Source organism: Cupressus sempervirens, chromosome 8 (genome assembly GCF_028749045.1).
Source record: "Cupressus sempervirens isolate cs-2001-9-10 chromosome 8, ASM2874904v1, whole genome shotgun sequence".
Lineage (NCBI taxonomy): Eukaryota > Viridiplantae > Streptophyta > Pinopsida > Cupressales > Cupressaceae > Cupressus > Cupressus sempervirens.
Window position 1 is genome coordinate 544688155 of NC_143125.1, and position 72089 is coordinate 544760243.

At 33.4% G+C, this 72089-nt stretch overlaps 1 protein-coding gene across 1 annotated transcript; it reads right to left on the bottom strand.

The window, feature by feature from the left end:
• Positions 1-23043: 23043 nt before the first annotated feature.
• On the bottom strand, positions 23044-58425 carry LOC149543602 (uncharacterized). The gene is made up of 13 exons (XM_089795819.1): positions 58243-58425; positions 57560-57630; positions 57187-57275; positions 56728-56849; positions 51552-51626; positions 25517-25585; positions 24966-25268; positions 24569-24706; positions 24138-24227; positions 23808-24029; positions 23595-23693; positions 23325-23503; positions 23044-23185 (listed from the first exon to the last, which is right to left on the bottom strand). Exons 1-13 carry the CDS (start codon positions 58423-58425, stop codon positions 23044-23046), a joined length of 1782 nt encoding a protein of 593 aa, XP_089651945.1.
• Positions 58426-72089: the final 13664 nt, after the last annotated feature.

Here is a 72089-nt window from a genome sequence, read left to right on the forward strand (position 1 = left end):
TAATTCCTAAGAAAGATAAGGAAGGTAGTAGTGAAGTTCCACTTGAAGTTTTAGGTCTATTAAGTGAGTATGGAGGTGTCATCTCTGATAATGTTCCAAAAGGGTTTCCACCAGTAAGGTAAATCAGTCATCAAATAGATTTAGTCCCTAGAGCTAGTTTTCCTAACAACGCTGCTCATAGGATGACTCCTATTGAGATTGGGGAGCTAAATAGACAATTCAGGAGCTATTGAGGAAAGGTTTGATTCAAGAGAGCCCAAGTCCACGTGTAGTACTTGCAGTACTGGCACCAAAGAAGGGTGGAGAGTGGAGAATGTGTATAGACTCTCAAGATAAATAGAATAACCATCAAGTATCAATTTCTTTTTCCAAGAATGGATGATCTTATGGACTATTTGAGTGGATCTCAAAACTTCACAAAGATAGATCTCAAGAGTGGTTATTAACAAATACAGATACGAGATTGAGATGAGTGGAAGACTACATTCAAGACCAAGGAGGGTCTATATGAGTGGTTAGTCATGCCCTTTGGATTGACCAATGTGCCAAGCACCTTCATGCGGCTTATGAATGAGGTACTAAAGAAATTTTTGGGAAAATTTGTTATTATCTATTTGGATGATATTTTAATTTTCAGTAAGTCTTTGGATGAACATTTATTGCACATTCATAGTGTCCTTGAGAGGTTGAGGGAAGAGAAATTTTTGATTAATTTGAAGAAGTGTAGCTTTTTCAAAAGGGAGTTAGTTTATTTAGGGTTTTTTGGATCAGTTGAGGCTCTCAAAATGGACCCAGAGAAAGTGAACGTCATCTTGGAATGGCCCACTCCAAGGTCTACCATTGAGGTGAGGTCATTCCATGGTCTAGGTAGTTTTATAGGAAGTTCATTAGAAATTTTAGTAGTATATATGCACCCCTAACTAAAACAATGAGGGGGGATAGAAAAGAGTTCAAGTGGACTACAAGAGCTGCAAGGAGTTTTGAATTGCTGAAGAAGAAGGTGATAGAGCAACTTGTGTTGGCACTTCTAGATTTTAACAAAGTGTTCCAGGTGGATTGTGATGCTAGTGACAATGCTATTGGGGCTGTATTGAGCCAAGAAGGTAAACCTATTGCCTATTTCAATGAAAAATTGAATGATGCAAAGAAGAAGTATTTTGTTTATGACTAGGAGTTCTATGCAATAGTTCAAACCTTAAAGAAATGGAGGCATTATTTGTTGCCAAAAGAATTTTTTTTGTATACTGATCACCAGGCATTGCAGTACCTAAATAACCAAGGTAAATTTAATCAAATACATTTGGAATGGGTAGAGTTCATGCAAAGCAATACATTTGTATTTAAACATATAAGCAAAAGGTCTAATAGGGTTATAGATGCATTAAGCAAGAGACAATTGTTACTGACAATCATGCAGGTTGAAGTGGTTGGGTTTGATGAACTTAAGAATTGATACCCCAAGGATCCTAACTTTGCAGAGGCTTGTAAGGCTTGTAAAGAACCTATTACTCTAGATGGGACTAGATGACTAGATTACATGATTCAGGATAGTATGTTGTTCAAGGGAAGTCAATTGTGTATTCCAAGGAGTTTCACGAGGGAAAACTTGATCAAGGAGAAGCACAATGGAGGGATGACAAGACACTTTGGTCAAGATAAGACCATTGCTATTATTAGAGAACATTATTTTTGGCCTCAATTTTCATAGGATGTGAAGAAGTTTGTGCAAAGTTGTCAAGTATGTCAAATAGCCAAAGGATTTAGTCATAATACTGGACTCTATTAGCTAGTTCCTATTCCATCAAAGCCTTGGGAGGACATAAGTATGGATTTTGTTCTTGGATTTCCAAGGACAAAAAGGGGTAATGACTCATTATTTGTGGTGGTTGATAAGTTCTCTAAGATGGCACATTCCATTCCATGCCACAAGACTCATGATGTAGTGCATATTGTAGATTTGTTTTTTTGAGAGGTGGTGGGGCTACATGGTCTCCCAAAAAGTATTGTTTCTGATAGAGATACTAAATTTTTGGAGTATTTCTAGATGACTTTATGGAAGAAGTTGAGACAAAATTGAAGTTTAGTTTTGCACATCATCCGCAGACTGATGGACAAACAAAAGTAGTAAATAGAAGTCTAGACAATTTGTTGAGGTGTTTAGTAGGAGATAAACCCAAGGGATGGGATTTGATTCTACCACAAGAAGAATTTTCTTACAATAATTCTATAAATAGGAGTATTGGTAGATCACCATTCTAATTGTGTATGGGAGTAGTCCAAGGACTACACCAGAGCTGAGGAAGATGGAGCAAGGGGAGAGGACAAGTGCTAAGGAAGAATACTTTGCTAAAAATTTCAAGAACCTACATGAGGAGGTGCGAGCACATATTACCAAGATGAACCTGTAGTATAAGGCTAGGGCAGATCAAAAGAGGAGACATAAGGAGTTCCAAGTTGGAGATTAGGTTATGGTATATTTAAGACAGGAATGATTTCCAGTGGGTACCTATAACAAGCTAAAGATGAAAAAAATTGGCCCTTGCAAAATTTTGAAGAAACATGATTCAAGGAATGCATATGAGGTGGAGTTACTAGATGGGATTCACATTTCTCCTATTTTCAATATTGTAGAATTAATAGAATATCATGATGATGGTGCAAATGAGGAGTTGATTCTAGAGCCATGTCCAATTTCTACTCCTACGAAGGAAGAGATTGAAGAAATTTTGAATAGTCATGTGGGCCAAAGCACCAGAAATAGGTAGTATAAAGAATACCTAGTGAAGTGGAAAGGATGACCAATAGAAGAGTCAACTTGGATATCCACAATGGAGGTTGCCCATTTGGGTTTTCCTCTACCAACTATAAAGTGATAGAGTCACTTTTCAATCTACCCTGGGTGTCTGATGTAGGAGCATCCACTGGTGTAAGGGCAATCCTGTATCACCCAAAAATATGCTTAGTGTTAGTTTCTATTTAAAGTTTTTTCATTTCTAGATACCCATTTGTGTCAAATAAAGATTTCAACTCTCATAGTTCCACTATTGGTTTTTTGGGTTAGAGTTTTTGAGCACCTTGAGATATATGCCAATGTAGAAAATAGGTTATTTTGTAATTGAGCAATAATTATAATGAGTTAGAGGGTTTAAGTTGGAGGGATGATTATACTTGTAATTTAAAGCACTCCAAAAAAAGAATCAGGTCAAAAGGCTTTATGGTTTGAAAGTTATTGTAGTTTTAAGTTGCTTGGAGACCTCCTAGGAGCATTTCAAAGTCAAATTTGAGGCACCAAACAGCCTTGTATAGACCCAAAAAATGGGGAACAAGCAACGCTGGTCCATTAGGCTATAGAGAACTTGGAGAGCTTTTCAAAAATGTAAACAATTCATTAATCAGAGTCTCGAATCAAAAGTTATGCCTCCTAAAAGTTGGACTACCATTTTTGGATTCTTCTAATTTTACATCAACTTCTGGTGTGTTTTCTAGAACCTTCTATTTTGGCGGTGGATGCCAAATGGCATATTATAAAATTTATTCCTAACCCTAAACCTAATTTGGTTTACTTAAGAACATTTTTGGCATTGTAAAAGCATTTTTTGGTGGAGTTTGGGAGAAGGTAATGTGAGAGGGTTTTCTCCAGAATCTAATAACATTGTGAGCCCATAGGGAATGTCATGGAGTCTATTTTTGTTGTACTAGATGTTATAGCATATCACTTCTAATAATAATATTCCCCTTTTCTTATTGTGTTCATCTTTGTCTTGGGTTGTGTCCCCATCAAGAATGATGAAAATGATGTTTCTAAAAGAAAAATATGATGCATTTCAAATGTTTAGGTGGTATTTAGCTAGAGTTGAAAATGAAATAGGAAAGATTATGAAATGTTTGATATTAGGTAGAGGGGGTGAATTCATATAAGATGAGTTCAACATATTTTGCAATGATAGAAGAATCGAGAGACAAATGAGTGCACCAAAGACTCCACCACAGATTGAGATAGTTGAAAGAAGGAATAGATCAATCATGAACTATGCAAGGACACTGACGATGGAGAAGAATATTTACAAAAGTATTGGAGAGAAGCTGTGAGTACTTTAGTATACACTCTAAACTGAGTACAAGTAAAGAAAGGTTCAAACAAAATACCATTTGAACTTTGGTATGGATATGCACCTAATATGAATTATTTCAATTTTTTTGCAAGAAAATGTCACATATTGAAAGATGAAAGAAAAAAAGCATGATGCAAAAAGTGATGAAGGCATATTCCTAGAATATTCCCCTAAATGAAAGGCTTATACTTCTGTTTGAATTCTAACACTAACAAAATTATGGAAAGTGAAAATGTTAGAGTTGATGAGTTTGTATAAAAGAATGAAGAGGAATACAAGAAAAAACTTGAGGACTATATAAACTTTGTCTACATAGATGAAGGTGAAACCGATACCTTACTTGAACCACAAAATGAGGCTTCCAAGATTTGATAGCCAAGCACTGATGAGTTTCAATAGAAGATCTCTACAGAGCATCAACATGTTTTTGAGCATCAGCCTATAGGAGCTAAACATCAGAGAGAGGAAATTGAACACTAAATAGACTATGTCAAGTTGCAACTAGAGATAGCTAGAATATAAGAGAGAAAAAATCAAGTGAAATACATGAAGAAGAAAGAAGATCTAAACTTGTCATAGCAAAGTATGTAAGGTAGAACCATACACCAGACCAAATCCTTGGAGCAAAGATTCAGGAGTCATGACAAGAAATAAGTTGAATAATGATAGATGTTATTGTGTGAGGTTGAACCTAAATTAGTTAAATATGATTTATAAAATGAAAATTGGATTAAGGTAATGAATGAGGAAATTGATCAAATAGAGAAGGACAAGACATGGACATTGGTACCCATACCAAAGGATAATAATGTGATTAGAACTAAGCGGGTCTTCAAAACTAAGCTAAATGAGAAAGGTGAAGTCACATGGAACAAGGGAAGACTAGTTTGTAAGGGATATGCACTAGAGAAAGGAATTGATTATGGTGAGACATTTTCCCCAGTTGAAAAGTTGGAAGGAGTGAGAACTTTTCTTGAATATACTTCTTACAAAGGATTTAAGGTATATCAAATGGATGTTAAATCTACATTTCTAAATGGAATGTTAGAAGAAGAAGTCTACATTGATCAACATGAAGGATTTGTTGATCCTAGAAAGAGGAGTATAGTATGTGAACTACACAAAGTTTTATATGGTGAAGCGAGCCCCTTGAGGTTGTTATCAAAGGTTACACACTTATTTAGTGAAAATTGGCTTTGAAAGAACTAATGACAATAAAAATCTGTACCTAAAAAGTGAATATGAGAGAAAGATATTTCTAACTGAATTTTTTTTTGATGACATCATATTTGGAGGAAATTATTTATTGTGTAAATCATTTGCTAATGAGATGAAGAAAGAATTTGAGATGTTAATGTTTGGAAAGATCAAGTTCTTTGTTGGATTGCAAGTTTATCAGATGAAGAAGGGTATTTACATTACTCAATCAAAGTATGTCAAGGAAATATTGAAGACTTTTGGAATGGAGGACTCAAGACCAATTGGAACACATATGGTTACTAGTCATCAACTATCAAAGAGTGATAATTTTGCTAAAATGAATCAAACATTGTATAGATCAATGAATGGAAAATTGAAATATGTTGTTCATAGCATAACTAACATTACATTAGTAGTTGTAATTGTTGCTATATTTTCTACTAATTCTAGAGAAAATCACATGATGGTAGTGAAAAGGATAATGAGATATTTGAAAGGAACAAAAGACTATGGATTATGGTACAAAAATAATGACAAGTTTGAAATAAAAGTGTACATAGATGTTGATTGGGCTTGAAACATTGATAGTAGAAAGAGTACAAGTGGTGGCACTTTGTTTCTAGGTAGGGGACTAATTTCATGGACAAACAAGAAGCAAAATTGTATTTCTCAATCCATAGTAGAGGTTGAGTATGTTGCTGCAATAGTCACTCATTCAAACATTGTGTGGATCAAGAAAATGTTGAAAGGTATGAAGGAAGAAATTACTAAACTTGTTGTGATATATTGTGATAACACAAGTGCTATAAATATATCAAATAATCATGTGATGCACACTAAGACCAAACATATCACTATCAACTATCTTTAATTAAGAGAGTTAGTGCAAGACAAAATAATGAGATAGGAGTATGTGAACACAAAGGAGCAAATAGCTTATATATTTACTAAGGCATTACCTAAGGATGATTTTGAGTATCTAAGACACAAGCCAGGGGTGATTCCCCAATTTGAAGAAAGTCAAGAAGAGATGTTGCCTTAAATTAAATGTTATGATCAGAATATCATACACATTTATTCAAGAGGTCATAGTTTAGGAGCTACTAAAGATTGTGAAAAGATGGACAAAAGCATGAGCATATGAGACTACAAGGAGTCAAGGTAAAGATGAAAGAGAAAGTGATTTTGACATATTAGTCAGACAACAACATAAGGATGTTGTGTATATGGTTGATATCTTTGGCATTTTTGTCAAAGAGGGAGAAGTTATGTAGTTACCATCCTATATCTACATGGAAGAGGGAGAGTATGTTATCAAGTTACCATTCATAACATGAGAGAAAGTATGTACTAAGATATAAGAAGGAAAATATATATCAAGTGGTTGTTGTCAAAAGAGAGAGAAATATGAAGCAAGCTATGTATTAGAGGGTGAATATGATATGAGGTGTTGTTATCTAGTGATAAGGGAGAAGATGAATCACAAGAAGAGATATGATAGAGGGAGCCAATACAGTTGGAAATAAAATTGGCTTTAGCATTGAACTAATATACAAGAAATATAAAATTTGTATCGTAGAGGAGGAAGTGCAAGTGAGTGCACAATGAGAATCAAAATGAAACTAATGATATTAATGAAGATATGTATTAAGTCACAAAGGGAGATGTTGTTGATAAATCATGAGAATGTCTTTTGTATTTTCATGGTAACTAGAGGTGTTTCCATTGATGCCAAAGAGGGAGATTGTTAGAAACTATAACTAGAACAATTTTTATATTTTCATTGATGTCAAACCTGCTAGAGAGACATTTACTAATATTGTAGAGTGCCGTATAAATTGATTGATGAAGAGTATTTGAAAACAGAGATAACTAGATGAACTAGTGAAGTTGTTGAGTGAAGAGGAGCAAGTATGCTGGAATTACAATGGGCACTTGATCAGTTAGTCTTTGACAAGGAGATGTAATGTTCACTTAGTGTATGAAGTATAGAAGTGTTGAGTTAAATACAAGAAAATCCTAGTAAAACATGGTCAGTCAATGAAGGAGTTGAAACAAAAGATTAAGGAACTTAAGAGTTGGCCGAGTCAAATAGTATTAGCTGAGTGATAGTTATGGCCAAGCAAGATGATGGAGAAAAAAAAAGCAACAACCGAGTGTAGTGAAGACCGAGTGAACTAGTGAAAGCCAAGTGAGACCAAATAGTAGAGATCAAGCTGTACAATAATGGCCAAGCAGAAGAACACAATGATGATCGAGTGTCAACAAAACAACAATTTGTGATAAAATCAAGTTTGAGGCAAACATAATTGAATTTTTAGAATAGTAAAAATGCATGGATGATAAGAATTGATGAGATAACATATTTAGCACATAAATTGAGTTTGTTATGTGATCAAAGGAAAATAATTTAAAGAGAGGTTTCTAGATGTGTCAAGAAAGGAGTAGAAGGACAAAAAGATGGATAGATTCATTTAATCTAACCCAACCCTAAGATCTACAGTGATGTTTAAGCGGAAAAAAGATAAAATTACTTATTTAAGGAGGCATAAGAGATGTTTTCCAAGGTTGGTTAATTGTTGATTGGAGATCTTAAGGAGAGCCCATGAAGAACGAAGTAGCGGAGGAAGAAAGAAGAGATTAGTGAAGTGTGATTACTTGAAGGGATTCCAACTAGATTAGTGATGGAGATGTTAATGAAGTCCAATCAATGAACTAGAAATAAGCTAAAGGGAGATCTAAAAATTTGCAAAGTGAGGTTTTTTTTACAGATCAAACTGTAAGAATTTTCCTTAGGGCAAAATAACACCAAGATCAAGAAGCTCAAGCACTAGCACAATATTGACCAATAATGGATGATCATAATAACAATAATGAGAGAGAATATCATTGTGAATACACACTAGAAGTTCTTGTATATAAAGGCATCTAGAATGACTAGGAGTCAACAAAGTGATAAGCCTCATAGCTAAGCACATGTCCACTAAGAGTGGATTATCCTCCATTGAGCACAAGAGATTGTACGATGATGAGAGGATAAGCTTACATAGGTGTATCTCATAAAAAGATTTTGTAGACACCATGTGCTCAATTGGAGTACAAACAACTATGTTTTCTACATGACAACTGAGATGAATATGCAACCTCTTGTGTTGTCAACATGACAACTCATATAACCTAAGTAAACTTAAGTAAATTGAAATAAAAATTAATTATTTACAATAATACCCCCCCTTAAGTGCAATTTAGGGGAATGCACTTAAGCTCACAAAAGCTATAATGATAATGCATGCTGGGTCCTGACTACTAGGCCATGTTAGGTAACCCTGTACAAATGCAATGCAATCTCTCTAAAAATGGAGAAAGAGGAAAAACCTCATGGGAAAAACCCTCACCCAAAAAGAGAGATAAGTACAATAAAGAAGATGAGAGAGAAGAAGACCTTATGTAAGGAAAAGATCCCTCCCATAAGAAAGAAGAGAGAAGTCAAGGGACTCCCATTTCAAAAATATATCGCACGCCCAAGCGATCTCGCAAATGAATATACTTGACCTCAGTTAAGGGTTTGTTGAAGATATCTACAGTCTACTATTCTGTAGGAAAATACTGCAATGCAATGACCTACTCATGTATCAACTCTCTAATGTAGTGCATATGAACCTCAATGTGTTTGGTCTACTGATGTTGAACTAGATGTTTTGAGATCTCAATAGCAGTCTAATTATCACAATGTATGACTATAGAATGTGGAAAGTTGAACCCAAACTCCTTTAGGATATGTCATAGCCATATAGCCTCTTTAGCTATAGTGACAATCCCTCAATACTCAGCCTCAGTCAAAGAAAGAGCAATAGTATTTTGCTTCTTACTCTGCCAACAAATGGGGCTAGAACCAAGATGAAACATGTAACCTGAAGTAGACTTGTGAGAATCAAGATCCCCTGCATAGTCTGAGTCTATATATCTAACCAACTGAAGTCTAGTACCTATTTCATAGTGTATCCCATGTGTATGTGTACCCTGTATATAGCGCAATATGTGCTTGGGAGCCTTCCAATGAAGCTCATGTGGCTATTGCATGAAGCGAGAAACCATGCCAACTGCAAAAGCTATGTCAGGGCATGTATGTGTCAAGCAGATGAGACTCCCAACCAACTATTTGTACAATGTAGCATCAACAAGTGGAGTGGAACACTTGGCTTCTAACTTAACACCTGAAAGAGAGGGAGTAGGAGCAGGCTTATAATCACTCATGCGAAAGTGAGAAAGTAAATCAAGAGCATACTTGGGTAGAGAAAGTATGATCCTAGATGAAGACTATGTGAAAATGAAGTAAACCCAAGTTTGTCATAGAAAATCTATCCTACAAAGATGTCTTGACATTGGCAATGATGGATAAAGTGCTTCTTATAATGATCAAGTCATCTACATAAAGCATGAGTATCAGGTGTGAATCTTTCCTTTGAAGAATGTAGACATTCAAATCTGAATGACATTTGGTGAATCCTATTGAGAGTAGGAAGGAATCCATCTTAGTATACCAAGCCCTAGGAGCCTACTTAAGGCCATAGATAAACTTCTTCAACTTGCAAACCAAAGTAGAATCCTGAATGAAACCCAATGGCTGCTTCATATAATCTCCTCATAAAGATCACCATTCAAGAATACACTCTTCACATCCATTTGATGAACAACCCAACCATGAGCTATAGCAATAGCTAGTGTCAAGCAAATGGAGTTCATCTCAGCTACTAGTGAAAAGGTCTTAGTATAGCCAATACCAAGAACCTGTGAGAAACCTTTGGCAACAAGTCTAGCCTTATACTTATCCACACTTCCATTTGTTGCAAACATGGTCTGATAGATCCACTTACACTGAACCAAATTTCTTCCCTTAGGAAGAGGAACTAAGTCCCAAGTGTTGTTTTTCATTAAAGAGTTATATTCTTCCTCTATGGCATTGTTCTATTTAGGAACCCCTAATGCTTCCTTAAATGAATGTGGATCAAAAGTAATGGCAATATATGCATATGGAAATGATTTGTGTTGTGACCTTATCCTCCTAGTATTTGAAAGATTCCCCACCAATGAATTTGTTGAATCAAGGGTTTATTGTGCCCAAGGAGGTCTAATGGAAGAAGAAGAAGGAATATCCTCAACTATTTGTGGACCCTATGAAGGTGGTGTCCAGTGAGTCAAAGTTGAAGGAATATCATATTCCAAGTCACTATCATCACTATCATCACTTGCCATGAAGGAGGAAGGAGGAGTTGAAGGAGCTAAACTTGGAAAAGTTTCTTCAAAGTGAACACTCCTCTCGAAGAAGATTTCATGTGTCTCTGGATCCATGAGTTTTTATGCCTTAAGGTGGTCAAGACATCCAAAAAATATCCAAGGTTACTTTGAGGTTCCAAGGCCATCTAATTTTGTGGAGGTATCCTTGCCCATGCTGGAAAACCAAAAACTTTAAAGTGTTTTACACTTGGTTTTCTACCACACCAAGCCTCAAAAGGTGTAATTCCATCTAAGGCCTTATGGGGACTTCTATTTTGGATGTAATTGGTACAACACATGGCTTCTACCCAAAAAACTTGATCTAGAGACTTATGTTGTAGCATACAAGTGGTCATCTCCTTAAGGATTCTATTCTTCCTTTTAGCAACACCATTTTCATGTTATGCAATTGAATGTTGAAGATTAATACCCTCATGAGTACAAAAGTCTATAAGACTTGAGTTCACATATTGCCTTCCATTATCTGTTCGAAGAATCTTGATGGCTTTCCCTAATTGCTTCTCAACTTGAGCTTTGAAGGTGATAACATTTTTAAACACTTCACTCTTATGAGCTAGAAAGAAGACCCAAGTGTAGCGTAAAAAGTCATCAATGAAGGTGAGAACATAGCAAGCCTTTCCAAATGATGGTATTGGAAATGAGCCAGCTATATCACTATGAACCAATTCAAGAATAATAGTAGCTCTCCAAGACTTCCCCTTGTCAAACTTCTCTTTAGGATGCTTGCCTGCTTCACAACCTGTACATACACCCTCTGAATACTTGACTTGAGGTAGACCTATGACCATATCCTTGTAGCTAAGTTGTTGAAGGTAGCGGTAATTGAGATGTCCAAACCTCTCATGCCATAGTTTACTTTGTGAATTTGAGTGGGTCAACAAGGCAAGGGAAGTGGACTTAGGCACAAAATGAGAAAAAGAATAAAGTCTTGTATCATGATTAGCCTTTCCAATTGCCACCATATAATCATCCTTTAGATTTTTCACCACAACAAAATCAGGAAGGAACTCCACTTTGTTGCCACATCCATAGTGAGTTATTTGGTAGATTGAAAGAAGGTTGGTGCTAAGGTTAGGAACATGAAAAACATCCTTGAAAACTCCATTTTCCAACTCGACATTCCCTTTTCCTTCAAATTCTACTTGTGTGTCATTCCCCACATAGATGTAAGGTAAATGTGATGGTTTCAAAGAGGAAAAATGCTCCCTTGAAGCACCCATATGATGTGTAGCTTTTGAATCAAGAACTCATTTCTCAGAATTGTTTGTACTTGCTACTAAAGCTTGTCCCTTACCTTTTCAAGTGGTTGAAGATCCCTTATCCTTATAGGCATTTGGCACATCAATTTTATGTTTCCTCATTATGTTTAGCAACTCATCAATTTGCTTATCCTTACACATATGTTCATCATGACCATTCTTCTTAAAATAGGCACAAGTTTTCTTCTCCCTTTTGTTGAAGTTGTTTCCCTTCTTATTATTTTTGGGAAAAGACTTGACTTGTTGTGAGGAAGATTGTTGTGTGGAGGAAGATTGATGCATAGAGGAAGATTGTTGTGTGTCATCTTGTTTCTTAGCCTTCCACTACTTTTGCTTCTTGTTGGAATTTTTACTACCTTGATTCCCTTGATTAGCTACCAAGGCTTTGGTCTTGGAAGACTGGAGAATTCCCATACTCACTAATTTTTCATGTTCTATGACCAACATTCCTTAAAATGACTCGAATGAAGGCTTAGTGAAGGCACGACCCATTGTTCACTTGTGAGTATTATAACTTAAAACAAAAGAAACATATTCAGGAGGAAGATGAGTCATTACATGTTTGATCAACTTTCCATCCTTGATAGGTTCACCACAATCCTTAAGTTGTGCCCTATACATGTCTACTTGGGTAAGATAATCTTTGATGGTGTCAAAATTCCTAGGATCCAATTTGAGAAGATTGTCCTCAATGGTGTAGGCCATATCTTCATCTACTATCCCATACAATGCTTCAAGTTTATCCTGTACCTCTATTGGATTGTCAATGTTCCTGATGTGATATTTGATAGGATCTAAGATATTCTTTAACAAGGTTCCTAGGGCCATTTTTTGTTTTGATGCCCAATCTTTTTTACGAGACTCATCAACATCATCATTTGTTTTCTTTGCTACACCAGTTACATAACTTAGTAAACCTTTTTCAACTAATGGTTCCTTTATCTTTTCTTTCCAAGTAGCATAATTATGTGGTGTTAACTTAGAAAAAGAACCCATAATGCAAAAGAAAGAGTATAATATCAAGGAGACAAAAACACAAGACACCCCCCCCCCCCCCCCCTTTCACTAAATCAAAGAAACCCCCCAAATGAATGCTTTAGGCACTTTATACTTAGTATGATTACAATAGGCCACTTGTCAAAATGGACAAAAGTGGACTTCTAATTTTGCTATTTACAACCTCCTCTTGGATTTCAAATCTGGTACTTAGCAATGTAGCTCAGATATACAACAATTTTGAAGTTTAATCAAAGTAATACAATGCAAAAAAGGAACTATTTTTGAAAGTGGTATTTTTGTCTACACAAGCCTATAATTTGATTGCAAATATGGAAAGTAGATGAAAAATTATGAACTTTCCAAAAAAAATAAAACATGAATATGTGTCTAGATGAACCCGTACGATGCATTTGAAGTTGAAAAATATAGGATTGGACAAGTACAGTAGCCAAAAACTAAATTTTCTAACAAATTCATGCACCAAAACTAGAAAATAATAGACCATTGAAAATTTCAAGAAATTCTAGCCCAAAAAAAAAAAAAAATTGCACTTGATTTGGAGTCTGGATGACTGAGATATGGCCTCCCAAAGTTGGACTGTCAAATCAGAATTGCATATGGTGAGGGGTCTGCCCTGATGATGTCAGGAAAATACTATGTTAAATTTGATGTCCAAATGACCATCTTAATCATGCAATTTGGCCTTCTTGTGATGGTCAAATGGTCATCAATTTTAAGATCGTAAAATGATGACATGAACAAAAAACAACTTGGATGGCTTACGTGGCAGTTTGTACAGCTGATGTGTCAGATTTGTACAACTAGTATGTGTCTACATGGGCTCTGACTAATTGATGTGGTGCTGATTTAGCATTGTTGATGTGGCGGCCGGGAAGGACTGATGGCAGCAACAAAAAGTGATTGGCTGGAAAAAGTGCAGAGATCGCCTAGAGGTGGTCAGGTTGACAGAGGTTGGGTGGTGTTGTGGAGCAGAGCACCATGGTGCAGTTGCCAGTGGAGTGTCAGTGGGGCTCATTGGTTGGTAGCGTTAGATTAGTCATTGCTGGAGGAGGTTTTCGGTAGTGTGGGTGTGGGACTTTAGTCCCACATTCATCGTATTCAAATGGGTAGTAACAAATAAAACTTGAAGCCCACAACAGTTTGAAAGGGCTTAGAAGCCGCCGTGTTGTAATATGTTGAGATTGTTGTGTGCCGTCGGTTTGTGGTTTGAATGCTAGTTACATTGTGCCACAGATTTATAATGGAATATGTTGGTGGTGTTATGGAATATGTTAGCCACAACTACCGAGGTTTGATCACCCGATTTGCCTACAAAAAAATGCTCTCCTATAGGCCTGATGGCCAAATTTTTTTCAGAAAAAATAATGCAGATCTAATTTTTTTTTGTTGAGACTCAAATAAAACATACAGATCTGAAAATTAATTGCACAGATCTAAAGAGATCATACCAATTTCACAAATTGGGCCTTTGGGTTCCAGTTTGCAAAAAAAAATTGCCTCAGATTTGACTATGGCCTAGGGTAGGAAAATTTATAGTCAAAATTCATCGAATTGATGCTCTAGATGCAATGGTGAGGTCTGCTTTGGCTCTAGATGCTCCCAATAACTATAGATACTCTAGATCTGAATCATGGCCTTCTGAGAGGTGAAGCAAAAATGGTCTTTAATGGCTATGTGAAGAGATCTCCCATCGCTCTGATACCATGTAATAATTTGCCTGAGGGAAAAATAACACCAAGATCAAGAAGCTCAAGCACTAGCACAATATGGACCAATAATGGATAATCATAATAATAATAATGAAAATGAATATCATTGTGAATACACACTAGAAGTGCCTACATATAAAGGGATCTAGAATGTCTAGGAGTCAACAAAGTGATAAGGCTCACAGCTAAGCACATGTCCACCAAGAGTGAATTATCCTCCATTGAGCACATGAGTTTGTGCGATGATGAGAGCATAAGCTTACATATATCTTGTAAAGAGATGTTGTAGACACCATGTGCTCAATTGGAGTACAAACTACTGTGTTGTCTACATGACAACTCAGATGAATATGCAAACTCATGTGTTGTCAACAAGACAACTCATATAATTATGCATACTCCTAGGTGTCTGTATGATAATGCATTTAACTTAAGTAAACTTAAGTAAAGTGAAATAATAATTAATTATTTACACTAACACAAGCATATTATTAATTTCTAACCATTGTGGCAGTGAAAATCCTTTAATCAAGGTTGACCTAAAAGTTATTTTGTAAATCCTTTAATCAAAGTGACATTCTAATGGAATGATCCAAATTCCTCTAACTAGGCCACTCCTAACAAGGTGATTAAATCCTTTAATAGGGTCATACCTAACAATGTGTTTTATAACCTTTAACAGGGTTGGATCTTAATTTCGCTAACTTTAGAAGAGTAAAAAGTGGTAGCATGTTACTTGGTGGTTTTTCCCAAGTTTGGTTTCCACATTAAATCTTGGTGTCATATATGTCTGATGTATGTTATTTACTATTCATCGACATATACTGAACAAAGAGTTAAGTAAAAAATATAATGTTAAATTTTTGATCATATGCTATATGGATGAAGTGGTTTAATGAGAATGTTTAAGCTGTTCGAAGTTATTGAAAGCTTAATTGGGACATCTGGACCTTGGATATTTCTCTAATATGCATTTATAAGTATGTTTCTCCCTTTACCGTGAACCATTCTAAGGGAAAGGTTCAATCAAATTTCCTTACTAGCCCTAAATGGGTTTCCCTACTTGAAGTGATCTCTTTTGGACCCCTTGGCTTGAAAGAGAAATGAGAGTAACTCAATTTATTTTACATTGTGTAATTATTCTCAATAATATAAGAAAATATGCAACATAATGGATCAGTTCTATGTTAATAAAGACTTTATTCAATGTGAAATGAGTGATAATGAAACCCCATTTAGAGTAATCTCATTCACTCTATTAGACCATCACCCAATAAAGATAATATTTTCTATGAGTTATTTCCAAGACAAACCTAGAGCTATGAAATCTTTTTCTCTCAATTTTAGTCTTATGCAAAGAAAGGACGTGTTGTATGCAATGAACACAATCAGATTATTCAATAAGAGGTTATCAACAAACAACTAAACCCTTATTGAGATGGTGCATGAAAGGTTAGAGGAAACAAAGAGTATCTTGAAATTGAACCCTTCGGATGATAAGTCCATGCAAATCATGTGACATGATAAGAGGATTTTAGAAAAGTCCATAATATCAAGATCAAAGGACTTAAGACTAGATCTAGATTGAATTGGCTAGATTATGTGGATAAATAATCATATATTCTTTTCCCAATTTCTAAAACAAAATTAGGTTAAATAATAGATTATATACCTTTGGGAAGAAAATTTGAACATCACTAATCAAGATGGAATTCTAACATTCATCTATTAGAGTCCATTTTCTTCTAAAGAAAAGTGGTAGAGATAGGATCCTAAGTATTATGCTCAACAAGGTGGACAGAAAATATGGTAATAATATTGACAAAGAAATAATAGTAGATGAGATTAATAGAGCCATTCAAGCCCTAGCAAATGATAAAGCACAGGGGCTAGATGACCTTCCTACAATATTCTAAAAAAATAACTCTTAGTGGATTGGGTGAGTTTCTAGAAGTTCACAAACATTACTTATCTAAAGGGTTGTTAAGAGAATATATAAGTAATTACCTTGTCAAACTCATTCTTAAGGATGGTGATATAAGAATCCTTTGAAGAATTCGAGACCAATCAACTTTTTCATTATTTCATATAAGATTCTAGCAAAATAATTACCTTAGAGAATAAAAATCATTCCTTAAGTAATTAATCCAACTTAAATACAATTTATCAAAGGTAGGTATTGTTAGGAGTTAAGCATGGATAGGAATAAAAATTACATGAAAATATAAACAATATCAGAAAATAATAGATCACATAGAAAAGAACACAAGCCACCAAGATTTAACATGGTTCACCCAATCCCTGGGCTATGTCCACGAAATAGCAAGTCCAATATTATTATGATCTAGTGATTACAACTTGATTATAATCTATAATCCCTTACAACTCAATACCATTGCATGAAGCAATTTTTGCATCACACCTTATTAGACAATCCCTAACCCTAAGCCCTTTTATACAAGTATTTTTGCCACTTTAGGGTTAAAACTAGTTACAACATGTCGGCCATAAATTGGTGAATATAAACAATAGCCAATTGGCAAATATTAGCCATTGGTGAATAGTAGACCACCATTGGCAAATAGTACCCCAAATAATTTATGAAGTATGTACAGTACTTCCCTGATCAATCACCACAAACTAATAGGTATATTTTAGAGAGCTTTGTTATTTGTTGTGAGGAACTTTACTAGGCCAAGGAGACAAATCAAAATATTATCACTCCTATATTTTGAATATGATCGTATAAAGTGGAAGTTTATCATATTGATGCTAAAAGGTCTATACTTTCTCATGGATATTTGTATAATGGTGATAAATTTAATGGAAGATGTAAGAGATATGGTTGAGGTCAGTAGTTGTAATACTAAGCTCTTCAATCTATCTTAGTCTATTTAGTAAGGATACTCTCTTGCCCTCCCTTTATTTTTTATAGCTATAGATACAAAGTACTACATGCTAGGAAACATTATGGATTCATCTAGGGTCATTATGGTAGCTCTACTTATTGGGATGACTTGTCCATCATTAAGTTTGTTTTAGATTAAGGCAAAAATAGGTTTTGAAGGGACCCAAAACCCTTATTAGAAAAAAAAAAGATAATCAAATAAGCACAACTAGATTTTACAAGGACCTGAAATCTATAGTATGAAAGTTACAAAACTAGGTTTTATAGGGACTTGAAACCACAAAAGAGGACTAGTAAATGAAACTAGGTTTTACAAGGAACCTAGAGTTTAAAAAAAAGGAACAAAACCAGTTAAGAAACCCAAACTAGAGACCAGTTACCAGAACCACTACCACCAGCTATTGCAACTCCTTGATCATTTTCACCACCTCCTTGCCCACTTCCATAGTGTTTTGGCTAATATCAATAGTAGATACCCCATTTTCTTCAGCTTCCTTCTTCCTTGAACTCTATCTTGTTCTTTTGCTTGGCTCACCAGGAGACATGATTTCCTCATTATTTCTCTTGCCTAAGCTAGTAGCAGCCGCATAGATGCTTGAATTGACATGTTCCATCGTGTTACCACTCTCTTTGATCAAAAGATGGAGCTCATGTTCATATTCCTTTAACTTCTCTGAGATATTTCTAATCTGAACTTCTAGCTGAATGATCTTAGCTCGGTCAGTTTCTTGGTCCTGCTACATTTTTCCCATTCTTTTTTTCAGATTCATTAACTCATTGTACATCCAAGAATCACCTTGGAGAGAGGAGTCTACCTTGAGCTTGGCAGTGTGAAGGAAATAAAGTTTTGCACCTTTTCCAGTTGAGCCATCCTTCTCCTTCTCCATATCTTTCTCCACACTCGAAGCACCCTTACTAGTGAGGTCATCCTTCTCCTTCTCCGTGTCTTCGTCCAAATTTTCCCCGCTAGCTTTCTGGGGTTGCTCACTCTAGTTTTTTCGCTCTTCTCCAACATTTTTTGACTCTATATTTTTGTCATAACTTCCCTCAACCTCATCCTTTCTAGGCTCATCTTTGCTACCAGGGTAACCCTCTAGATTTGAACTAAAGTCCCCCATATTCATATTCTCCTCATTCTCCACATTCATTTCATCATTTTTATTTGAATTCTCAGACTCAATAATTTCCTCAACATTTTTCTGAGGTGTGCCCTACTTCAAACTCTTCTTTTTTACACTTACCCCTTCATCTCCTTTACTCTTTCTTGAGTAAGTTTCACTAACAAAACCTCTTTTTTTCTCAGAGGGCGGGGGAGATACAATGGCCTTACTCTTATAGTAATTCTAAATTAAAAGGATTAGCCCTTCATGTAAAACTAGATGGGAATCTTTTTTCCTATGGGCTTGAAGGCTTTGAAGCAAGGAGAACCTCAGATAAAATGAAAAAGAGATCCTATCCTTATACCAAAAATGATTCAGTACAAAATGAAATTTATGAATTCTTTTTGCCCTACCATCTAAAATGAAGTACTCATGAATGCAAGAGAGGACATCTCGCCGAATAATTTTTATTTGACTCAGCTCATAAAAGTCTCCATTTTTCTCCAAATTATTTTCCTCCTCTTCTATTTTCAAAAGTTTCTTAAATGCAACATTAGAGATACTAGTTTCCTTGCTAAACTTTATGCCCTCCTTAGGAAGCCCTGTGACTTCAGCAATGAAATCTTCAGTCAAGTGAACCATAACACCATGCATGATAACCTTGTCTTCAAACCATTTTTAAAGAAAGCCTCTATGATATGTGGTTTGTAGCCATGAAGGTGCTCCAGGTAAGTAATAACATTACCCTTCTCCAAAATCTGCCAAACAGAGGCTTTAGCCTTCCATTCTTTATAGTTCTTTGGTTCCTATTTTCTTGGTTCCTCACCCATTTCCAAAAATTTCATTTCTCTGTGAAAAGCCAAAGTAGAGTAGACTAGGAGACATAAAGATTTGAGAAAAGTTGATGTGCTTATTAAAACAACTAAGGCACTCATTAAAATACTTACGTGCCAAGCAGAGGTAATAATCACTTTTAGGTACTTCCTATGGAATATAACATTGTCCTTTGTAACCCCACTTCCACTTATCATTAAAGTGCCAATCTTAGAAAATATTTCCTTCAATCATGTGACTTTTTTCATAATTAATTAGAGCTTTCAAATCCATGATCCTGCTAAAGTCATCATGCCAACTCATCTTACATTCTCGTTGGACAGCCTGGTTAGCAATCCAGTCAGCCACAGTATTTCCTTCACAGTAGGAATGAGAGAAGAAGACTTTATCAAATTTATCCATTAAGGTTTTAATTTTTGTTACACTAGCTTCAATAGGCCATGTAATCAAACTTTTACCATTAAGCATATTTATGATATTCAAGGAGTTTCCTTCCATCTAGAGGTACCAAAAACTAGTTTCCATTACCAGCCTCATTGTATAAAGAGCTACAGTAGCCTCAACTTTATGACTAGTAGAAGTACCAATAACATCTATAATATTACAAGTGTGATCCCTCAAGACCCCTCTGCAACTCACTTTGCCAGGATTTTCTTTAGCAGCACCATCAAAATTCCCTTTGATCCATCCCATAAGAGGAGCCTCACTTAGTATTTAGTCTTTGATCTTATTTCTTCATTTTAGAACCTTTAGTGTGCATTGGATTGTCAATTTGGAAATCTTCATTGCACTTTCTCTAGAAATTGAAGTTTTCCTTTATTGCTCTGACAATGTTTTGGCCAAGCACCCACTTAGGTATTTCTTTGTTTCTAAAGATTTTGTTATTTCTTTCTTTCTAGGTTCCCCACCAGAGATGGGGAAGAGTAATTTTCCACAAGAAACCAACATCATTATCCGTAGACATGCAATTCCAGCTCTGAAAACAATGTTCAATGTTGTTTTGGTGGACCCAAGTAATATTCTAGAAGTTGAGAATAGAACTCCATACTTTTTGACTATAAGTACAATTTAAGAACAAGTGGTCTCTATCTTCATAACCTTCTTTACATAGGCTACACTAATTAACCATATTAATGCCTCTCTTTTGCAAGTTGTCCTGAGTAAGAATTTTATTTTGAAGCAAAATCCAATAAAAGATATTTATTTTTGGAGTTAGACCTTTTATCCAAGCTTTAGTCCACAAAGGGCAAGCACCTTTCTCCTCAGATTTGAACACAGATGATACTTTGAAACAACCACTTACATTAGCACTCCATATCATTTTATCTTCCTTATGGGGATACAAACAAAAGGCATTCAACATCATCATTAACTTTGTTGATGATATAAACCATACTTGTTAAGATGGAAGGAAGTAACTTTGACTCACTAATAGAGAGTTGATTTATTCTATAAGGCATCTGAGAGAAAGATTTCCCTCCCCAAATATGTTATGCTAGGGTAGGTTCATAATCTTCCTTGGTTTAATAAGCACTCTTTTGAAATTGGGTGGCACAAGTAAATAATTTAGATATTTGGGAATCCCATTTGCAATATCCCTCAACCTCAAGAAGGTGTTGGAATGGAAAAATAGGCTAATACAAAAGAATCTAAAAATGGAATGAGAACTATTCATCTGTGGAAAAAAGGTTTTAGGTCTCTTAGAAAATTATTAGACTATTCATCGGCTTGGTTATTTAGTAACTACAAGTGAGAGACTTCCCATGGTTTAACAAGAAATCAGGCAAAAAAAGTCATTCAGTCAAATGAAGATGGTGCACAATGAGAAAGTCCACATGGGGCATTAGACTGTAACATTTGAGGTACCAAGGGATTAGTCTTGCCTCTAAATGGATCTGAACTCTAAACTCATGATTCCTCCCACACAATGGATAAAATTTTCAGTTTTTAGGACCACCTGTGCTAGCCTACTCTTTCTTCTCCACACCTTAGTGGTCTATGATAGATACCTCCAATATAAATGGCCTAATGGTTCACCATTGATTAATAATTGGTTGATAACTTGGATATCCTTTCTCTTCTTAATAATTCTTGGTCTTTGCATGATTACCCTAATTTTGAATGTTTTTATGGACTTCAAAAATTGTTATATTAGCAACATGTTATTTATAGGAAATTGATAACTTTTTATAAAAAGATGTCATTTATTGACTTTAAAATTGACATGGTACTATTTTTTGGTAGATGTTATTTATAAGATTTTTTTTTCTTGATATAGAGATACCAAGATGATCATTTATGTTAATAGTTCTCAAAATGTAATGTGAAAGATTTATCCTTAATAGCTAATTATATAATTACTAAATAAATACTCTTTTTTTTTTGGTGAAAATCATCCTTCAATTTTTTATTTCTACATATTTTATAATTGTAAATATTATTATTGACTTTGAAATTGACATCTTAGTAACTTTCTTGAGTAGTTGTTATATTTGTAAGAAAATAATAATCTTTTCTTCAAATATGTGTGTGTATTGTCATTTATGTTAATACTTTTCAAAATTTAATGTCAAACATTCATCCCTCACAACTAATTAGAAAATTTATCAACAAATATATCAATTATCACACTAATTTTGAATGTTTTTATAGACTTCAAATTTGTTATATTAGCATGTTATTTATAGAAAAGGAATAATTTTTTAATAAATAGATGTCATTACTGACTTTAAAATTGATACGGTACTATTCACCAATAGACCAAGGGCCCATTGACAATATGTTACTATTTTTACTAGATGTTATTTATAAGATTTCTTAATCCCTTGATAAATAGATGCTAAGATTATATTTATATGAATAATTCTCAAATTTCAATGTGAAAGATTTATCCGTAATAGCTAATTATGCAATTGCTAAACAAATATTCAATATTTTTGTGTAAATCATCCTTTATGGTAATAAATAGATGTGTGCATTGTCATTTATATTACTACTTTTTAAAATTTAATGTTAAGAGTTATACGATTAGAAAATGATCAACAAATATTCATTAATTATTATCATAATCTTGATAATTTAACCAATTCAAAATTGATATATTAGCATGTTATTTATAAGAAAATAATAATTTTTTTGGTAAATAGAGGTCCCCATTATTATCTATTTAAAGCTAGTTTTAGATAGTTTGTAATAGTAAACGTTTTTATCACTTAAAATTGTTTAAAATTAATATGTGAGTATAAATCGATATATAGTTCATAATAGTAAAATTTTTTATGACTTTACAATTGTTTAAAATTGATATGAGAGTATAAATGGATATTTACTTATAAGAAGATTTTTTTTTGGAAATAGATTACATTTAATAAAACAAGGCCATTGAGGCGAATGATCTTACAATTGAAGGAATGGACCAACCCATCTTGGTCATAGTTCCTGCTCTGTTTACAACTTTGCACATTAATAAACATGCCTCCATGTTAGATCCCTATAAGGTGGTGGGATAATAATGATCCTATCTTGGTCATAATTCCTCCTCTGTTTACAAATTTGCACATTAGTAAGTAGGCCTTTCATGTTAGACTTCTATGAGGTGGTGGGATATTAATGATTTTCTTCAAGGAAAATTGCAGGTTCCAGCTTTGCTACACAGTGGTACTGAGGAATGGAGTATTTCTTGTGAACTTCAGTTAACTTCCCTTGGCTTGCACTTTGATGAAATCTGACCATCAACTTTGCACATATTCTACAGTGTAAAATGACAATATCAAGCATGAGTAGCAGATAATATGATCTAACATATTAATGATGATAACATAAGAACAAATAAAAACTTAACATATTTATGATCTACAAAATAGAAGATTAAGGTTAGAGTAAATCACATAAGTTGGTCTTCAGTGTAAGTAGTATAACATTCCATTGTCCTGGTCCAAAATGGAGCCATTTTGAGGGTACACTGCCCCGTGTATACTGCTGCAGCTGCTAATAATGAAGGTGGGTACTCCAACATGGTGTACTCCCCAAGGCACAATTCCATGAGAAAGAAGGATACCATCTCCAGCTAAAATACAAAGAAAACCTCCATTAGAATACTACAAAGAGATTGATCAACCAAATATCAATCTTACATTATCAAGCATAAAAAGACTCACATCTTTATCTGATCCAGCTGCCTTGAGATATCTCTTCATAAACACATAAGGAGTTGGCAGGCTAAAATAAAATTTCAACTTGTTGAGCATGGATTTCTCCTGAAATCAGGTATGGTTCATCAATATAATTCATTCTAGCCAACAACTTCAACTATGTGCATTTGTGTTAAAATTTAAAATTTGAGATTAAAATGAATGGACTCTTGTGTGTACCATGCGGACAAGTTCAGCTCTTGTGTAAGCATTATCTGTAATGTAAATGAAATCATCAACAAGAGGAACGTGTCTCTCCTCATATTTACATGCCACAAGCATGGCAGTGACTGCAACAAGCTGCAAGGACTTTCTTGCTACTGTTTGTCTTGACAGATATCTATCAAAGATGTTGATTATCAGGAACAGGGTCTCAGGCATGAGCTTGAATTCCAAATGAACCTAAACAACAAAGAGGAGCAGATTAATTTTGTTTTGAAACTAAGAAAAAAACACCACTTTTGAGAAAAAAGAAAGATCCATGATAATTCAGAGATGGAAAGGTGAGACCTTAATGATCCAATCCACCAAAATTGCTCTCATTTTCTCATTTATGTCAGGTTGATGAGACATGTAGTCTGAAGGAACACAGCTCAGGACCTGTCATCAGATTTCATTCAATAGTGAGTTCAATGTAATAACTGTTATTATATAAATACTTGTCATCTCAGAAATAACTTGTCCATGCTATGTGCTACAACATAAATAACATATAAATAGACAAGAGTCTATAACACAACGATAAATTCTGAACTTAATACTATTGTAATTTAATAAATAATAATAATTAATCTTGATTTTGACCTATTACCTGTAAAAATAACATATATAATATATAAACATCAGAAAGAACAAAAGAATTGCAGAAAGCTCAACTTATAAAAAAAACAAAAAAAGCATGCTCCATCCATTTAATACATTCAAGAAGGGCAAAAACATACCTCTGCTTCATGGTAGAATCTATGGATATCATGAACATAGTCTACTACAGCTAATGGATCGCCTTTATCTTCCTCATCAATATCAGTTACTGGATCTTCTGCTTTATCTATTTCCATTTCACAGCATTTATCATCATCCTGCTATTATATCGATTATCTTTTATCATGATCGAATAAATAAACTGATAAGTTTCACAACTGTTTCTGTCATGTTTTCACAAGTATTAAATAGTCAAAATTAACTTATTTTCCCAACCTTAATTTCTTCTCTAATATATGATATTTAAGAAGGCCAATTTAAAACCCTAATCTAACTATCTAAACCCAAGAATTAAGATGCATTTAGCAAGGTTAACAATAATCTTTAAAAAGATAGCATTCAATCTGGGATACAAACCTCATTCTGACATGTTAAATCTATCATCTCGGTCTCAATTTCTTTCCCTAGAAATGTCGGTTGATAAACATTGACGTTCCCCACGCATGGCGCAGATTCAAAGGCATTGCAATGTTTCAAAGGCGAAGAACAACTCCCCACGCCATGCTGCATGTCATTTCTTCTTCTTGGTTTTTGTAGAGTTGCCAATATTGAATGTTCCTCAGTTTCTTCAGCTGGTGGGGCATTCTGAATCATAAACAACAACGAAGACCATGAATTTCTTGGGTTTATGATACCTGTTTCATATTTGGCAAGATCATTCTAAAACAACAATAAACCGATTACTAATCGTATATAATACCAATTGGGTAGACGGAAAATGATCCATATATTGGTACCAATGTCCCAACCCAAACAAAGTTTGAAATTTGGTTAGAAGATTAAATAATGGGTTCTTAAAACTATTTTGTGATGGTCTGTGTTGATTGGTAACTTGCAAGCTTCGTGCTTCACTGGACTGCCTTACAGATCAGAATCTTCCATAAAAAATAAATAAATAAAAGACTTACCTTATCCACATACTGAGATTTGACCAAAGCGGCCCCAAGTTTCCTGATATTAAAAGTCAGGAGAGATATCTAATCAATCAGTTTAATAATTACTTTCTGATGACAAACCTATTAAGATTATAATCTGAACTTTCATTATATACACTACACGTACACGCACACACACACATACAAATAATTAAAAAACCATGCATAATCATACCCTACTGCTGGTGGTAATCTTCGTTTAATAATGTTGCATTTTGGTAAGGAGGCAACGATGTTTCCAATATCTTTCAAGGCTCTTCGATGATTTCTCTGCCTCTCCATAACTATTTACTTCTCTTGGATCGTAATTAAATGTAAAGGAATATGGAGGAGCTTTGCTTTGAGCTTGAGAAATGAGTTCAAGTTAGAAGGGAAGATGGAGAAAATAGTTCTTCTTATATGTGCTCTACAGAGCAAAAGTTAGTGAGATAATCTGCAACGGCTATAATGTTCGTGGGGATTAAGAGTGCATTGAACAGATATGCAATGCAAACATCAATTGTACAATGCAGGGGCAGTTTTTATCAGATGAGCTGATCTTGGAATTGGAGTTTTTGTGAGGTTTATTGGATTGAATGAATAAGGATTTATAATGATTGTGTCGAGGTCATGCAGTCTAGAATGAAGAGTTATACCCTTAAATAGGTGAATATGAAATTTAATCTTAGAAGAGTGTAAATTCTATTAGAGAATTAATCTGATTATAATAAATTTTAGAATTTTTGACAAAGTGTTAAATTATATTATAGAATTATAACGGGTTTAATTTTTTTATCAAATTATAGGACACTTAATGTCTTTTTAATTTGTTGGTGAGATTATTAGGACAATGTTATTTTGTTATGTAAGAGGCTTTTTCTGTGTAACTAGAGGCGTAACTACTACAAAGACACTAAGAAGTAAGATGTGAATGGGTTCACAAAAACTATTTTAAAATGAACATATATAAATAATAAAATCTAAAATTAAAATCATATAATTTCTTTTATGTAAATATATTAACCATGAAGTAGCTCTTGAATAAATAAAATAACTCTTCCTTTAATATAGATTTATCTAAAAATAGGTATAGTAGTTAGATAGTTAATTCAATTTAAATATAATAAAGTTTTTTTTTTTCTTGAAGTTTTATATGAAATTGTAGAATTATTAAAGGATTTTTAATTTATTAGAGAAATTGAACATTGAATGAAATGTTATTTTATTAGATAATAAATTAGTAAATAAAAGACCCCAAGCTTTTAAAAATATATTTAATTTATTCATACTATTAGCTTTAGTTCTTCTAATTATAAAATCTAATATACACTTTCTTAAGAGGGTTAAAAGATGTTAACAATCACCACTTTAATTCTTCTTAAGAAAATAGTTTTAGTATATTTTTAAAACTTTTATTTTTAACTTCAAAAGTCCTACATTATATGTATAATTATCATTTTGTTACCAAAAATGGTGCATGAACGTTCCATTTTTAATGCAATTAATTCGTTGAGATTCTTTCATATAATAATATATTGATATATTGTGTGGTGTAAGAATATTCCTTCTTAATGCACTAATTTGAATGCTATTTGATGGTATATGATATATTTTTTTAATTCCATTAATTGAATGTTATTTCATATGTATAAATATTATTTCTAATTATGTTAATTATAATTTTGAAGATGAATCTTTCTTTCCTAAGAAATTTGAAGGACATTTACAATCATTTTTTTAAGAAAATGATTTTAGTATTATTTTTATTTTCTATTTTCAATTTTAAGGGGGGTGCGATTATTTTATTGTTTAAAACATCTTCCATCTTTTATTAGGTGTATGAACATTTTGTTTTATTTATTAGAAATATTTTTATTGTAAATTGTATATTTATGATATAATATATAAAATTATCATTGTGTTGGGACATTTCTTTCTTTTTTGTACTACAATTAATTAGAATGAACTTTAAGATCCTTTTGTAAATTTTTTTATTAGATAGTGCATGAAAATGAATCAAATACTTTGTTTTTGTTTCATCAATTTAGATATACCTTTTTTTTTACTCTAATTAATTTATATGTATCTTGAAACCCTTATAAATAATGGCATTGGTAGGCTATTGCTTACACTTCTTCCCATATTATTGCTTTGGTCATTTAGGAAGGATACCACAATACAAAGTGTTTCCAAGAATTGACTAAGACAAAAAGGTAATACAAACTATGTTTAGTATTGAAAATGTTAACAATAGTGAACTAATGTAAAATTTAACAAGCATACAAGAGGAAGGGGTTTAGTTCTATTAGGATCTTTTGGAACCTCCATAGGATAATATTGTACGGTATTGAAGAAATTAGTAGCATAAAAATAACTTTTATGTGGTCTTCCAACAATTATAAATCAACAAGAAAATAAAAATGTAATGACACCTTTTACTCCTAAATAAATTCACAAAGTGGTATTTTATTTGGCAACATATAAAGCCTCAAGGCCAAATGGATTCACCACTCTTTTCTAGAAAAAAAGGTTGATACTTTGTAGGTTTTGACTTGTTATGAGTTCTAGAAAGTCAAGGATAAGTGATTCAATTTTAAAATCATTTAGTGAACGAAATTTTTAGCTATATTTCCTAAAATTAAAAGTCTAAAAATATTTGTTGATTTTGGACCAATATCTTTATGCAACACTATCTAAAAAATCATCACTAAGGCAATATATCTAAGGTTGGAAACTCTCATCTCCATTATTACTTATCTTAAAAAAGGAGGTTTTGTATTAGGTGGGAAGAAAATCGAAGGGGTTTTAATAGCTCAATAAGTCTTGCACTCCATTAACAAGCCAATATCCCACAATTTATTCTAAAACTTGATATGATGAAATCTTCTGACAAGGTAAAATATAATTTACTCCTTAAGGTGTCGAGAAAGTTTGGACTTTTATAGAAATGGTGCAAAAGGATTCACTCTTTCTTAGCATGTGCATCTTTTTCTATAACCATAAATAGTTCACCCTTGGGGTTCTTCAATGCCACACAAGGGAAAAGGGGAAGTGATCCACTTTATCCATTCCTTTTTGTCATTATGACCAAAGCTTTCAATAGAAGCATTAAACTTTAAAATGAAGTTGGATTATGGAAAGGCATATATATTCCCAATACAATAATTTTAGCTACACATGAATGACACATTATTATATAGAAAATAATGCATAAAAGAAGCCTAAGAAATAAAAAAATATTTGGAATGTATACATATCAATATTTGGCCAAATGATAAATGAAGAAAATCCAAAATATACATCTTTCATAATAAACAAATGGTATTCCTAACATTTTAAAGTTCCAATAAGATGCCTCAAAATATACTTATACATCCCCTTCTTTATGTGGCTAAATAAAACAACATATATGAATTTAATCATTGATATAATCAAGTGAAGAATTAAAACATAAAAAGCTAGGTCTCTCTCTTTCTCTCTATAGTCTTATTTGTTAGAGTAAAATGTTAATTTAATTTAATTTATTAGATTACCTTTACTCCTTTCTTAAGATTTCACCTTTTGCTCCTTGCATTTTCATTTAATAATTAATTAGTAGTTATTAAATGTCATTTCTTTCTTAGGGTTTCTCTTCTAGGGTTTCAATCTCCTTCATAAGGATTGATTAGTTGTAAAGTCATTCATTCTATTTTGCACAAGTAAATAAAATCTTCTTGTTTATTGAGCAAACCCTTCTCTCTCTCTACCTTTCTTACTTCCTTGTAATAGGTTATTTGCATGCAAGATATCTAGGGATCTATGAATTTCTTCATCACCAAATTCTACATGGTATCAGAACCTTGTGGATACTTGTTCTTATTTGAAGAAAAAGGAAGAACAAGGGTTTGACAGAACATATTGGATATTTTTTGGTCTTTCTATATGAAAATAGGGGGCCTCTGATTTTTAGAGCACTTTGAGGCCAAATACACCTCACGGTTGGATTCAAAAGGTGTCAAAACCCCTATTTTCATATAAAGTTTGTCGATTTTGGACAACGTTGACCTGGGAAGCAATTTTTTTGCATACAAGGGTTGTATGACCTTTGGCATGCAAAATGAGACAAAAAATAATGAAAAAAACAACAACATTTTTTGCAATGTTTTGGATTGTTGATTGTTTTGAAAAAACCATAGTGGTTATTGAAACCACTAGTGGTCCTGACAACTGCCGCAGTGACTGCAAGCGATCATCTGGATCGTTGTGGCCCTTTAGATCCCTATGGTACTCTGACTACTAGCCACTCCACCTCTGCCTAGTTCCACCACCTCTACTTAGCTCCGGGACCATCACCACTGCTGGCTTCGTCGCTAGGTCACTCAGCTTCTCCCCACCCAATCCACGATCATGTGGGGGGCCAAGGGCCAATTTCCCAAAGTAGTTTTTTTGAGGGTTTTAATTTTATTTTTTATCATTCCAGGGGCCTTGCGAGGCTTTTGGCAATATCTTGAGCATACAAGGGTATGTTTTTGATTCAAAAAAAGTGTCAGAACGCTGATTTAGAGATGGAGATAATGGTGCAAGTATATTTTGGAATTTTTTCTAGTTTGGTACCTAAATTTTGCACTTGAAGTCTGATGATGTCTTTTATATTATGGTGGGTGTAACTTGTTCATTATAACTTCATTTTTTGATCCAAAAAAAGTGTTAAAAATCTCTTCTCAAGCCCTATCTAGATTCTTTGCTATTTTCATCAGTATATCTCAAATATACAGGTGGTTCTCAAACTAAATCTTTTTTCTCTTTCCTTGCTTACACATTCCTTCTAGTAGCTAGGGTTTGATTTTTTGTATTTTAGGGGTTGTTTTGTATTATTGTTTGTGTTATTTACATCAGTAAACTAGAATATTTTCAAAAAATAATCCAACACCTTCTAAAATAATGACTGAGACCTCTTCTTGTCTAGAACTTCTGACCCCTCATAACTATCACACATGGAAGACCTTGATGACATGACTTCTTTGGTCAAAAGGGTTGTGGTCTTGTTTAGATACAATACAACCAATATTCCAAAGTCAATATTAGACTTTACAACACAAAAACAAGATCAATGAGGCAATGCGGTTGATTTCTTTACAAGTATCTGATAGTCTACAGTTTCATCTTGATGGGTGCAATACCCCTCTAGATATGTGGACCAAGCTTGACAACTTGTTTGGTATAGTGAATGAGTTTAGGGCAGTTAAGATCGAGGAAAATCTTACCTCTCTTGTATTAGATTCTTTTCCTTCCATTGAGAACTTCTTGATGAAGTTCAAACAATAGAGATCTTTAATTCAAGGTTATGGGAAAACCAAGACTGACACTGAGTGCATCTACCTGATTCTCTCTAAGCTTCATGGAAACTTTTAGATTTTTGCTTCTACCTTCTAATCCATCAAAGATGCTATAGATAATAGATTTATCATGCCATCCTTTGAGGTTTTTTGTGATCATTTGACTCGAGAGCAAGCTAAGCTCTGTCAGTTGGATTCTATTATAGGCTCACAAACTTATGCATTGGTAGCTCAACCATCTTCTAGGATGAAGGAGAAGACACATAAATCACATTCTACAAAGTCTCAGATTGATTCTCTCCCTCATAATTCATCGGGACCACCTTCTCCTAAGGGGGGTAAACCAAAGCCAACAAGACCAAAGTGTGCTTATTGTAATAAGCCTAATCATGATGAGTCACATTGCTATGAGAAGAAGTTAGATGGCTATGCTAGACAAGTTTCATATTTGACAACTCTCCTTCAGAAGATAGATATTAAAATTTCTTCTACTTCTCACAGATCTTCTTCTTTATCATCATTTTAGTCAAATGGTAAAGATATAGGAAAGGGTCATGCACTATGTGCATCTACTACTCCACATTCTTCTAGATGGTTACTAGATTTAGGTGCTTCACACCATATGACATCTTCTCAATATTTGTTCTCTTCTTTTGAGGCTTCTCCTACTCCACACATTTTGATGGGGAATAATACTATTATGATTGTATGTGGGAAAGGTTCCATTGACATTGATGATCCTACATTTCATGATGTAATTTTTTTTCCATCTTTGTCCTCTAACCTTCTCTCTATCTATCAGATTACACATAGTGGGATAGGGAAGACAATTGTGTTTGCACAAGATTCAATGTACATCAGAGATAGTGAGACAAGCAATATTATTGCTATAGGTACTATTGATCATTCTTCCCATCTATACTCCTTTTCTCATTTTGGTCGACCATCTCCACTATCAGAGAATCACTCTCCTTCTTCATGAGAGTCTACTAAGATGAGGTTAGGTCACTTGAACTTATGTGTTGTTCTTGAGACCAATGTTGTGATTTTCACACCTCCACCTCATGTTCAAATTCCATCTATCACACATGATTACTCTTCAGCATTGCCTACCATTGTAGCTCTAGTCATCAAGCCACCTACTATAGTTGTTGAGGATATATCAAAGGGTACAGATCTCTTCTCAGATGACATATTCAATACACCTGTTATCCAACCTACATTGGATATTCCATTTTAGGATTCTCATGCATTCTTCTTTCAGCATCATCTAGGACTTCCAACTTCACCTTACATTTAGGGGTTACGCCCTCCTTTCCCACTACATTTTTTTCCTTTAGATTGGAGCCACATTGGTCTATTCATTAACACATGAGTTTTGCCATTTTGGGGGCGGGGGCCGGGCTATGGAGTCTCAACCCTCTATCATGGGGGGTTTCATTATACTTATGGTTTTGAGAGTCTCTTAAGACATCATTTGTACCTTTTTATTTGCTATCTCTTTTTTAAGTAGGGTTTTTCCCATGTGGTTTCCCCTGTTTCTCTGTTTCATAAAGATTTGGTTGTGATTGGGTACCTCATCAGACCTTGTTGTTGGGACCCAAGTTTGCTTTCAACATTGTAGTTTCCTTTCTTTTTCATACATTTTTTATAGTTGCATTATTGCACATCTTAAGGGGGGTGTTAGAGCAAAAGGTTAATTAAATTTGATTTATTAAATTACCTTTACTCCCTTCTTAATATTTCACTTTTTGCTCCTTGCATTTCCATTTAATAATTAAATTAGTAATTATTAAATGTCATTTCCCTCTTAGGGTTTCAATCTCCTCCATAAGGATTGATTAGTTATAAATTCATTCATTCTATTTTGCACAATTAAATAAAATCTTCTTGTTTATTGAGTAAACCCTTCTCTCTATCTCTCTTCCTTTTTTACTTCCTTGAAACATGTTATTTGCGTGCAGGATATCTAGGGATCTACGAGTTTGTTCCTCTTTTGGTTGAATTAGGTGTCTTCCCCTATGTTCCTGCTATTCATCTCCCTCTCTTTCTTTGTATCTCCTTCATCTTTTCCTTTGTATCTTCTCCTTTCATTTTTCCTTTCTTTATCTCCCCTTGTCTATTGTCTCTTTACCTTCATTTCATCTCCCTCTTGTGGTGCATTCTTCTACTTGATCTCCTTTTTTTTTTCTTTATCTCCCTCTTTCTCAATCTTCTCCTTCATTTTTTCTCTCTCATCTTTATTTCATCTCCTTTGATGTCATTGTAATTTTAATTTTTTTATATAATTTTTAAATTTACATTTCATCTCCCCTATGCATTCATCTACATCATCTCCCTCTTTTTCTCATTAATGAAAAAGGCTTCTATGTTGGAGTTGATGAAATCAAAATTCAAAGACACCCAAGATCACTTGCATGCAAATAACCTGTCAAAGGAAAGCCAAGGAAGGGAGAGCATGGAGCTAGGGAAAAACTCTAAATGGACATGAGAGAACAAGATATTGCAACACAAGGAAAAATGTATTTACAATATGCTGAATGTGATATGAAAATACAATGAGGGAGCTCGAATATAAAGAGCTCAAGAAATCTCCTAGAACAAGCTAGAAGATGCTAGGAGATAAGTGTAACAACTAGGCATACATCCACATGAGGTGGAAAGTCCTCGAACAAGGTGAGAGGATAAGTAAGACTTAGGAGAGAACAAACTCCCATATTGTCAACAACTTATAAAAAACTCCTAGACTACAACTAATAAATGAAATGCAATTACCTAAGTAAGCTTAAGTAAATAGAATAAATAATAAATAATAAATTATTTACTCTAACACCCCCCCTTAAGTGCAACTTAGGGAGATGCCTTAAGCTCACAAAACTAAGATGAATGCAGAATGGGTCCCGACAACATGGTCATGTTAGGTACCCATGTACAATGCAAAGAAATGCAACCTCTAAAAATGAAGAAAGTGAGAAAACCACATGGGAAAAACCCTCCCCCCCAAAGAGGTAAGAACCTAGTGAAGAACAAAAGAATCCTCCTACTAGGGAAATGTCCCCTAAAACAGGAACAAGGAGTGATCATGAAGAGCATTATTGAAGCATGAAGAAGCTACAAAATCTGCCATCAAAAAGAAAATTGCTAATTTGAAGAACCTCCATGGAGAAAGGCATGAACTGAGCATGTCTATATGGTAACTAATCCATCTCACCAAAATGCATAAGTAGCCAGCCACTGCAATCACCTCATATATAAGATCAACCACTGAATACATAGTTCACACTATTGAACCATCGAACCACAGATGCATTAGAATAACAACATAACCCCCCCTTAATGCAAACAGGGTGAGATGACAGGCAACTGAGAAGGTGGGCCAAAAATCTCTTGTAGATAAACCAAGAACAACGAGAGAGGAAGAGGTACAAACACCTATAAAGAAATGATCACAATGACGCTGCATGGGGCTAATGTTATGGAAGGGAAACTCACTTGACAAAGAAAAATGGCCTAAAACAACAAACAACTATCCCCCCATGGTGCTTTATAAAAATAGTGCAAGTACAACTGACTCAAAAACAACGTTCATGAACCCAAAATGCAAAAGTCGCACTTTATCGCAGGGCGTATACAAAAGAGATTACAAATGATGTCTATAATGATCAGAACAAGGAAAAAGCTGACATAAAAGAAACCATGCCAGGGAAATGATCCTCAGACCTAAAACACCCAAGATATCCACCATATAGCAAAAATGCCAAAAACATGATAGAAAGAGCATGGGCTAGAATCTAAGGAAAAAAACCACATTTCTAAAAAGATGACAAAACTAGCTTTCCAAAAATATAACATTTTCAAAAAATTGACATGGGATGCAAAAGATATGCATGTCGAAGTCAAAAATAGAACTTCAGACTTCAACTAAAACAACAGGCAACAAAACTACATGAAAACTTGAAAACATATACTAATGTCTCCATCTCAGAACTAGCTTTTCGGTGCTTCTTTCGGATCAGAAAATTACCTTTGTATGCTCAAGTTATGGCAAAAAAATTGAAAGTAGGTCAAAAAGGACCTAAGAGAAGTGCAAGAAAGGTTTGCTGATGTAGTGCTGACATCAGCAAATCATTGTGCTAAATTTGATAGCTTGATAGCCGTCGCTGTAAAAAAGAAAGCCACATGGCAGACTGGCTGATGTGGCAGGGGCCACATGGAAAAGTACCACGTGGCAGCCCTATCATGTGTCACATGCAGAGTGGGCGCTGTCACTATAGGGACTCCAAGCTGGCACTAACACATGCTTCCACGTGGGTGCTGATAGGTTACAGGCAGAGTGGAGGGAACAAATCATCGGTGGTAGTTGAACTAGCAGAGCGCAAGCTGGGGTGGAGCTCGGGGTGGCCAAGATAGGGGGTAGAGCTCGAGGTGGCCAAGATAGGGGATGGGGTAGCCAATATAGGTGGCAACCAAAACAATAAATGCCGCTATGCAGGGAAGTGTGTTGCTTCGCAATAAAGAACAGGAGGCACAACCAGACTTGGTAGATTACGAGCGGCCGCCGGGTGGTGCTATAGTGGCCGCTCGATGGTATGCCTTGTAATATATATTTTTTTATTTTTTTTAATGCCCTACGCATCCATATAGTCTGTACGGAATGCCTGAAACAATTTCTTTTTGCCTCTCGAAGCCCTGTCTCAAAAATTGACAAGTTTTATATGGATCCTAACTACAAATGGCCTTCCAAATCTAATGGCAGCATTCGTTTGGGCCCAATATGCTCCAAAGATTCGTTGTTCCTCCAATTTGAAGAAAAATGCACAACCAAACTAGGGTTTATGACTTCAAATCACAGCTTCAAAAATCCTTCAATCAAGCAGCACCAGGAAGGCTCTAATACCATGTTGGAGTTGATGAAAGCCAACTTCAAAGATGCCCAAAATCACCTGCATGCAAATAACCCGTCAAAGGGAAGCCAAGGAAGGGAGAGTGTGGAGTTAGGAACAAACCTTAAATGGACATGAGAGAACAAGATATTGCAACACAAGAAAAAATGTATTTACAATATGCTGAATGTGATATGAAAATATAATGAGGGAGCTCGAATAAAAAGAGCTCAAGGAATCTCCTAGAACAGGCTAGAAGATGCTAGGAGATAAGTGTGACAACTAAGCATACATCCACATGAGGTGGAAAGTCCTCGAAAAAGGTGAGAGGATAAGTATGGCTTAGGAAAGAACAAACTCCCGTATTGTCAACAACTTATAACAAAATCCTAGACTACAACTAATAAATGAAATGCATTTACCTAAGTAAGCTTAAGTAAATAAAATAAATAATTAATAATTAATTATTTACTCTAACATTCTATAGGTTGTCGAATATGTCCTTGTAATGGTACTATGTGTTAGAAAGATGAGCTTTCCATAATGCCTTCAGGTTAGTGAGAGCAATATTCTCGCTTCTTATATATTCAAAGAGATTTAAATTTGTCTAGTGTGTTAATTGATTCTCTGGCTTTTAGTAAATTTGTATCAACAAAATATGCTTGTCAAAGGTTACAACGTGCATTGAACTTCCATCAATCTTATGATTCTTTTCTCTTGTTTTTCCTTGATACGATGAATGAGATACAATGTCCCTTATATCTTAGACAAATAGTCAATTACATAATCAATGACTACATGTAAGTATTCTTTAATGATTGGTGTGTGTACAAAAAGTGTCACACTTCTACAAACCATTATTTTTGAGAGAATGCATGAAAGAGAGAATCTCAAGAGGCAGCTTATTTTCTATGATGTGCAAAGGTGCAAGAAATGAAATGGTGGCTCTCAAATGAACCAAAGATATGCAACCCTTGGAAGGTGCACCATAAAACACGATATTCAAAGAGTAGAGGAAATGAGTGATAATATCCAAGAATCAAGAGTATGAAATGCAAATTCAATCTAAACTAAATGAGATACAAGATGCAAACTAAACTAGAAATATGAGAGTATTACAAAGGCTTCCTACTTAAGCTATTTGAGATAATCTAAAACATATAAGAAAGCTAATCTAGACATGCCATGAAGCTACTATGAGAATGCAAGTATGAAAGTGAAAATGCAAAAGTGCTCCAAGTCCTTCAAAAATCCAAAGTCACCAAGAAAACCTATAGCATAATGTGAGCAGGAGAGTCTAAGATTAGAGAATGAGGAGAGAACTCTCCTTTTTAAAGAAAAATAGATGGTAGGGATTAAGAGGTGAAAGATGCATAAACAAGGAAGGAGCACACATATTGAGTGTTCCATGTGCACAAGCATCTCCACCAATCACAATCAATAGTTGAATTTTGAGAGAGAAAGAAATGTGTAAGAGACAATTAAAGTTATTTTAAAAATAAATATTCCTCTCACATAGAAAGTTGTACATTCATGTGTAGAAAAAATACTTTTTCTTCTTATTTTTAAAATAAGAATAATAGTTTATGTGTGCACACTTAGGATAAGTGGGATGTGAGGAATTTTATTTAATTAAAATGGAGCAAGTTATTTTAATTAAATAAAAGACTTAGGATAAAGTGGTCAAACCATAGGTTATAATCAAATAAATTATAAAATGAGGATTTGATCAAGAATAGCCAATTAATAAATTAAGCCAAAATGCTAGAAAGGGGGCTCATAGTCTAGATGACCATTTTTTGGTGATTACATTTACCCCTCTTTGACTAATGTGTGATCAATCTAGGAACACATTATGTCAAATAATGAAGAATCCAAGAAAGAAACAAAGAAATCTAATTCTGAAGAAAAAAGTATAGAGTGATAGAAAATCTTGAATGAACAGTCTATTAGTGACAACACTGAACATCAGGAGAGAGATGAACAATATCAATACTCGAGATGAGCACTGATATGTCAAGCCAAGTAGCCAAAGAAAGAAAATAGATAGCCAAGTAGATTTTTATTTATTTATAGAAATGATAGAATATTCCTACCCCCTTGGGATCAAAATCAAAATGAGATAGATGAGGCAAAAAAAAAGAGCTGGATTTGATCAAATTGAGATAAAGAAAACTCCATGATGTCAAATAAGAGATTAAGACCAAATGAAGACCACAAAGTAATGAAGATATGCCCCAGCATGATTAGACTTGACCAAAGAAGATAAAGTGTTAAAATTAGGTCAAAACAAGAAGAAAAGGTGGAGAAAAGTGGAAGAGAGTAGAAATGATGAAGAAATGAAGAAATGATGAATGACTCATAAAGATTCAACGATTAAGCCTCAAACAGTCAACCAATTGCACAAAAGAAGGAAAATTTTAAAACACTATTTTGACCCTCAAGATGAACTAGGATTTTTATTTTGATCCCGAAAATGAATCCAAGACATCAAAATTAGCTCAAAATGATATATAAGGGGTCCAAAAGGGTAGATAGATGTGATTATAAGATTAACCCCTTGTGATAACATGATAACAAAGAGATGAGTAAAAGTCAAGAGAAGATGATAATGTATGATTGAGAAAAAGAGAGGGAAGGTGAATTGAAGATCATACAATTATCACTTGCATAACTATGAGAATATGAATATGATCTATATCAGATAGGTATGTGGGAATCCAATCAATGCATCAAAGACTTAAAGGTCAAGATGATGGTGTATTTAAATTCCCTAAGTTTGATGTAGCAAGATTATGCTTGCATCAAGATAGAAAATGTCAAGATGACCATAAGTATGCACTTGTAGAAAATATTCAAGGATGTATCCTTGTAGATCATAAATGTCAAGTGGGACAAGCAAGATTCTTAGGACACATAAGATCAAAAAAGTACACCCATAGGCAAAGAACAAAGAAAACATGCCCCATACCCCTAGTCTTCTAGTCCATGACATCCTCGAGTGACTATTAGGGAGAGAACACTCATCAAAGAAATCATCATAGACAACACATAAAGAAAATAAGCCAACAAGTCTCTGCCAATGTTTAGTTTAATTGGGCATGTGAAAGTTATATGACTATCTATCTAGGACTCAAAACTTCTCGCAAGAAATATCACAACATCCTACATTGTAACTAAAGTATCCAATAGGTGTCAAAAAAAGCTTGATGTCAGGAGGAAAAGTGTTAAAAAAAACTATTGAACAAGCTAGCAAAGAAACACTTACACACTAAGAGACCCTGATAAACTAAGCAATTTGTACCCCCTAGACCTAGATGAGAGAGTCAGTTCCAAGCTAGGAAAGGCAAAGAAAATTGAAGGGAATGGGTGTATGAGCACAAAGAAAGGCTGATAGACATAGGTGCAAGGGTCTCAAGTAGAACCTATTTTGTAATGTTCCCACTATTAGGGTTAGATTAGGACACTAATAATTGTAAAATTATTGTTAGGATTAAATACTAAAAATAGAAATATATTATTGATCCCTTATTTCTAACCATTATCTTGTTCTTATTTAGCCATTTATAGAGGGTTTCTCATCCCTCACATTGGCATGATAACCATTTATATGAGGATCTCACTTCCTATACTAGCACTATAAGATTCCATCCATCCCCATCTTATCCATTTATACAAAGATGACTCCTAACCCTATACTAGCATGAAGCCATTTATATAATCAAGCAATGTTCTTATACTGGCACCATGGGTTCTTAATTATTTTGTAAGAAATGTGTGTACCAAATAATTAATTAACTTATATTCATAAATAACACTTCTTAAATCAATACCAATACATTAGCACTTTCTTACATTTACTATATACCATTATCTACATAAAAATGAGAATAATAATAATGTAAGAATTATTTATTATCTTAGTCATTAATAACAATAGTATACTTACCTTTGTATGTGCAACCAGATGTCCTGTACTCTTATTGATAACTGTGGCACAATTCTATAACTTATGTATGGGTTAGATTGTTCAAACACTTCTGATATTCATGGCCTTGTTAGACACCTGCTTAATATATTATGTGTTGTATTCTTAACTACTTATCCCACATGTGGTATCTGGTGAAGTTTCGATCCACGTCACCCATTATATTCAATTGAGTTTATGCAGTGACTGACATAGTCTCCTTCCAACATGCCTAATCCCTAAGTAGAATGTAGACTCATGTGGTGCTGTGGACATTTCAAAGGTGATGTGGCCTTCTATGACACTGCTTCCTCCTTTCTTGATGGTAGCTACTTTCACAATTTTCCATGTTGGTAAACTTCCTATCAATGGGTCTACGTGGACTTTACACATGGATTACACAGGATGAAGGTCCCTATTCTTAGTTCATTTCCATCTAATTCATTATCAGGGTCTTTTATTAAGATATAACCATCTTTTTTTTTAAATATCTGCTTTCTTAATTTTTTTGTAGGATATATATCTTCTTTATCCTAATGGCACGACTTATCAATCATATGAGATATAGGGTTATGACCCTTAGATAATGGTTACATCATTAGTTTAGGAGAACTTAGGTTAATATAGTAGATTCTAAAGATAATAATGTATATGATTATTAGTTTAGTATATAGATATATAAATAATTTATATAAGGAAATATTTAATAGTTTATTGTAGATGGATAGCACTACAATTAATCTTTAACTAATATATCTAATAATATTTTTTTTCTTTAACTGGGTAAAAGCACAAGCCCGTGTCACCCTTTTGTAAAGGAAAAGGCTAACCAAAGTACAACTGTTCATGTTCAATGACATAAAATTGATATTATTATTTTGAATTTAAAAATAAAGTAAACTAATGAAATGTGTAGAAATGGATGAAGTTTAGGATTGTAAATTTTAATATTTATTTGGAATAAGAATTCATATATTTTCTTAATTTTTATAGATAAATTTTCACCTGCTGAAAAATATTGAAAATTAGGGGTCTAGTTCCCACCACAAAACTAGATGGAAATAAAGTTATTTCCCTTTGATCTCAAACTATGTTATAGATAACATATATAGCTAAAACAATAAAAAATAATTAAAATATATTTAGACCTATATTTTCTCTTTTATAATGATTCAAATTTCAACTCACCTGAAATCGATAGTTTTCATCTCCCACCACATTTTTTAAAACAAATCTATTCTAACTAGGCAAAAAATTATACATTCTAAAAGAGGACTCTCTCCTCTAGAACATCATATAATTTTAAATTTTTTGATATGATTTAATGTTTTTTTTCTTTCTCAATATTGACATCTTTTCAAATACGAGTGTTAAAATACGTATTTGTCAAATTTTTTAATTACAATATACTATATCTAATTAAAACACTATGAACTCTATATGAGAATATCCTTGACTCAAGCTCTATAAATGGTGTTTATATGTTATTAAAAAATATCATAAAAAATAGTAAGAGATATTGAAATGCCACTTTTATGAAATAATTGTATTTCTTTAGTAATTGAATACAAACTAGTATAAAACATGCATTTAATAGAATTTTCCAATTGGAAAAGTGTGAGACCATAACTTAGTTAGAATGAATTTATCTAGATCATATGTTTGGACCAACATGATTTTTAGGTAGAAATACTCAAATTCAGTCGTTCTGATAAGTCAACCTAAATGGTTACACAACTTTGTACTTTTACCCAAATATGGATGTCAATTGTTTAATATCAAATATCATTACTAGAGGGCATATTACAGTCCTACCCTTCCAAAATTTCTTGTCCTCAAGCAATTACAATTTTCATTTGATATGTTAGATTATTGGCCAATTCTTAAATTTCTTGTTAACTCTCTTTCAATTTCCAAAATTCATTTCAATAATATATATTTGAGTTGAAAGGTAAATTGATTTATATATCAAATGATATAAGTGATAGTGATAGGATCAAGTGATGGATTTCATAATATTTGGGTTTGGTTGATTGCCCAAAGTATAATTTTGATTTATGACATAAGGGTGAATGTGTGATAGATCAAAACATATAGTATAATTGATCTATATAGTTTCAATTATTTTCCTTTGTGATTCATTTAATGAAATAGATTAAATAGGTTAGCATACTGATCTCAAGTCCTTTTGTGTTTCATACACTACCTCCTTAAGAGGATGAAAATCTCAATGTCGCAAGGTGCTAGATACCTATCTATGAGTAGGCTCCTCAAAGTATTGAGACCACATGTCCATACCCATCTTGGATTCTTTCCTCAGGGATTTTGGCATCATATTCTTACCTATCTTGGAATTTTTTCCTCAAGGTATTCCAAACCATATCCTCACCCATCTTGGACTCTTTCCTCAAGGCTTTGGAACCTGTGTCCTTATCTTGGAATCTACCTATCTCAAGCAGATTTACTTTGCTTCTCCTATCTTGATGATGAATCACTTGTATGAACTTAGATTCATCATTTGTTTAAACATATTTTCAAGCTTCTTTAACAATTATATTCAATAGTTTGATCCTTTTTATTGATTGAAATATTTATAATCTTCACCCTATAAGATGGCAAGATCATGCTCTGATACCATTGTAATGTCCCCACTATTAGGGTTAGAGTAGGACACTAATATTTTTAAAGTAAATGTTAGGATTAGATACTAGAAAGTAGAAATATATTATTTATCCCTTATTTCTAACCATTATTTTTTTCTTATCTAGCCATTTATATAGGGTTATTCATCTCTCGCTTTGGTATGATAGCTATTTATATGAGGATCTTACTTCATGCATCAACACTATAAGATTCCATCCATCCCCATCTTAGCCATTTATATAAAGATGAATCTTAACCCTATACGAAGACAAAGCCATTTATATAGGTGAGCAATGCCCTTATACTGGCACCATGGGTTCTTAATTATTTTGTAAGAAATGTGTGTACCAAATAATTAATTAACTTGTATTCATAAATACCACTTCTTAAATCAATACCAATACATTAGCACTTTCTTACATTTACTATATACAATTATCTACATAAAAATGAAAATAATAATGTAAGAATTATATATTACCTTAGTCATTAGTAATGATAGTATACTTATCTTTGTATGTGCAACCTGATGTCCTTTACTCTTATTGATAACTGTAGCACGATTCTATAACTTATGTATGGGTTGGATTATTCAAACACTTCCAATGTTTATGGCCTTGTTAGACTTCTACTTGATATATTGGTGTGTTGTATTCTTAACTACTTATCTCACATGTGGTATCTAGTGATATTTCAATCCATGTCACCCATTATATTCAATTGAGTTTATGAAGTAACTGACATATTCTTCTTCCAATGTGGCTAATCCCTGAGCATAATACATACTCAAGTAGTGGTGCGGACATTCTAGAGGTGATGTGGCCTTCTGTGATGATGCTTCCTCCTTTCTTGATGGTAGTTACTTTCACTATTTTCCATGCCAGTAAACTTCTTATCAACAAGTCTATGTGGACTTTATTATGTAGATTACACAAGATGAAGGTCCATATTCCTAGTTCATTTCCATATGATTCGTTATTGAGGTATCCTATTAAGATATAATCATCTCTTGTTTTTTTTTTTATCCACTTTCTTATATTTTTTGTAGGATATATATCTTCTTTTTCCTAAGGGCACGACTTCTCAATCATATGCAATAAAGGTTTATGACCCTTAGATAATGGTTAAGTCATTAGTTTAGGAAAACTTAGGTTAATATATTAGATTTTAAAGATAATAATGTATATGATTATTAGTTTAGTATATATGATTATTAGTTTAGTATAGAGATTTATAAATAAGTTATATTGGGAAGTATTTAATAATTTATTCTAGATGAATATCATTACGATTAATCTTTAATCAATATATCTAATAATTATTTTTTCTTTAAAATATGGATGCCAATTATTTAACATCAAATATAATTACTAGAGGGGATATTATAGTCCTACCCTCTCAAAATTTATTGTCCTTAAACAATTAGAATTTTCATTTGATATGTTAGATTATTGACCAATCCTTAAATTTCTTGTTAACTTTCTTTCAATTTCCAAATTTCATTTCAATAATATATATTTGAGTTGAAAGGTAAATTGATTTATATATCAAATGATATGAATGATAGGATTAAGTGATGGATTTCATAATATTTGGGTTTGGTTTATTTCTCAAAGCATAATTTTGATTTATGACTTAAGGGTGAATGTGTGATAGATCGAAACATATAGTATGATCGATCTATATAGTTTCGATATATTTTCATTTGTGATTCATTTAATGAAATAGGTTAGCATATTTATCTCAAGTTCTTTTGTGTTTTATACATTACCTCCTTAAGAGGACCAAAATCTCAATGTCACAAGGCATTAGATACCTATCTACTAGTAGGCTCCCTCAAAGTATTGAGACTACATGTCTATACCCATCTTGGATTCTTTCCTCAAGGATTTTGGCATCATGTTCTTACCTATCTTGGACTTTTTCCCTCAAGGTATTCGAAACCATGTCCTCACCAATCTTGGAATCTTTCCTTAAGGCATTGGAACTTATGTCCTTATCTTGGAATCTACCTATATCGAGCAAATTTACTCTGCTTCTCCTGTCTTGATGATAAATCACTTGTATGAACTTAGATTCATCATTTGTTTAAACATATTTTCAAGCCTCTTTAATAATTATATTCAATAGTTTGATCCTTTTTATTGATTGAAATATTTATAATCTTCACCCTACAAGATGTCAAGCTCATGCTCTGATACCACTATAATGTCTCCACTATTAGGGTTAGATTAGGATGCTAATACTTGCAAAATAAATATTAGGATAAAATACTAAAAAGTAGAAATATATTATTTATCCCTTATTTCCAACCATTATCTTGTTCTTATCTAGGCATTTATATAGGGTTACTAATCTCTCACATTGGCACGATAGCCATTTATATGAGGATCTCACTTCTTTTACTGACACTATAAGATTTTATCCATCCCCATCTTAGCCATTTATATAAAGATGACTCCTAACCTATACCAGCATGAAGCTATTTATATAGGTGAGCAATGTCTTTATACTAACACCATGGATTCTTAATTATTTTGTAAGAAATGTGTGTACCAAATAATTAATTAACTTATATTCATAAATATCACTTCTTAAATCAATACCAATACATTAGCACTTTCTTACATTTACTATATACCATTATCTACATGAAAATGAGAATAATAATAATGTAAGAATTATATATTATCTTAGTCATCAATAATGATAGTATACATACCTTTGTATGTGCAACATGATTTCCTTTACTCTTATTGATAATTGTGGCACAATTCTATAACTTATGTATGGGTCGGATTGTTCAAACACTTTCAATGTTCATGGCCTTGTTAGACATTTGCTTAATATATTGGTGCATTGTATTCTTAACTACTTATCCAACATGTGGTATTCAATGATGTTTCAATCCATGTCACCCATTATATTCAATTGAGTTTATGAAGTGATTGACCTATTCTCCTTCCAATGTGGCTGATACCTAAGTAGAATGCAGATTCGCATGGTGGTGTGGACATTCTGGAGGTGATGTGGCCTTCTGTGATGATGCTTCCTCCTTTCCCGATGGTAGCTACTTTCACTATTTTCCATGTTGGTAAACCTCCTATCAATGGGTCTATGTAGATTTTATTGTGTGGATTACGTAGGATGAAGGTCCATATTCTTAGTTCATTTCCATCGAATTCATTATTGAGGTCTCCTATTAAGATATAACTATCCCCTTTTTTTTAATATCCACTTTCTTATGTTTTTCATAGGATATATATCTTCTTTATCCTAAGGGCATGACTTATCAATCATATGAGATAAAGGATTATGACCCTTAGATAATGGTTAAGTCATTAGTTTAGGAAAACTTAGGTTAATATAGTAGATTCTAAAGAGAATAACGTATATGATTATTAGTTTAGTATATAGATTTATAAATAAGTTATATTGGGAAATATTTAATAACTTATTCTAGATGGATAACATTAAAATTAATCTATAATCAATATATCTAATAATTGTTTTTTTCTTTAATGTATGGATGTCAATTGTTTAATATCAAATATCATTACTAGAGGGGATATTACATATTTCCAGGTTTTCACCACTTGGTAGGATTGACTAGCTCTTAAGCAAGATCACATCGTTTTGTTCTAGTGTCAAGTAAGGTATAGGACATGATGGAGTAATAAGCTAATAAATAAGAAGAGATGGGTAGGTAAGGAGTATGAATCAAGTGAAAGTGATCCTCAAGAGTTCCCAATCTAGGAAAAGATAGCCATATGAAGCAATTTGTGGATAAGAAAAGAAAGCCAAGAAAGGTGATAACATGTAGGATAATAAGTTAAAGCCAATAAGTGGGATAGCATATGGGATAAGATGGAGAAGCCAATAAGTGAGATATCATATAGGATCAACAATTGAAGCTAATAAGAAAAATGGAATATAGGATAAGCAATGAAAACCAATAAGAAAGATAACATATAGGATAAGTAGTGGAAGCCAATAAGTGAGATAGCATGAAAGTGTGTAGTATAAAAGATTAGGCATGTAAAGAGGCTTTTGAGAACCAACTTTTCATCTTTATTGTGATCAAGACCAAGAGATCAACTAGATAGGATAGTGATAGGAAGAGAAATGAGAATGAAGCTATATATGAAGGATATGAGTGAATGATCAAGATCATGATAGGGAAGTGATAGATAAGATAACTAGTGCTGAAGGATATCTCAACATTGTCAAGACCAAAGAGGAAATATGGAATAGATGGATGATGGAAGAATTACACTTGATACCTATATGCTAGATTTTCATCATGGTACTTACCCAAGGCACCACAAGAAGTAGTTTTCATCATAGGATGAAATAATTTATCTTTACATTTGCTACCAAGGCGCATGTTTACTAGGTTTTCACCAAGGCACTTTTTTTTTTCATTTTTAGAAATAGGTCAAGCTTTTTCAATATGGATAGGGCTCCTATTGGAGGGATAATTCATGGGTGATCCCACTATAATGGGTTCCACTTTTTGACCAATTTTGACATTGAAATCAATATTTTTGCAACAAATGTCACGTTCAACTGACTATATCTCAAAAACTATAAATAATTTCAAGATGACATAAACTAATGATTTTGAGTACTCTGTTCCTACTTTTTAACCATATTTTTTAATTTGAAAAAAATAAAATTATTTAGGTCAATTTTTTCATCTCTTTCTAAAAGTGGTACATAATAAAATTCAATATTTTTAAAGAGTGATAGTCCATTTGACACACAACTTTTTTTTCTAGAAATGATAATGACGTAATTCTTTCAGTGTTAGATTCATAACATCAATATCCAGAGGATGCATTTGGTTTGATTCATTTTGGTTGAATATTATATAGTTTATGAAGTTTTGAAGTGACACGAATCGTAATTCAGACATACATTCCATTTGACACAGATAATTTGAAGTCAATTTATCAAAAACTTTTTTTTTTTTTGAATAGAAAGGTATCTCAATAAGTCAGTTCCTAAATATTTTTCAAAATTTTTTTGACCTAATTTATTAATTTTCCCAAGGTGTCGAAGTTGGTTGATGCTCAATCGATAATGAACCTATAATGAGTTAAACTCATATTTGAAAGTCTTAATGACTAAAATATGTATTATAATTATAGTCGTTGGAAAGCTTTCTCCAAGCAGAATTTTTTAATATTATTTATTTTACAATAGGAGATCATTCTCCTGCAATTAAGGGTGTGAAAAAAGAAAAAAATAAATAAAATATGAAAAAAGGGTTGCAAAATTATTGTTTTTATGCATTCGCGTGAACACAATGTTCGCACGAACATTTAATGTATGTTCGCGCGAACACATGTTCACACGAACATATGCGCATAACTTTATCGAAAGTTGGAAAACTAGTGTTGCATGTTCGTGCGAACATTAAAATGGATTATGTTCGAGTGAACATATGAAAAAGACAAAAATTCTGGCATGCTCTTTGAAAATTGTGATAGCGACAGACTTGAATCCGTACAATGATTTTTTAATCTGATTATTGCTCAAAATTTATCTTGAAGCAAGGGATAAATTTTTTTATTTTTTATTATTTTATAATGAGAAACAAAAAGGGAAGGTAAAACAAATATGTACGGAAGAGATCTGATGAAGTAGAACAAAGAAATATTTAGAAGATTACAACACATTATCATCGAATCAAACAAGGTGAAGGAAATGTTGAAGAAGACTCAACAGAAGTAGAAGCAATGCATATGGGAGAGAGGTTAGGAACACTCCCTACAGAATCTCAAACAATGAATGTTGAAGAAGGTTCAAGATCACTCCCTACAGAGGTTCAAATAACATAAGTCAGAGAAGGGTTAGAATCTCTCCCTACTGAATCTCAAACAATGCATGTTGGAGAAGGCTCAAGATCGGTCCCTGTAGAAATTCTAGTAATAAAAGTCAAAGAAGGGTCGGGATCAGGTGCAAAAACTGGTATGAATGAACTTTTAAATATTGCCCATTTTGTAAAGAATGGTATTTCTGATAAGAATTCAGATCATTTACTTAAAATTGATGTGGGTAAATTGAGAAAACTTGCAACTAGTGTTCAACCATTAAGTTTGTCTAAGAAAAGGGAAATGAATAAGAAGATAAGAGAAATTATGACTCTATTTGATAACATTGAAACACTTGAACAAGCTCAGTTGCTTTCACTTTTGCTTATACAAAAAAAGTTGCAAGAGGCATTGAAATTGTTAGGTGTAGACACAACATCAAAGAAGAGAATATTTTCTAGCATGCAAACTGATTTGATTGAAAATGTTAAACAAGGTTTAAGAAACATAGGAAAACACTCTCGAACTAAAAATAAGTCTGTGGCAAGAAAAGTGATGTTGATGTCTTTTGTAAGTAAGAATATGACTCAAAATAGACAAATATCTTCAATTTCATCTGAAATGGATTTTAGTAGGAAAAAAATGAGACAATATGTTAAGAGAAGATTAATTGTGGATGATAGTAGTATGGAGGGCAACTAGGCAATCATGTGTAGAGAACCTTGTTCTGATAGGATTGAAGAGTTCTTAAAAGATTTAGTCATATCATTTTGTCTTGATAACACTCGTCCTTCATCAAATAGTAGAGATGTTATCAGGCATAGGATAATAGTTTTAAACTATTCATTTGTTCATCATAAAGCAATTCAATCAGATTATTACTTTAATAAGCATGTTACTATTATGGTACATGTTTTTTATAGACATGCACAGTTAGATTTAGATGGTGTTTAGAGTACAGTTCAAGCATGAGTAATTATAAAGGAATATCATTTTTATATAAGTGATGATAAAGAACATGACATTCACTATGTAGAACATTTCTTCAATATGTTCTTTTCTTATTTGAAAAAAAGAAACATAAATGTTGATAAACATTATGTTTGGTCTGATGGATGTGCCACACAATTTAAATCATCTAGACCATTTTATGCATTGTGTAGATATCATCGCAATGAGAATATAAAACACATATGGAATTTTTTTGAGAGTGACCATAGAAAAGGTGAACATGATGGTGCTGGAGCTTGCATCAAACATGCTTTGTGAGAGTATCAAATGAATTATCAAGGAGTTCATATAAATGATGCACATGATGTTGTTGAATGGTGTAAGACTCATTTTACATTAGATGAGGTCGGGACATCATCAACAACGAGTTGATAGGTACCATATAGAGTCTTCTGGTGTAGTGCCTGCCCCTAAGTCGCATTTCAATCATCCTTGCCAAACTCTTTTAGGCCAATTTTATGTTTGATGATTAGTATTATTATTTTAGAGATTATTAGATGTTGTTTTACACTCAGTTTATTGAGATTACTTGGTACTCTATATTTCATGCATGTATGATGATTATTCAATGTTTTTAGTCATTGATGATGATTAGTTAGATGGTTTATTATCACATGTGCTTTCTTATGGATACTTACCCCATACTGCATGTGTATGGTGTGTGTGTTTTTTTTCTTTATGTATGGTGTTTTTGATGTGGTTAAGGAAGGGAGTCGTAGTCACCTGCTAGTCTGGATCTACACGATGCACCACTTCCTGCCATTATCTATTTAGCTTAGAATATTGTGTTTGTACATGCATGGATTTTATGCAGGTTGCAGGTACCGGGTATCAAATTCCCTGAATTGCCAGGATGAGCGTACCCTATCACATTATCTCAATGGTAAGAGAGGGGAGATAAACTCTTAAGTCCAAATCCTAAACCCTTTAGCCAATTGTCCTAATTGATAATTAGGACAAGTATATGAGTTAAGTACCCTCCAATTGCATCAAATGATGTAATTTCGTGATTATAACCCTTTTGTTTGATTTAGTATGTGTTTTTCTATGATGGGTTTTCGTATGTTGCTTTATGAGTCCTTGATGTATTTTCTATTAATTAAGTTTAATTAAAAGATTAATTAATGATTTAATTTAATGGAAAATTAATATGATATTTTTTTAATTTTTAATTAATTGAAAAATTAATTAAATAAAAAGAATTAAAATTTGGAGATAAAAGTTTAAGGATAAATTTAGAACGTGATAATATTTATTTACTTTAATAATAATATATTTAGAGTTCATTTTTAAATAAATGCTAAATAGTATTGTTATTTAAGTTAATTAAATATTTATCAATTAAGTTTCTAAAATAAATTAAAAGTTGAAAGATATTAAATTATTAAAGTTTCTAGATCGCATGATGCAAGCATGAGTTGAAAATAAAAGAAATTATTTAAAAGAAAAATAATAATAATGTTATTTTAATTTCATAAAGTGCGCATGGGATTAAAAGTAATAAAGATTAAAATAGAAGTCAAGTGGAATATTAAATAAAGTTATTTAATAATTCATTGAAGGTGCATTAAAAGATAAAGTAAAGAATTAATACAAGTTAATTTTAGAGTTAACTCAGTTGAGCAAAGAGTCCTCTCGGGTGAACACACAATTAGTGCCCCGATTTGAGGAGAAAACTCCTTATCACAACTTTGGGGTTCATTTTTGGGGGACATGAATTTGGACAGGAATTTTGGAGACAAAAATTTTGGGAGACAACTTTTGGAAGCGAATTTTAGAAGGCGAATTCTAAGAAAGATTTTTAGAAGAAGGTTATTGAAGAGGAGTGAATTTTCTTACAGTTTTTGGGGATTGCATAATAGCATCAGGCTCAGGCAGGGTCTTGTGTTTTGATCATCGATTAATTATGCAATTATCCTTTCCTGTCTTCTTCGTGCCTATGGATTGTATATCTAAATTCTCTGTGATGAAAGCTTAAATATTTCAATATTGTAAATTATTAAATGCTTGTCAATATATTCGGCATACGTAAAAATTAGAATAGTGATCAGGAATTCTTATTTGATAGAATAAAGAAATCTGAATTTAATCGAGAAAGGGTTAAATTTTAAACTTATAAATGAAATTGTAGATTGAAATTCGAATGGTTAATATTATTTTCTCTATCAGATTATATTTGTGAATGTTTTAAAAAAAATATTTAAAAAAAAATAAAAAAAAATAATGATAATAATTATAAATAATTATTTATAAAAAATATATATAATAATATTAATCATATATTATTAAATTTTTAATAAAATATTAATTGAGGAGGCGATTTTAATTAAATTTAAAAGTTTGCATAAAAACAAAAATATATTCAATATAATGTATGGGGAGGGGTCTTACCTTTTTGCCCCCTCGAGCGATTTGAAATCGTCGGCAGCGACTTGCGTCACCAGGGGACTGCACGACCTTTAAAGCCTGCAATACCCTATGACAAGGGCCACACAGCTCTTTATAAAAGAAGCGTCAGACATGACTTTTTTAAAATTTTATTTTATCAATGTGTAAAAATTATAAATTTGTTAATAGATTTCCACAATGTTAAAGTTTGCTTCAATAATTTTTTAAATTATTAAAAATTGTTAATAATTTTATTATAATAAATGTTTTATATTTAAAATATTAATTTATTTAATTAAATATGGTTAGAGTAATATCTGTTAATAGTAAAGGAGTTATTATTAAATGAAGATTAAATAATTGATTTTAATAAAATCATAGTAATTTTATTTAAAATCATTATTGATTATTTTTATAACTTAATAAAATAAAGATTATTCCAGATTGAATTATTTTAGGGAATCTGACTTTAAATTTGAGAATACTTGTATATTCATGAATAAATAATTGGGTTAAATTATAAGGGTAATAGTGAGAAACCTTTACATTAAAAACGTTCATTGAAACTCAAACTGAAAATTTCAACTTAAACCTTAGTGTGTATTATGGAAACAAACCCAAACTATGAACTGTACTGTACTGTTCTATTTTCTTTATGCTATTATGGTTGGGGTTTTGGGGTTGATTAGGTTGACCAGTTTAGGTTGTTACCAGAGGCTCAAGGATTATGCGATTGTGGTATTATGATGATTTGTTCTTGATCTTTTAAACCCAACCATGATGATGTGATTAGAGTGCTCTATGATGGATGTTTTTACTGTTTGTTATTGCTTTCCAGTTTCCTTGTGTGAAGCTAAGGTATTTTAAAGTGATTTGTTCTTGATGATGTTATGTTGTGACATGTTTTGACTTGACCATTTTGGAGTCTTCGATCAGTATTGTGATCTATTATTGGGATACTTGTTGGTTGCTCGTTGGAGAACCATTGGATATTGTGACTTATCATTGATGCCTTCAGTTGCTGATAGAGAACTGTTGTGATCATTAAGATTATTATTTGATGCTTTCCAGTTTCTCGTGGAGAATTGATGTGACTATTGTGGTTTATCTTTTGATGCTTTCCAGTTGCTTGTATAGGACTGAGGTGATTTTGTGTTTTGTGATTTCATGAGCCTAGGGTAGGTTATCTATGTGTAGTGTCAGGAAGTGGCTTGCAATGAGGGACGAGAGACTCGAAGTGGCTCTGGGGACGACTCATTGTAAGTTGTTTGTTTTAATAAGTGAAAACATCTCACCTAAATACTAACTTAAATGAACCTAATAAGATAACTGTATATTCTCTCCCATGCCTTGAGTGCTAGTACAAACTAGGATGGGGTAGAGAGAATGCTTTGTTACGACCTTGCATTTCATAGTATGCCTCGTCAGTACGAGAGGATACTAATGGCCACAGGATTATTGGAGACCCGAGATTCCTGAGGGATTGCTTGGGTAACTTCCAATGTGATTCATGTGATGACACTTTCCCGCTTACATAGTAGGTTTCCTATGGGTCTTTGTGTGCCTCTGGATCTAGATGTCTATCTATGTTGGAACCTTTGAGTTAGTATACTTTTAGGATTTCCCAGACTTAGAGAGTACTTGTGTTTTGTGTTTTGATACCTTGTTTGGGACTTGAGACTATCTCCTCAGCGCGGTGGGAGTGGACCATTTAGGTTCCATGCGGTTGGGTGGTAGTGCTTTTACTCTTACCATTGAGATCCATCCGTAGTCGCCATGCCTGGAGCTTTCTTGGTTGGCATTTACCTTCACTATGTTCTTGGATTATTATGATGGATGGTTAGATTTTATGATAGTTTTTTTTATCATTATGGATGTATGGATGTATCATGTATGGTGAATGGTTTCATTTATTTCTACTGTACTTTGTATCATGGATTTGTGGAGGTTGATGCATTTCCATTTTTACATATGTATATTCTTTTGAGCCTTTCATACCCTGTGACATGTACAGTGGATGATTGAGCATTCCGAATTAATTTTCCAAGAGGCATTCAGAGAAAATGTATATTATGGACATTGGGCTTTATTATTATTCTTTCATGTGGATGTGGTAGTTGTTAGACTTAGAATTAATTAAATTTAAATGTGACTCAACGTCTTGGGATCCTTAAGGAATGTAACCTGTTATGTATGTTGTTGATGATTACATGTTATTGCTTCCACTACTATGTGTTAATGTGTATGCTATACTTTCTTACTTAAAAAAAAAAATGTTTAGCAAACTTAGTAACTATAGGTTAATTCTTTTGGACCCCTTGGTTGGGCGTTACATCTGGGAGATAACAGGTATGGACATGTGTACGTCTATTTAAATTTTATACAATTAATTTATAAAATTTTATTGTTAAGTTTTATTTTTGAATTCATTGAAGTTTAAATTTAATTTTTCTATTTTTTCAATTTAACGAACTTTTAGGTGTTAATAGAAAAAAAATGCATGGTTGCAAGAGGATAGAAATGACACATTCCTTACATTCAGTCATGAGTACAGATAATTGCAATTGGACATTGAAGACAAGAGAATACTCATGTATTTGTGATAGCTACATTGATGAAGACAATGAAGAATGCATCAATCAGACATGTGGATATACAGGTGCATGGATTTTGGTACCACTTGATGTTACTGATACATTTGATAAAGATGATGAAAATTTTGATGATATTCCATTGATTTCTGATGATTATAATCATATCTCTGGATTGGTAAAAGTGGGTGAGTATCATACCAATTAATCTAAACTTGTTATTTAATTATCAATTTCAACTGTCTTATATATATTGTACACATACATTCATGTATGTACTTGTTATGTAGGAGATGTCTTTGCAGTGATTGATGAGCCTGGAAATCATGAAGGTGTCAGTTATTATTTATTGCGATGTACTGCAGAGAGGAAAAAGTTATATGACCCTGAAGAAAGTGATTGAATGTTGTTCCCCATAGGTAAATTATACATATACATGTACATGCACATACATATTTAAATAAATAAATAAATATCTAGATAACTTCATATCTATCAAATTTTAAAATACTTAAATTTGTGGTATAGGTTTTGTTGTGATAGAGGGAACATATTTGAAGCAAGACAAAATAGTCCAACATGGAATACACTTTGTTGATTATCAGCCTGACAACAAAGTTTTACAATATGGCCACCTGGTTGTTGCTATCGGGCTTTGTCTGCATCTAGTCAAACATAAGCGTGTACGTCACAAGTGGAGACTAGACAATGAAGATCATTGAAAAATATTGCATGTTATAAGTGTACATCATGGTTGATTAGACCTTTTAGATTTATTTTATAATAATTTGAATATCAACTTTGATGAAATGTGTTTTTAATTGTACGATCATAGTCTTGGTTAGCATTAGTTTATTTAAAAACTATAATATTAATTGTACTATGGATGAATTTAATGATTTAACAACTTGATATAAATAGGCTAGAAGTTAGTTCGAACTTACACAATTTCATTATCTATACATATACATATAAAAATAATTTAATATGTTACAATTCTTAAATATCAACTTCTTTTCAAACTATTGAATTTCATCTTGAATTAAATGTGTTTAAATTAATTGTATGATCATTAGTTCTTAATTTTCATTAATTTATTAAAAAACTATATAATTTAATAATCTAAATTAATTGTACCACATGGATGAATTTAATAATTTAACAACTTGATATAAATAGGCTTTAAGTTAGTTCAAACTTACGCAATCATTAGATCTATAGATATATGTCAAAAATAATTTAATATCTTACAATTTTTAAATATCAACTTCTTTTCAAATTATTGAATTTCATCTTAAATTAAATGTGTTTTTAATCAAGTACGATTATGTAAGTTCTTAATTATAATTGGTTTATTAAAAAACTATATAATTTAATAATTTAAATTAATTGTACCATGAATGAATTTAATAATTTAAATTCATTTAGATCAACTTTTTTTCAAAATAGATTGAATTTTATAAGTGAAAATTAAATGTGTTTTTAAAATTGTAAGATTATAAGTTCATAGTTATCATTTAGGTTAGTTTATTAAAAAACTATATATTTTAATGTTACTTTATTACATCTACGATCATGTACTCTTAAAGTTTAAATTAGTTTAAATTAATATGCACTTTTTTAATATTATATTCTGTAAAAATATTATAAAATAATGTATTGGCTTACCTAATTAACATATTTTTTATCTACATAAAACTAATATTTATCTTTTGTGGGTTAGTAATTGATAATTTAAGAATTATATATCTTTCTAACTTCCCACTAATTGATAATTGATATACATGTACACACATCTCAAGATCATGTTCTATAACTTTAACACAAAAAAAATACACATGTACACATATACACATCTCAAGAATAAACATCTACAGATCTAATATATCTCTATGTAATTGAAATGCAAACTATAAATCTCGAATAAATACATGTATGTAGCAAAATATAAAAAGTCATATATACGTACATGTGATGGTATCTAACTACTAAAGTACTCAATAATCAAATAAATAGTGAAAGTACATGTATGTCATCAAGGTATTGAAATACACGTGTACATGTAAACTGTCTCCAATATATAAATGCATCAAAAATAACAATAATCTAATCTACTACTGGAGGGATCCCTCAAGATGCATACAAACAAAATGACCCTCTGATCGAATCTCTTGTACATCCTCTCGCTAAGGTGCATCAACTGAGCCCTGCAAATATATATATATATATATACATACATGTTAGAGTTCTATCTTTAAAGCATGTATATACATACACACGTACATGTACATTCAAATTAAATTCAAATTTGCATATATATATATATATATATCTAGTTTTCAAAACATTTAAATAACTTTAAACAAACTATTTAAAACTTAAGTACCTAAGCACTATTAGGTGCCTCAATAGAATCATCTCTGTTGCGTATATGATGTCCTGAACCAACAATATGTGTAACCATGTGCTCAGCGACCTGTGCCTGCATGATTTATTATGAGTTAAATATCAAATTAAATATTCTAGATATATATTTGAACTAAATTTTTTAATAAATGAACACATTTTTTAATTTTATATATGTATACCTGGGTCTCCGGAGGTGGAGAATGATTAACAGACTCCATCAGATCATCTACCGATGCACCTGAGCCTAAAACACTGACACCTATTGAACCTCCCTCAACACCATGTCCAACTGCTAGTAAATCTGAGTGAAGTGGACTATGTAACTGGCTGGGTAATGGTGTAGAATCAGTGCTTCCAGGTTAGAACAACAGGTCCATGTAGGATGAAATACCTAGGCTCGAACTAGCATCAATCTCAGAAAGGCCTTACAAGTGCTCACCAAACTCATCAAGACCCTCAGCTGTGATCTGGACATCTCCAAATCATATGGCTGAGTCATCTATAGAGTGTCGTGAGCCTGGTGCCGAATGCTGTGAGCTACACACAGGTGTATCATCTGTCATTACCATGGTGGCCTATGTTTGTGGAACTATGCCAGGGCTCTGATGCTGTCTAACAACATCCATCACCGAGTGTACCAGAATCCCCTATGTATAAAAAATATAGCTGATAATATGCAACATATCCTCCAAAAAATACAGTTCCATATCCATATGTATTTGCTGTCCTGAAAGAAAATGAATATCGCCTGGCAGTGGTAGTCCAACAACTCTATATGCATCATCAGAGTAGGTGCTTGAATTGCTACTAGATACCTATGAAGATGGTTGACCAAGTGGACAAGGACGTCGACTATGAAGATAATGACCAATAGAATCTAATGTGATACTAGACATCGTAGATGCAATGTGCCCAATAGTGTCAATTGCTCCCCTCTAGGAAGTAATGATGACTCTATCTACAATAGGCGCATGTGTAGGAGTCACAAGAGGCATCCTTTATCCAACAAACTGTCTAACATCTGCAGGTGGTAGACGATGTGCACTGCGGTACTGGTCATAATTTGCGATCTGACCACGCCCCTATCTGTAATAATCAAGAATATCCAAGTAGTTGACGGTTAGCCCTATATGAAACTCAAGGTACAACTACTGTGCAAAGTAAAGGGGTATCTGATCATTATTAGGATGACGACCATGTTCTACTAAAAATCATGGATAGATCATGCTAGCAATAATAGGGTCTTTGCATCGTGTGACTCTACAACCTTTCACCCTACCTTGTGTACCCTCATACGCTGGAAAGAGCTCTCTCTTGATGACATCTTTGGGGGCTACCCTCTTGACGTCATCGAAAGATGCATCTCCTGAGACCTCAACCCTAAGCTCCCTAGATATGCAAGCTAATATGACAGGAGTAAATGAATGGTGAGCTCTAAACCTAGCTGTCAAATCCTGTAAACTCCTACATATCATAGTACATATGTCTCTATAAAGACCATCATTAGAGGTTGATATAGAGTGTTGTAATCTAGCAATCTCTTGCTCTGAAAATGCAAATAGAGCATCAATATTGATGCATGGAGGTGGTGCAGTAGGACCTCCAGCAGGAGTTGTAGGTGCAACTTGAGCTAGAATAGGAGCCGCACCAGGAGCTGGAACATGAGTTGTACGACGAGCCCTATGTCAATGTACACCACGAGCTATAACACAAGCTCCACCACAAGCAACACAATGAGCTGCATGAGGAGCCAGATCAAAAACTGCATTAGGTGCTGCAATAGGAACCACATCAACTTGTGCCACAACAAGAGCCATAGCAAGAACTACATCGAGTGCCACACTAGGAGCCGCATCAAATTGATCGTGTGAAGCCATATCTACAGAAATGTATGAAGCTCACTAAACTACCTCCTGTACACACAATTTTTTATTTTTAAAATTAAAAATTATACACATGTATGTAATTGAACATACATCACACATCATGGACCTAGATAATCTCTAACTCATGGACTTAGATTAATTTGCATATAGGTAAGAATATAACATAAACATGTACATATATAAGAACATATAACTTAGAACACATGTATGACCTAACTTAGAATACATCTTACAAGGTTTAATTAATAAAAGTTAATTATAATTTTTTACATAACTTGATTATAATTTATACAAACTTAAAGAATGTACATCATATATTTGAACATGTAAAGATCTTATATATATATATATATAAAATTTAAATTTTAACTCTTAAACCTTAATGCTAAACAATAGTCCTAAATACTAAACCTGGTCATATTATCCTAACTGCAAAATCCTAAATTTCATAAATTATAACCCTTAATCTTAGATGCTCAACCATAACTCCTAAATTTCAATTTGAACCGTACACCTAAATGATAAACCCCAACATTAAATGTAGCATTTAATCATAATATTTGATCCTAACTTTAATTATAAATATTAAAACTGGTAAAAGCACAGATCTGTGTCACTGTTTATGATACCAAAACCTGTTTTGGTCAAATCTCATTTCTCTATCAAAACTCATTTTTCATTATATAAATTTTTGAGTGTTTTGATTAGTTATAATATATTATAATCTCAAAATATTATAAGTTGATATTTCAACATTTCAGAAGATGCTCCCTCAAAAAAGGAAAAAAAATAGTAAATCATATCAAAAAAATTTTAAATTTTTTTAAATCTCTAGAGGAGAGAATCCTCTTCATGAATATGTAATTTTTTTTCAAGAAGGTATAGATTTGATAGGGAAGTTTTGATAGGAGGAAAAAATTTTTGGGTTATGATAAGGTCGAACTTGAGTACTTATAAAAAAAAAAATATACATAAAAAATAATTATTTCTTTTTTTATTCACTAGCTATACATGTCATCTATAAGATATTTTCAAATCAAAACAACAAAAGATGATTTACATATACTTGTTTGACGGGAACTACACCCTATATTTTTTTACAATTAAAAAGGGACTTCAAAATAAAATAAAATGAATAAATTCTTACTCAAAAAAATAATAAAAATCATAGGCATAAAATTCATCCAATTCTACACATTTTATTAGTTTACATCATCTTCATATTTTAAACACAAATACCATTTTTTTGTCATTAATGTTGAATTGTCACATTTTGATATCCCATTTCTTTATAAAAGGTGACATAGGTTTGTGCTTTTACCTAACTGCGTGTTAAAACCATAATCCAAAATCTTATCCCTAATACAAATTCTAACCCTCTAACCATAGTGAACTAACTATGATATAAACCCATACCCTAACCCTCTTTAAACCATACTTCTAACAATGATGTAAACCCATTTAACCTAGATCTAACCCTAATCATAAGATCATAAACCATAAACTTGTTAAAACATGACCCTAAATACTAAACCCTGATATTTATACAAACTTTCAGTTTAGTATAAGGGCTTATAATTTAGGATTCAAGGATGTAACCTATCTAACCCTAATCATTATCATAAATCATAAATGTTAAACCATGATGTCCCTAAATACTAAACCCTAATATTCAAAATAAACAAGTTTCAATCATATATAATACTTGAAAATTCAATAATATATTTACTTATTATTAATTAAAAATGTGTTTTAAAAATTAGTTAGCTAGATTTTCTATATTTTCCAAGTTAAATAGAAATAACACAACATTAATATATATAATAATGTTTTTTAATGTGTGTTGTTTTCAAACAAGTGAAAATAGTATATCATTACTCTTAAAGGATAATATTTCAAGGTTTATGTTTCAAGTTCATGTAAAAAAAGGGTCATACTTCATGTAACATACATGTGTTTAAATGTATGAGCATGTATCTCAAATGTAATTTTTAACAATTTAGGATTAGGGTCAACTTGTTTTAATTTTATGTAAGTTAGACCTCAATTAGGTTTTGAAATAGGGTTTTAGAAGATTTAAGACCTTATGACATTGTTAGGGTTTTTACGAACTTACATATTATTATTTAGCATTAAATTTAGGGGTTAATATTAAGGTCCATGGTTAAGAATTTAGGATAAGGGAACTTAGCATGTGAAGTTTATGATTTGGTTCAAGATTATGATTTAGGGATATTTATTATCATTTATAATCAAGTGGGTTTAGAAATTAAATTTTAAGATCAAGGTTACTTGGTTAGGCTTTGGATAATGGTTAGGGTTAGGGTTTGGTTAGGTTAGGGTTTTGATAATGAGTAGGGTTAGGGTTTGGATGTACATGTATGTTATATATTCATGTACGAAGTAGATATGCAAATTAATCTACATTGTTGTATATGTATAATTTAGGATCTCCCCTTAAAACATGTCATTGAATTATATTATATAGTTAAGTATATACTTAGATTAAGACATTAAAATATTTAAGTATTCTTTTAGGATTACAATTTAACATTTAAATCTAACATTTTAGGATCTTAGTGTACAAAGATTAGGGGTTAGTATCTAGGGTCATGGTTTAACATTTATGGTTTAAATGATTATTATTAAAGGGTTAGATCTAGATGTTAAATGGGTTTACATCATTGTTAGAAGTATGGTTTAAAGAGGGTTAGTGTATGGGTTAACATCATTGTTAGTTCAATATGGTTAGAGGGTTAGGATTTGTATTAGGGATCATATTTTGGATTATGGTTTTAACACGCAATTTTAATATTTATAATTAAAGTTAGGATCAAGTATTATGATTAAATACTAGATTTAATGTTGGGGTTTATCATTTAGGTCTATGGTTCAAATTGAAATTTAGGAGGTAAATATTGATTCAGTTCTGCATAATAATATTTTTACCATTCATCCATCTAATCTACTATATACATGAAAAGATAAACCTTTGTAACACATGAACACACAGATTTGGTGACCCAGAAACCTTCCAATTAGAAAGTAAAACTGGGGTGGGGATAATGCCCACAAAAATTCAATATTGCAGTATAAAGTTGCCCAGTTAAGGCTTACAATGATCACTTTTGATGATCTGCCTTGTTAGGAGCAAGTAGGATTGCTAGATCCACCTTGTTTAAAGGATTTACAAACATACAATGAAGTATGCACTCTGCTAGGAGATTTACAAAAGACTGTCAAGTCTACCTTGTTAAAGGATTTAGCAAACTGATTCACCTGTTAGGATGAAGCAGTGGATCTGATTAAAACTGATTGCTGATAAGATCCTTTGTCCTCTGATCACCTGATGTGATGGATATATCTTTTCTGTATCAATGTTAACCTTGTTGTGTTCCTCTGTTCTTGGTAGTGATTCGCTTTCCCTCTTCTCAAATTATTGCAACACAACACAACCAATGATATTCAACATCTCATCATTTCAAATGATATATACCATTCCAATATTTACACTGGCAAGGTCAGCCAAACACAAGTGAACAAGCATTACTGAGTCGGCCAGGTGGTAGAAAACTCGAGTTCCACAAATTGACTCGGTGACCTTCTGATACTCGGCATCCACTACAATACACTCCATCGTCATGCACTTGGTAAGAGTAGAGGCATGATCCATACTAATCATTCTAAGTAGCTTGGAACTGGTAACCATTGGTGACTAGGTGAATATTGTGTCACTCGGTAAAAACTGAATCCATTGATAACCTTCTTTACTTGGTAAACACTGATTCCTTTATTTACCTTGGTCACTCGGTAAACACTAAGTTCTTTGTTTACCTTGATCACTCAGTAAACACTAAGTTCTTTGTTTACCTTGATCACTTAGTAAACACTAAGTTCTTCTAATGACTCGGTGAGCACTGACTTCTTGGGGAACACTGTTCTGCTTGGTAACCACTAACTGCTTGGAGAACACTGTTTTGCTTGATAACCACTGTTCTGCACAGTAACCACTGTGAACTTGGTAAATACTACTGAACTGCCCATATGCTCGATTTCCAAAGGAATGCTCGGTATCAACTGCAAAATTTATAAAGTAACCATTGAATGCTCGATGTGAACTGTAGACTAGGTGATGATCTCGATAAGCATTCAGAATTGAATAAGTGTTGTGACTAATGACAAATATATCATAATTCCAACAATCTCCCCCTTTGGCATTAGTGACAAAAACACTTATGAGCCAAAACTTATATACAATATCTGACATACTGACAACTGATTCTGCTGAATATACATGGCTTCCTTACATATGACTCCCCCATACAATATACACAAGGTATTTACATGAGCTATATGACTTTTATTTACAGTATCTCTTTGTCTGTTTTGTACATTTATCTCACCAATAACTTTTTCTGAGTATCTCTTTCTCCCCCTTTTTGACAATAATGCCAAAGAATAAAAAAAATAATGTATTTACATAGAAACACCAAAATGTGAGATAAACTCTAAATGTACTTGAAGAATGAGTTGCAAAGTCTTATCCTAATTCTCTTGCAGGATTTTGCATGTGGATAGAGCTATTTGAACTTCTGCAGAGAGTTCAATCACATGGTTTGCAACGGAGAAATTTTTGTCATGGATCAATGTTTTTGAATGTGCAATGTGCTTTTGGATTGTGTCCATGATGGGAAGGATCATATTCTGAATATCTAACAATGTAGATCGGATCCTTGACTCTTCTCTCAGTAATTTTGCTTTCTTTTCTGACAAAAAATTGATCCCGAGGTGATGAGATGAGGTTGAACTGGGGTCAAGCTTCAGATGTTGTGTGCTTGCCTTTAGATCCTCATCTATCTTATTCAATTGCTCTCTTATTTCCTTAGTATACTCGGTAACATCATAGAGCTTAGAAAAAAGAGATGTTAGATTATTAAAAGAATTTTCAATATTGGCCAAAACTGTGGTTAATTCAACCTGTTTTATTGCTATATGTTGAGCAATGTTCTCAAGCACCTTATTATCAAACTTCTTTTCTGCCTTCTCTATCAACTTTTCTTGACCGGAGGTATCCTCATTGAATTTATTGACTGCCTCTTCTAATTGTAGCAAAATGTGTTGAGAAGTATCAACATCAACACCTATAGCCTCTATAATTATATTTTTCACTTCATCAATAATTTTAAACTCTCTATCTCTCTCATTCCTTAGTTGTTTCTGCTTTGCCTTCAGTTCTATGCGCTGACTGAGCAGTCTTAGTTCATCAACTGAAGCAGTATCCGTATCTATCTTTGGAATGACAATTTCAGTATCCAAATCTAGATCCTCATCAATTTTCTTGCCTTTAAGCAAAAGTTTTAATGGAGTCCTTGGTTTTTCTAATGTACTAACATCTTTGTCTTTGAAAATAGAGATAATGGTTGATGAGGTTGGACTGGCTGTCAAAACTGGAATAGGACCAACTAAAGGAAGACTGAGAGAGGGGCTAAATGTATCCAAAATTGATATACTTCCCAGAATTGATGTGCATACTGAAATATTTACAATTGAAGAGATTATTGGTGCAAAAATTGGTGCTAATGTAGCTGAAGTTGACAAAATTGGAGAGCAAACTGGAAAACTTATTGTACATACTGCAGGAGAAATAGATACTTCTGATGTGGTGACTACTGCAGTGGATGACTTGGTAACTAAAGAAGTTGCCTGTAGCTCGGTAGATGAAGTGGAGGTATGCAGCTTGGTAGATGAAGTGGTAGACACTTCCATTGATGATACCTGGAGCTGAGATGTGGCAGGTACAGATGATATATCTGATGTAGATGCGACCAAACCTGCTGAAGTTGACTCCAACCTTGATGATATCATAGTTTTAGGTGGAGAGTGAGGAAGGGATGCAATAACTGCTGCTGCAATTTTCACAAGGTCATCCTCTTCTTTATCTGCCTCTTTAGCTTCTTCCTCCTTGTCTTCTTCCTCCTTCTCTTCCATCAGTGCATGCAGCTCTCCTGGTGAGACCATGACGAATGGAGTGCTATCAAGCTCATAATCACTATTGCTGTCATCATCTTTGATTTCTACTGGGTCTACACTAGGCTTATGTAGATGATAGATGTTTTTCCACATGTTTGTAGCATCATTTACAACATGTTCAAAGTCTTTAATCAAAATCAAACAAGTGTGGAATCTGATGATCATTTTACCTTCATGGTTTTTCATTTCAGCTTTTACTTCTGCTCTAGTGAGACTTGGTTAGAGATTCTTCAGAGATTGCTCATAAATATCTTTACCGTTTGGGTGGCTAACTCCCATCTCGGTTGCAATCTCTCTAGTAGTTCTTTTGAGATTTGAGAGGCAATCTGGTCTGGGGAGTATTTCCATTTACCCATCTTGCTGAGTACCAGTTCCTCAATCTGCATTTTCTCAGCATCAGTTCTAGTTTCAAATTTCAATGCTTTGAAATTTGTGATGCCAGCTCCTTCCTCCAATTGTTTGAGCCTTTGCTCGAATGTGGGTGCAGGCCTAACTAGTATAGGTTCTTGCTTACCTTTCTTGGTTCTTCTAGTGAATACTGCAGTAGGCTTCTTCTTGGGTTTTGTGATGATTACCTTGCCTTTCTTCTTTGTCTATTCCTCTACATATTCTTCTTCTCCTTCTTCTTCTCCTCCTTCTTCTTCACCTTCTTCATCTTCACCTTTTCCCTTGGTGAGCATAAGAGGACCAATAGAACTTTTTAATTTGTCTATTTTCCTCTTGCTCTTGCTTATGGCCTGTGGTAGCTTGATTTCAAGCTCAATTCTAGCCTTAGCTTCATCATAGGTTCCAAAAATTTGTTGCCTAGGGTCTACTAGCTCATTTACCAGTGCTTCTATAATATCTCTAGCTTCATCAATATTTACCTCATAAGGAAGAGGTTTTACCCATGCAACCTAGGGTCTGACTGCCTGAATGTATACCTTGTCACAGTCAACCATGAAGAAAACATCATCTTTGTAGTCCTCAACAAGCTTAGGAGGGATTATGAATTTGTTATTCATTCTCTCTTTGAAGTCTTCAAAATAATTATCCATAATACTATCAAAATTTTCACCCATCTCTGCTACAAACTCATTTATTTGATACAAAATTGGAATATCTTTCCTCCATACAACTGTACCTTTTGAAGGGAAAAACTTTTGTACATAGAAAAATAGACAAACTAACAAAGAACCAAATTTACAAGAGTTGGTTTTTGAGGTCCTTATACTATCCATGTTTTTATTAAGTTGTTTTAGCAGCACATCTGCTAGGTCAAACTCCATGTTTTTCTTCACAACCTTATAGGCTAAATCTACGGCCTCACAGGGCACGCTATTCAATCTGCTGGAACTATACATCTTATATGCAATTAAATAAATTCTGAATCTTAGCTCTATATCAGATACATTGTTAGGTTTTAATCCTCTGCCATCCCATTCAACTAGGGTTAACTTCTGAAGTTCATCCTGACTTAGGGTTTTGGTGGTTTTTGATTTGCTTAACATTGGCAAACCTGTGATCTTATGAATCATTTTCTTCGTTATCAGGATGGGTTGTTCTAACCACAATTGACCATTATGCACACAGCTTAAAATGTATCTTATCCATTTCATTTGAAAGTTCCTTGGTAGGTGTGGGATATGGGTCAAACCTTTGGTTTCCAGATGTTTGAACTTGGGTTTGAGGGTTCCATCCACACACAACTCGGCTAGGGCATTATCCATATCTAGTGTCCCTATCTCTTGAACAATGTATTTGAAATGAGTACGAATGTCATTTATGAGTAGTACCTTTGGTGGAATTTTTGATTGGGCTCCATGTGGGTCGAGCGATTTAGCAATGGCGGGAACAAGCTTGAAACTAGGTGCTTTCCATTCTACTCCCTTCACAAGCATTTCAAAACCTCTCTTTGCCTTGCTGCTGTTGGTGCTTGCGGATGCCATTGCTGCTTGGTGAGTGAATGATTTTATTAAACAAATTCTTCACTGGAAAATTGCTTCAAATCGCTTGAACTCACTTTCACACTCTTGGAAATTTCTTCGCTCTGTATATTCTAAATTCGCAGTGAAAAATGAGATCAAATTTTGCCTTTTTGATGAAAATTTTGTCCATTAATGCTCGGGTACAAAGGTAGCTGAGATGACCTAGGGTTTTTCAAATAGTCACCAACTTACTCGATAAACCTTGCAACTCGGTGAACAAACAAAACCTTTCACAATACTGACCTAGCTCGGTTAAGTCTGGAACCAACCTTGCTCAGAAGATGCACCATAGTGAACTATGTCTTGTATCTGAAATACTGATTTGTCATTTGCACTTCTACATTTTGGAACTGCTTTAGGATATTGCTTGAAGATGCAGTACTTGGTCCTTCTTGATGAGTCTAATTAGAAATGGTGGAGTCACCCACTTCTTGAGTGACATTGCCATTATTTGAACTTTCTAGCTCGGTAGATTTAAGAATCCACTATTGTCTCGTCTGTTTTCGAATGCTGTCAGCTCTGGCTTTCTTTTCATCTTCAACTCTTCCTATATTCATGAAATTCTTGGATATATGACCAAGTTTGGTACATGTATAACATATTATAGTAGTATCTTTCTTCCTTAGGTGATGCCTTGCACAGTTTATTCCAATGTGTCCATATTCTCCACAATAGTGACATCTGCACCAAGTATTGTAGTCCCAACAAAATAATGCATTGACAATTTGTTCTGCTGGATTGAATGATTTAGATCTACATTCAGATGCCTTGTGACCTTTTTTCTTGCATTTGTGACATTTTCCTTCAAACTTTGGTTTTTCTTTGCATTCATTTGCTTTGTGACCATGCTGATTGCAATTGTAGCATTTACCATTGAATTTTCTTTTACCATTGCTCCAACATCTGTTAGATGTATGACCTAACTTACCACAGTGATTGCAAGTAGGTCTTTGATTCTTTTAAGTACCCTGTTTGGAAGATTCACCTTCTTCATTGTATCCAAGGCTTGCTTTACCTTTTTGTCTATGAAAATTCTGCTCATTTTGCAGATTCAATTGATCCATATCTGCTTGAGATTTTATCATCCTTTCATTGACTTGTTTTTCAATATTTAAGTCATTTTCCAAAATTTCATTGATTCGTCTTTCATATCTCAGATCACTTTGTAAGCTTGCATTGATTTGTCTTTCAGTGATTAAATCATTTCTCAAACTTTCATTCTCAGATCTTAGATTCATAATTTCTTCATTTGCGTAAGATAGTTGACCTACAAGATCTTCATACTGAAGGGATTGATTATTTCTTACCTCTAAGTCTTCATTTGCCTTGTTTCTTTGTTCCAAAACTTCACATAGCCTGATGGATTGGATTTCTTGTTCTCTTTTGAGCTTTCTTACTTCTTCCTGCAGAGAACTATTCTTTGCTAGGAGTTCCTTGATTGCTTCATTAGCTTCATTTGAACTGCTTGATGGTAAAAGGTCTTCAATCCTTTCTTCAATATACTGATGATCATTCATTTGTCTTGCAAGTTCCTTCCTTCCTTTTAGAGATTGATAAAGATGCTCCTTTGCTTCATTGAGTTGAGTCATGGCCATTTCTAGATCTAGCTTTTCATTCTCAATAGATTTGTCAAGTCTGAATATCTCCATTGTCCTTGATCTTTGCTCAAGTTGTCAAACTTTTATCCTGAGAACCACAATGCTCTGATACCAATTGTTGGAAATAATCTAGACTAACAAGGTTACTGAGAGGGGAGGGGTGAATCAGTAACCCTAAAACTTTAATTTAGTTCTGCATAATAATATTTTTACCATTCATCCATCTAATCTACTGTATGCATGAAAAGATAAACCTTTGTAACACATGAACACACAGATTTGGTGACCTAGAAACCTTCTAATTAGAAAGTAAAACTGGGGTGGGGATGATGCCCACAAAACTTTAATACTACAGTATAAATTTGGCCGGTTAAGGCTTACAATGATCACTTCTGATGATCTTCCCTATTAGGAGCAAGTAAGATTGCTAGATCCACCTTGTTTAAAGGATTTACAAACATACAATGAAGTATGCAATCTGTTAGGAGGTTTACAAAAGACTGTCAAGTCTACCTTGTTAAAGGATTTAGCAAACTGATTCACCTGTTAGGATGAAGCAGTGGATCTAATTACAATTGATTGCTGATAAGATCCTTTCTGCTCTAATCACCTGATGTGATGGATATATCTTTTCTGTATCAATGTTGACCTTGCTGTATTCCTCTGTTCTTGCTAGTGATTCGCTTTCCCTCTTCTCAAATTATTGCAGCACAACACAACCAACGATATTCAACATCTCATCATTTTAAATGATATATACCATTCCAATATTTACACTGGCAAGGTCGGCCAAACACAAGTGAACAAGCATTACTGAGTCGGCTAGGTGGTAGAAAACTCGGGTTCCACAAACTGACTCAGTGACCTTCTGATACTCTGCATCCACTACAATACACTGCATCATCGTGCACTTGGTAAGAGTAGAGGCACGATCCATACTAATCATTCTAAGTAGCTTGGAACTCGGTAACCATTGGTGACTCGGTGAATATTGTGTCACTAGGTAAAAATTGAATCCATTGATAACCTTCTTTACTTGGTAAACACTGATTCCTTTGTTTACCTTGGTCACTCGGTAAACACTAAGTTCTTTTTTTACCTTGATCACTCGATAAACACTAAGTTCTTTATTTACCTTGGTCACTCGGTAAACACTAAGTTCTTTGTTTACCTTGATCACTCGATAAACACTAAGTTCTTCTGATGACTCGGTGAGCACTGACTACTTGGGGAACACTGTTCTGCTCGATAACCACTAACTGCTTGGAGAACACTGTTTTACTTGATAACCACTATTCTGCATGGTAACCACTATGAACTTGGTAAATATTGCTAAATTTCCCATATTCTCGATTTCCAAAGGAATGCTCGATATCAACTATTTACCTACAAAATTTATAAGGTAACCGCTGAATGCTCGATGTGAACTGTAGACTAAGTGATGAGCTCGGTAAGCATTCAAAATCAAATAAGTGTTGTGACTAATGAAAAATATATCATAATTCCAACAAGTTCATGTCTTGGAAGGCTAGAAAGAGGATGGATAGTAAGTGTAAGATTGAAAATATTGCATAAGGGTAGGTGAGAAAGTGGTCAAGATCAACATTGACACACACCTTGAAGGGTTATGAAATGATGGAGGGGTCATGGAGGAAATAGCTTGAGGTTTAGATGTATGAGCTAGTAGGATAATTCTAGAAGAAGATGATGTGGAAGCCTTCAGAAGCTTTTGAGGAAGATATTTGGGAGAAAATGGAGTGGAATCCATTGGAAGCTTGAATGTCAAATTAGATTTATGTTCAATATTCAAATCTTTAAAGAGAAACTTGGGAACCCATATAACTTTAGATTTTCCATTGGATATTTTAGAACACATTTCTTCAATAATGGGTTTAGGAACTATTGTGGTTACACAACGCATGCCCCATTTCATAAAAGAAATGGGGACCCCCTACTTTATGATTGGTTTGTGGACTCCTAAATATGGGATCGTAGTCATTTTAAGGTCCTTCGTAGCCCCTTAATTCATGTTCAGGTCCTATAAGAAAGCCCTAAAGGTCTAAAATTCAAAAAATTCATCAAAAAAAGGCTAAGTAATGAAAGTTTTGGCACACTAGCTACACCAAATGAGGTGCACTAGTGCAACCAAAAAGGAAAAAATGTTTTAAGATGCGTAGCTATGCAATTGTGCAACAATGCACTTGCGCAGTTGCATCAAAGGTCTATGAAGTCTATTTAAGGGGAGGGTGTACCCCCCTTCTCACTTTGTCTCAATTTATTTTGGTTGCTTTCTTTTCACACCAGTCTTCTTTTTGCCTCCGCACCCGACTGCAACTGTGCACCTGCATAGGTGCGGTTTCTCTGTTCCTCTTCTAGCTCCTTCTGCTCCACCCTACACACATAGGAAAACAACCAAGTTATATTGGTGCACATTAGCAAACCTAACTTGGTGCACAAATCTTTGCAAAAACTCCCCTAAGACAAAAAGCTTAAAGTGAAAACAAGTTGGGTGCACACTAGCGCACCTAACTTGGTGCGCTACTGCACACTCAAATTTTTAAAACCTCCTCAACTGATAAAAAACTTAAAAACAATAAACACAACTTTAAAAAACATAAAAGGCTAGGTGAACACTAGTGCATCCAACTAGGTGTGCTAGTATGCACTCATATGCAAACTTTTAAACTTAAGGCATCTCGAGACATGTAAGGTGTGCATTAGTGCACCTCATGAGGTGCACTAGTGCGCACCTAATATATGAGAATGTGGTCAAAAATTTCACATCCGACACACCTATTAGGTGTGCTAGGTGTGCCAATAGGTTTTCTAAAGGATAATGGGGTGTTTTTTTATGCATTTAACTTTTGGGATTTTGTTCAGGATGGGACTAAGTGGTATTATAGTCTTTTTCATTCTTCAACTCCAAACTAATGGATGTCTTTTTTGTGCAAATATAATAACGTCCTCTTCAACATCCATGGGCAAGAAAATGGAACCAAAACCTATTGTCTTCAAGTTCCAAGGTGTTCCTCGAGCGAAATAAAGGTTTCATGATGATAACTCTAAAATTAGAGATATAGAGTTAGGATACACAGATTTGGCAGAGTTCTTGAAGATATGCAACAAACCTACTAATAGATCTGCTATGGTTTCCACTTTGATTCTTTTGGGGTTAGTGAATGCAACATCTCACCCAATGTTAGTGTAATCTTCAAAGCTTGTTAGGACACTTGCACAACACTTTGTCCCTAAAGAGAGGGTTGTTAAGAGTGTTATAGGAGTGGATCAATTTATTAGGTTAACCTATGAGGTAGTAGAGAGATGGTATAGAGACCACTTAGAAGAGGCTTCTAAGATCATCCAATCCTCTTATCTTATAGAGAAGAGTTCTTTGTGGAGGACAATCGGTAAAGTGGACATGACAAGGGGATATATGACGGAAGATATCAGGTACTCAATCATACTTTTGAGTAGAGTAATGGGTCTGCCGGTAGCTGAACACCTAAATATCTTCATGGTAAATTTTATCAAGACTATCAAGATCATGAAGATGCCACTTGATTGGGCCACTACTTTGAGTGAATATTTGTGCGAATAGTTGGAGATGGTAAAGATCAAAAGGAAGTTCTATATGATGTCCTACCTAGTGTACTTTTTAGCTACAAGGGTGACAGACTATCTAGGGCTATACAAAAGAGGTAGCAAGTAGGATCCTAATGCTTGGCCATATATTGTCTATCCACAATTGGTGAAGAAGAGACTCTTGGGGCAGAGCAAGGAATACATAATTGTTAATGATGCCTTCATATTTTCCATAATCAGATTCATAGAAGGAGATTATGCAAAGAGGTTATCAGATGATGTAGTGGCATAGATAACAACACTTAGAGCATATTACATTCATTTTAGAACATTCACATATCTAAGGGTAGCTGGTACCATGGTCAACCCAAAGAAGCTTCCAAGGTATCCTAGTGATAAAGTTGTTCTCTTAGAGATCGCTCGAAAACTCTCATCTGCATATGACCTACTTAGAAAATAACATAAACAATGTTGGGCA

Bases quoted from the DNA above. Each gene is read 5' to 3' on its own strand.
- LOC149543602 (XM_089795819.1), bottom strand. From the start codon at position 58,425: ATGGCTTCACACGATCAATTTGATGCGGCTCCTAGTGTGGCACTCGAT. The intron at 57,631-58,242 runs GTACATTGACAT...TATTACAGATAG, and splicing joins CTTGTGTTATAGCTCGTGGT to GGGCGTGGTCAGATCGCAAA. The intron at 23,504-23,594 runs GTGAGTCTTTTT...TTTGTATTTTAG, and splicing joins CAGCTGGATCAGATAAAGAT to CTGGAGATGGTATCCTTCTT.